At 37.6% G+C, this 72089-nt stretch overlaps 1 long non-coding RNA gene and 2 pseudogenes across 1 annotated transcript; 2 read left to right on the top strand and 1 right to left on the bottom strand.

Annotated features, from left to right (window-relative positions):
* Positions 1 to 16891: 16891 nt before the first annotated feature.
* Positions 16892 to 17043, top strand: LOC122201581 (annotated as a pseudogene).
* A 5226-nt stretch (positions 17044 to 22269) lies between these two features.
* LOC122201101 lies at positions 22270 to 33436 on the top strand. The gene is made up of 3 exons (XR_006194077.1): positions 22270 to 22426; positions 30300 to 30340; positions 33344 to 33436. It is a non-coding gene; the product is annotated as an uncharacterized LOC122201101 (long non-coding RNA).
* A 34294-nt stretch (positions 33437 to 67730) lies between these two features.
* Positions 67731 to 68103, bottom strand: LOC122201283 (annotated as a pseudogene).
* Positions 68104 to 72089: the final 3986 nt, after the last annotated feature.

Raw genomic sequence — 72089 nt, 5'->3', positions numbered from 1 at the left:
ACCTGAGCTGTAATCAAGAGCCAGATGCTTAACTGACTGAGCCAGCCAGGCACCCCTCATCTTTTATGGTACCTTATTTTTGTCTTTCAGAGGAATCACTGATCCAACTGGAGGTTTGGATCTCTATAACAGCTCACAGTTTCACTGTTTATCAAAATCATATAAATTATACCTAGGAGGCCCAAAAAATTGTTAGACCTTGATGGTATTTATGATGAGGAGCAGGAAAGAAGACACTCCAAAAACTTCCAAGTGTTTCATAATACCTCAATTGGGAAATGTGACGTTTGAGGTCAATTTTCTAGTACTAAGTGATAGACTTGAATATTTATGCTCAGGTAATTTTGAAAGCTCCCCTCCCTTCACTCACTGCATTCCCCATCCACTTACAGCTGGTATTCTGCAGTCAGGAATCTCTATTAATATGAAAACTCAGCTGGAAGAAACTTAATCAAACAGTCAGTCAATTTTTAAATTAAAAAAATAATAAAACACCTCTAGCCTTAAAAATTACTGTCATTAATCAGTACTAGAAACAGCAGCAAATAATAAATGAATCCAGAGCACCAATTGCAAAGAAAAAACTTTATGACCCTGTTCAGGAAGGTTTGTCCTGGAAAGGCCTCCACTAACAGAGGAAGAATGTGCCATTTGCCTCAGGACTTGAAAAGGAAAAAAAAAAAAAAAAAAAGAAAGAAAAAAAAAAAGGAAAGAAACAGAGAGCATGAGGGGGAGAAATTACCATCTTAAATACATTCCTCCACATGTCAGAAATGAACTGACTTTCAAAAGCTATTACCTGTTAATTGGAAAATCACAGAGCAGATGGAACCAATTAATCTACAATTACAGAATCACCACAATCCAAACAAAAATAATTAACTCGTTTGCAAGATATGATTTTTTTAAGGAAACGCTTCCTAATATCTCTAAAATTAGGCAAAGACACACAGCATTTTGTTGTCATAAGGGAATTTAAACCATTCCTGGGGGCTAAATTTCCCTTCAGGATAAAAGGTCTTAATGTGCAATGTGCAGTCCTAACTTCCCAAGAAAGAATACAGAGGTGAAGTATGTTAAGATCATTCATTTAAGAATGCTTATTTGATATCTACTACACATGGGGAACTGTGTCAGTTGCTGATTATAGAGTAGTGATCAAAACCAGATAGGGATTCTATCACCATGCAGCTCATAGGCTAGTGTGTGGCAAATACCAAATCACTACCCAAACAGTTGCCAGGATGCAATTATGGTTGATGCTGTGAAGAAGGCCTACATGGTATATAGTCTATGTCACAGACTGAATGTTGATATCACCCCAAAATTCCTATGTTGAAACCTAGTTTCCAGGGCAATGGTATTTGGAGGCTTTTGAGGCGTGTTTAGCTCATGAAGGAGGGGCTCTCATGAATAGGATTCGTATCCTTATAAAAGAGACCCCAGAGGACTCTGGCTCCTTCTGTCATGTGAGGACAATGTAACACAATCAGTAGATGACAGAATTCAGATTCAAACATTTATTTACTGAACAAAAAATAATGACTTCCTAGTACACTCTGATGACTGTTCTAGGTTTTAAGAGTATATCAATAAATAAAATAGAAAAGACAAAAAATAAGTCCTGTCCCACTGGGACTCTGATCTAACAAAGAATACTTGATTTTATTACTATTTCCTATGGTTTCTCCATCAAAAAGAGTTGAAATCTTCCCTTTCTAATTTCCCATCGAACATGACTTCAAGAGTATATTTAAAATACTCCTGAAACAAAATCATTCTGAATGAACAATCATGAATGATACTAAAAAAGTCTACTGGAGGGACACCTGGGTGGCTCATTTGGTTAAGCATCCAATTTCGGCTCAGGTCATGATCTCACAGTTCGTGGGTTCGAGCCCTGCGTTGGGCTCTGTCCTCTCGGTTCAGAGCCTGGAGCCTGCTTTGGATTCTGTGTCTCCCTCTCTCTCCGCCCTCCCTACCCCTCACGCTCTGTGTCTCTCTGTCTCTCAAAAATGAATATACGTTAAAATAAAAATTTTTTAAAGGCTACTGGAGGGGCGCCTGGGTGGCTCAGTCAGTTAAGCGTCCAACTTCAGCTCAGGTCATGATCTCACAGTTTGTGAGTTTGAACCGCACATTGGGTTCTGTGCTGACAGCTCAGAGTTTGGAGTCTGCTTCAGATTCTATGTTTCCCTCTCTCTCTACCCCTCCCCTGCTTGTGCTCTCTCTCTCTCTCAAAAATAAATAAACATTAAACAAGTCTACTGGAATAGTGAAAAGTCATGTGGTCACAGGATTAAAATGGAGCCTGACCTGCCAGCACAGTGAGTGAGAGGCTGTATGATGTGTTGTGCCCAGTGTTTGTCATCACTCCTGGGAAAAGATGCCTGAAATGCTACCACAAAGAAAATTTAATATTAATTTATTTTTTACCTTTGATTTTTTTAAATAAAGAATTCATTGGTGAGGATTCCTATATCTGTCATAAAATGGGATGATCCTGGAGCAATATATAGCTAAACCAAAATGAGGAAAAGGAGCTCAGGAAAGGGATATTGAAGGTACAGCAAAAATACTGAATCTGTGTATTAGGTGAACATCTTCTGAGTACAACCCCCAGGAATCCAATTCCAACTATTTCAGATACAAAAAAATTACATTTCAGGCCAGGCTTGTTTCAGGTACTCTTACAATGTTAGTCACATCTTGTTCTGCATTTGTCCTGGGTCGGCTTTCTTCTCTTTGGCTTCATGCTGCATATAACTCTGTCCATTTGATAAAATATGGCCACTGCTAACTAGGCTTATGCAGTACTTACAGCTCTTACTCTCCAGGAAGAGCATGCTAAAATTTAGATTTTATAAAGGAGAATTTAAACTGAATATAATTATATATTTTGTTATTGATGTAAATATTAAAAATAGAGTTGAAAATCTTAAACATTTTATAGAATATTTCAAGAGATTGGTTTTCCTTTCTTTTTATTATAATTTGTTTTGATTGCTCTTATTTATTTTTTTAGATATTATTTTATTTTACGGGGGGGGGGGGGGAGGGAGGAGCAGAGGGAGGGGGAGAGACAGAATCCAAAGCAGGCTCCATGCCCAGTGCAGAGCCTGATGCAGGGCTCGATCTCATAACAGTGAGTTCATGACCTGAGCCAAAATCAAGAGTTGGACACTTAACTGACTAAGCCACCCAGGTGCCCCAATCATCTTATTTATTTATCTATCTATCATCTATCTATCATCTACTTACTTACTTACTTACTTACTGAATTACTTACCACCAGGGCATTGGAGGCAGTAATACTTACTGGTATTTCCTTTGTGTAAGGAACTGTGATAAGCATTTACCTGAATTGATCACATTGAATTGTCACAACAGCCCTGTAAGAAAAGTCTTATCATTAGAACCATGTAAAATCTAAGTAAGGTGAGTCTTGATTAACATTACAGTGCTTCTCAACGTTGAATCCTAAGATCTTTAATTCTTACAAAATACTGTATTTAAGAAACAATGTGGTATAACAGGAGATACCAAACCCTAATAATAACATGACTTCAAATGCCAATTCCACCACTGACTAGCTGTAAAAATTTAGGCACTGAGCTCAACTTCTATATACATGAGTTTCATCAAATGGAAAAGATGGAATAATAATATGTACAACAGTATATTTTATGAATATTACATAAAATCACCCATTGCTTATATGGTGGGCAGATCATACAGTAAATAGCATGACATCATACAATATGACATCATACAATAAATAGCATGACAGCTAGGTAAAATCTAAAAAGTGTTTATTCAAATGTATTAGAGGGCTTCTGAACCAAGACAGAACTTTTGCATTCTACTGGAATGTTAAATAGTATAACCGCTTAGGAAAACTTGATGATTTCTTGAAAAAGGAACCCAGAGATTCTACTTCTAAGTATTTACCTATAAGAAATGAGTATATGTTCATTCAAAGAGTGGTACATGAATATTTATAACAACTTATCCATGGTATCCATTTGGAAACAACCAAGGTTTCTGTTAACAAGTGAATGGTGAACAAATTATGATATATCCATACAACGAAGTAATGCACATCAATATAAGGGAACTAACTGTTGATACCCACAACATAGATGAATCTCAAAATCACTATCCTTATTGAAAGAAGCTAGGGGGCGCCTGGGTGGCGCAGTCGGTTAAGCGTCCGGCTTCAGCCAGGTCACGATCTCGCGGTCCGTGAGTTCGAGCCCCGCGTCGGGCTCTGGGCTGATGGCTCAGAGCCTGGAGCCTGTTTCCGATTCTGTGTCTCCCTCTCTCTCTGTCCCTCCCCCGTTCATGCTCTGTCTCTCTCTGTCCCAAAAATAAATAAACGTTGAAAAAAAAAATAATAAAATAAAATAAAATAAAATAAAGAAAGAAGCTAGATACAATGGAATATATACTATATGATTCTACTTATGTAAAATTGTGATAAATGCACAATAATTTCTAGTGACAAGAAACAAATCAGTTATTGCCTGAGGCTGGGAGCAGAGGCAGGAATGGACTGCAAGGGGATGTTGAGGATCCTTAGAAGGAGACAAAGCATTTTATGCATCTTGATTATGGTGGTGGCTCCATGGGTACATACATCTGTCAAATTTAGTGAGTTGTACACTTCAAATGGATGAAGTTTGTTGTATGAAATTAGAGCACAATAAAGTTAACTTAAAAATGGGGAGATATTCCATATACATGGATTGGAGGACTCAATATTTTATAGATGTAAACTTTTCCCCAGATGATCTGTAGATTAAATACATTTCAAATAAAATTATCAGTAGGGTTTTGTGTGTGTGTACACGATTCATGTATGTGAAAGTGCATTTTGTAAAAATTAAGAAACTAAGTCTAAAACTTCTACAGAAATGCAAAGAACACAGAATAACTAAGACACTGTTGAAGAATAACAAAGTAGATGACTATCATATTGAGGCCTATTATACGTAACACTCTACTAATTAAAACAATGTGGAACTGGCATAAAGACAGGTGAATTGACCAGTTGAAGCCTAGAGAAAATCCAGAAATAGACTCACACATGCATGGTTACCTAAATTTTTACAAAGTAACTCCACAATTCAATGGGAAAAGGATGGTCTTTTTGATAAACTGAGTAGACATTCATATAGAAAAATAATAAATCTTATCCTATTTCTTTCAGTGTATATGAGAATCATTTCTAGGTGATTTGAAGATCTAAATGTGTAAGACAAACTATAAGACTTTTAGAAAAAAAATATTGAAAGTGTCATTATTACCTTAAGGTAGCCAAAGATTTCTGAAACAAGAACAGAAGTTATTCATTATAAGAGACAACTTGATAAAGAAGTTGCATTAAAATTAGGGGTGCCTGGATGACTCAGTTGGGTAAGCGTCTGACTCTTGGTCTCAAATCAGGTCTTGATCTCAGGGTCGTGAGTTCAAGCCCCACACCAGGCTCCTCGCTGGGTGTAAAGCCTACTTTAAAAACAACAACAACAACAAAAGAACTGACATTAAAATTAAGATTAATTCAAAGATATTAATAGGAGTGTGAAAAGCAAATTCAAATGGGAGAAAATATTTCTAATGCAAATATCTATCAAAAGAATAATATTGCAAATGTATAAAGAACATTATAAATAAATAAGAAAAAAGGAAACTCAGTAGAAAAAATGGACAATATTCTTGAACAGACATTTTTTGTTTATTTAAATTAATTTTATTGTGGTAAGAACACATGAGATTTACACTCTTTACAAATTTTTGAGCGTACAATACAATATTGTTGGTACAGGTGCAATGTTGTACAGCAGATCTCTACAACTTACTCATTTTGCTTAAATGAAATAATGCTCATTGATTAGTAACTCCCCACTTACCCTTTCCCCCAGCCCTGGAAACCACCATTCCATTCTGATTCTATGAGTTTGACTCTCTTAGATACCTCATGAAAGCGGAATAATGCAGTACTTATGCACATCTTTCTGCGACTGGCTTATTTCACTTAACCTAGTATCCTCAAGATTCATTGATTTTGTCAAATATTACAGAATTGTGTTCTTTTTTAAGGTTGAATGATATACCGTTGTATCTGTAGATGGACATTAGGGTTGCTTCCACATTTGGACAACTGTTAACAGTATTGCGATGAACACAGGAGTTCTAATATATATTTTCAATTATTTTTGGTAAATACCCAGAAGTAGGATTGCTGGGCCATGTGGTAGTTCTATTTTTAACTTTTTGAGGAACATTCATACTGTTTTCCATAGCAGCTGCACCATTTTGCATTCTTACCAACAGTGCAAAAAAGTTTGAATAGACATTTCATTTTAAAAAACCCAAATGGCCAATAAACTTCGGAAAATGTGCTTAACTTTATATACCATCATGGAAATGCAAATTAAAACCACTGGAATGACTGAAATGAATAAAAAAGTTTTATAATTACAAATGTTAAGTGAGGATGTGAAGCAAATGGGATGTTCTTACTTTTCTGGTGAGAATATACATTGAGATAGCCACTTTAGAAAACACTTTGTCAGTGGATACTAAAACGAAACTAGTTCATAACTAGGGATCCAGCAACTCCATTCCCTAATGTTCACTCAACAGAACTGCACACTGTGTTCCCAAAAAGTATTATACAAGTATGTTCAAAGCAACATTATTTGTAATCGATTGATAATGGAAACAACCATTAATCACAGAAAGGGCAAGTAAAAGAAATATTATGCAGTAATGACAATAAATGAACTGCAACTGTGTAAAGCAACACGGATGAAATCTCGTAAACACCATCTTGGGCCAAAGAAGTCAGACACAAAAATAGTATATACTATTTTTAGTATACTATTTAGTATACTATATACTATAAATATACTGTTTTTGTGTCTGTACAAATGATTCGATTCACATGAAATTTAAAAACAGGAATATTATTTTTTAGTGTTGAAGTAGGATAACAGTTACTCTTGTGTGGCTGGTAACAGAAAGGGGACCTGAAAGTGACTCTTGAATGCAGTTGATTCCCTGTTTCTTGATTCGGGCTCTGATTACATGAATGTGTTTACTTTGTGAAAATCCATTGTGCCGCATGCTTAGGATAGGTATCCTCTCTGGTACATATATTTCAATAAAACGGGAGAGGGGAAGGAGCAAAAAAAAAAAAAAAAACATAAACCTCAGGAATCTACTTTATTAAAAAAAATCCCATACCATTTCATGAATGATTTAAACTAATTCCAGAAATTATCTGTACAAGTTAGGAGAATTTGGAGTACTTAAAACTATTTTGTATTTGAGCGTTTAACATAAGCAAGAAAAGACACTGGGAAAAAAGGAGGAAGTCAAAGAATGGGTAGAAATAAATACCCACATAAAAAAGAAGCATTTCTGTCTCCAAGTTCTTTAGAAGTTGTTTAGAACTAAATTAGTGCCACATTCTAGAGTGCTACCAACATAACTTTCTATCTTGGAGAAAGATAAATTGGGATCCAAGAAGATAAGTACAAAATTTCATTTCTGTCATCATAAATACATATTCACATGTGTATCCTTAAACACGCTTAAACATTTTTTTCTTTGCTTACTTGTTTCCTTTATTCTTCCCTTCTTCCTCTCTCCTTCCCTCTCCCTCTTTTTTCTTTCCTTCTTTTTTTTCCCTTTTTTGTGATTATAAAAACCCAGCAACACCATAGTTGAGTGCCAACATATCTTGTTCACAGGAACATCATTATCTTTTAGCTATCATCCTCGTTTCCCACTGGTCAAGGCAACTTTATTTTCACTGTGGTTTGTAGTCTGTTATGTGTTGTCAGCTTGTCTGTCATCCTGGGATCTTATCATGCCCATTAGATTAGTGACACCAGTTATATGGCAGCATCTCTTGCTATGAATCCCAGCCTTCAGAGAATGGCCAACACCAAGCTCCTCAAACATGCTGGTGTCCCATGCACCACTGTATTGCTAAAGGCTTAGTAAAAGGAGTGTCTGGTAAGCCCTTGGTACTACTATAGTTCTAGTACTATAGTTCTCACCCCAGAAGCACAATCTCATGGCCCAAATCAGGTATATAGAATCAGAATTTGCATTTTAACAAAATCCCTGAGTACTTTGGATACACTGGCATTTCCTGGGGAACATGTTGAATTGGTAGGTTCTCAAGTTTTATATTAAGAAGTATCATTTCTTTTTTTTTAATTTTTTTTAACGTTTATTTATTTTTGAGACAGAGAGAGACAGAGCATGAATGGGGGAGGGTCAGAGAGAGAGAGAGGGAGACACAGAATCTGAAACAGGCTCCAGGCTCTGAGCTGTCAGCACAGAGCCTGACGCGGGGCTTGAACTCACGAGATCATGACCTGAGCCGAAGTCAGACGCTTAACTGACTGAGCCACCCAGGTGCCCCAGAAGTATCATTTCTAACAGCTTCACCCTCTTGATCTTCTGGCCCTCTTCCATACTCTTCCAAAAGAGTGGGTACCTCCACCTTATTGACTATATAAACCATTATCATATTCAAGTGTAAAAAAACAACAAAAAAAGCAAAAACAAAAAAACTGTTCTAATAAACATTAAAAGCTCTGGTGGTTCTTGACATAAATTAAATCCTAAATTCTAATTGATTTAAATGGTTTCCATAAATGCTCCCCTATTCATGATCCAACCCTCCCTTCCCCCCAGTGCAACATCTCCAACACTTCACCTTGGTTCATTCTGGGACACATCTGTCAGGTCCTGTAAGTCCTTTAGTAGTGGGCAATTTCTACCCGGAGCAAAGTTCACATTTCCCTGCTTAGGTTGTAGTAAGAGCGACTTTGGCTTTGGTTCTAGAGGCAATGAGAAATATTGAAAGAGGAACTTGAGGAAGGCCAACATTTTGAGAAGCACATACTCCAGATATAGGACTGCCAGATAAAATACAGGCCACCCAGTTAAATTTGAAATTTAGATAAAAAACAAATTTGTTTTAGTCTAAGTGTGTTCTAAATATTGCATGGGGCATACTCGGACTAAAAGCATTTGTTGTTTATCTGAAATTCAAATTTAACTACTGTTTTATTTTATTTTAAGTAAGCTTTAACTTTAGAATAGGTCTAGCTTTACAGAAAAATTGCAAAGATAATACAGAGTTTCCATAAGCTCCATTCAGTTTCCCTTATAGTTATCATTGTATTAGTATAGTACATTTGTTACAATCAATGAACCAATATTGAGACATCATTATTAACTGAAGTCACACGTTATTCATATTTCCTTAGTTTGGGCCAAAAATGCTTTTTCTGTTCCAGCATACCATCCAGTATATTTCATTTACTTTTACATTTACTTGTATCTTCTCAGGCACTTCTTAGCTGTGACAGTTTCTCAGACTTCCCTTGTACTGGTAAGGTATTTTGTAAACTTCTCAATTGGAATTTGTCTTATGTTTTCATCATGATTAAACTGGGGTTATATGTTTTTAGGAGGAAAGCCACAGAGATAAAGGGCCATTTTCATCACATCATATCGAATGTATACTCTATCAATATGGCTCAACTTTGAACCTTATTTTTTAAGTTGTGTATTTGGAATCACAGCTTTCTGAAAATGCCAAAAAAATGCATTTTGATCTCATTCCATTAGACCCTGAAGTACCTCATTCATCTCAGTTTGTCCTAGAACCCTAAATTTGTTTGGGAAATGGATCATCAATGGACTATCTCTGAATTATACTATAGAAAGTACACATCTGAGAATATATTATTTATTCAGCTAATATTCATGAATGTTTCATTCAATGGAAACATTCAAAAAATGAATATTCTATGACCTTTCTATTCATAAGTTTAAGTGTTTCAACAATTCCTTTCTTTCTGTCTGTCTGTCTTCCCTCCTTTCTTCTTATAGCTGAGGAATAAAGAAGGAATTGTACCTGGACAATGGCTGGCAGATTTTCCCATGTAACATCAAGCAATAAACACCTATAAAACCATGATTATGGAGAGTATCTATAGTGAGTTTCCCAGACAGAGTAAAATCCACTTTGTGCAGGTTGTATTCATCCAGGTCAACAGCCTAGGTGGGTCTCCTTGGGAAATTGCTGAGTCTGGGGAGATATCTTGAATGCTAATCATGTTGCCATTTGGCCATACAGTGAATGCAACTATATCCTTTATCAGTTTAGCAAATATGTATTTTCACAAATATTATCATTTGAATGTTATCTAAGAGCACAAAACCCCATAATATTTTATGCGTATAATTTGCCAATCATTTAGAAGACATGGTATTTTTTTACTCAAGACACTTTTCTCAGTTTGTCACAACTTTTCAGAATTTCATAGGTTTTCCTTGTTCTTTTGTAGCCTCTGACTGTCTGTTGTTGTCATCATTAAAATACTCTGTGCCCACTGTTTGAACTTGGAATTATTAAAAAAAAAAAAAAACTCAAAATAATTAAAACAATAGTTGTTAAAACCCTACCATATGCTAGGCAAAATGGTAGGCTGTCAGATAACAAAAATAAGAAAGAACAAGCAGTGAATTTTATAAAAGTGTGAAAGAAGAGCATGGTGTACCTCAGGAATGATAAGAAGTTTAATTAGATTGAAATGCAATGTACAGAGAAGGAAAGGTAAAAGATAAAATTGTAAACTTAATATCAGGTTAGATCGTAAAAGGCCTTGTTCATCTCCCAAATGTCATGAACTTTATTTTAAGCACCAGTGTGCTAAGATTGAATCTCAACTTTTTTTTTTTTTTTTTTTTTTGAAGACTTCACTGGTGGCTGTATGCAGAAGAAATAAATAAAAGGTAAATGACCTACTCTGGGATAGATGAAAATCTATTTGAGAAGGCAAGAGTCATGAACATGAAGAAAGGAATAATCAAAAATGGAGGATGGTCAAGTGGAAAATCCTGGTCTAGAAAATATATGATCTGTATCTACCGGTATTCCATGAATCCATTTTCCTCATTTTTCCAGGTTGTCTTGTGAAAACATACATCCAATAATTTCAACCTCTGCATTTCATGGCTCCTGAAAGTCTTCACAGATTTTCTAGTGCTTACAAAAAAATTAACTTTCCTTAAAAGTCTGAAACATCTCTATCCCATATTTATAATCACGGTGAAAGTAAATATTGCTGTATGGGACCTACAACAGCCAGTGTGGTTGAAATGGAAAGTGTATTTTCCCAAATAAAAAACTAATAAACCTCCTTGACCCTATTTTATCTTCCAATATGACCATTTTCCCACTTTCTGTTACAGAACAATTCCTCAGAAGAGTTTCTACTCATTGTATGTAGTTTTCCTCTTCTCACTCTTCATTGAATCCTCTTCAGCCAGGCTATCGACAAACTCAGTCATCATTTGTACATAAACAAACACATGGACAAAACTCGATCATCATTTGTACCTGACATGTCACCAGCAATTAGGATGTGGTGCCCATTCTTTCCTCCATGACACAATTTCTTCCCTTGATTTTTAGAGTACTACAGTTGAATAGTTTCTTATTTTATTGATAATAGTTTTCTCAGTCTTGTTTGCTGTCTCCTCTTCCTCTCTCTGAGCTAATGTGGGACTGCCCAAAGACGGTCTTTAAACCTCTCCTGAATTCCATCTGTACTCCCTTGTGATTTCATCCAAACCCATCCCCTAAATACTACCTGTATACTTATCACTCCAAGGTTTATACTCTGAGCCCAGAAATGACCTCTAAACTCTTGGATCATATAGCTAACTCAAAATTCAATATATTTACTTGTATTTCTAATAGAAATCTCAAACTTAAAAATGAGCTTCTGATCTCTCAACTCAAAACATTCTCTTCTTTCAGTCTTATCAACTACAGAATCATCCCCTCAGTTACATGGCCCTCAAACTCTGGGGGCATACTTAACTCTTGTCTCTTATACTATTATGCCACACCTTCAGTCAATTAGCAAAGTTAGCTGAATTTACTTTTAAAACATATCCAGAATCTGACCAATTTAATCATGCCCGTTGTTATCAGTTTGGACAAACCCATCATCATCTTTTCAAATTATTGTTATTGCCTTGTAACTGATCTCTATGTTTGATTCTTTGCCCTATTTAATCTTGTAAACATAACAGCTGGAATGATCCTATTAAAAGTAAGATGAAGTTATGTTTGCAGAGATAGTCCTTCCATGGCTTCTCCTTGCTCTAAGAGTAAAGATAAAGTGGTTATCACCTGTGAGGCCCTGCACCCTCTGGCCCTAAGCTGACTCTGATCTAATTTCTTGATTTTTCTTGTTCTTTGATTCTGCATCAGTCACACTGTTCCTCTTGCTGTGATTTTTTTTTTTTTTTCTTTTTAAACTAGGCACTCTCTCAGTGTGGGAGTTCTTGGCACAAACAAAATTAGCTGCCAGGACCCAGTTAATTAACTGAAAGAAGGCTTCTATTCTGGTTGGTGTCTGAATAGTTATGGGTCTGGGAATGGGGTGCCTGTAAGCCTATGCCTTGTTCATAAAGTAGACTAATATAAAAGAGGGCACATAGATGGGCACAAAAAATTCCCATGAGCCTTTCCACTGCCTTGCTGTTGCATTCCCAGAATGAGGATAAGATGTCTTAAGCTGACCAATCTGAAATTGATGATATACCAATATCTGTGCTTAATAATGATACAGGGACTGGGAAGTGCTGGTAGGTAGAAGTTATATTGTGTTTTGGAAAATACTGATTCTCTGGGGCGCCTAGGTGGCTCAGTCAGTTAAGCGGCCGACTTCGGCTCAGGTCATGATCTCACGGTCCGTGAGTTCGAACCCCGCATCAGGCTCTGTGCTGACAACTCAGAGCCTGGAGCCTGTTTCAGATTCTGTGTCTCCCTCTCTCTGACCCTTCCCTGTTCATGCTTTGTCTCTCTCTGTCTCAAAAATAAATAAACGTTAAAAAAAAATTAAAAAAAAAAAAAAAGAAAATACTGATTCTCTATCTTGCTCCAATCTTATAGAATAAGAATGTCTACATGATGGGGCTAATGAATCAGTGTTTTAAAGAAGTTAGAAGTTATTATATAATTTGGAAGCTTATTAAGGTGCAATCCTAGCTGCAAAAAAAATTCCCTAGCGATCTTTTAAAAAATGCTAATAGGCTTAGCCAGGAAATGTGCTTTAATAAGCAGCAGGGCTGAGAATCCATGGTCAAACAGAGTTAGAGATCAGTATTTATTGAATGAATAAAATGAGTGACTGATTAAAATGTGAACTATTATATATTCACACTCCTTGACAATTCAGATAAGTTCTTATTCTACTTTTTACTGTCTTTAGCTCCTCACTGTGAAGGAAAGATTAAAAAATAAATCCCTCACTTCTACATCATGGTTAGGACAGTTCTCATGATCTCTTGCCCATAATTTCTGTCCTTGTTTTTTGGCCTTTTCCTCCATATTAAAGCTAGAGCTATCTAGAAAGAATCCAGCCAATCATATTATGTGTGTATATAAAAATTTGTTGGTGTTTTCTTTCATTAGTCCAGAATTTTTTTTTGTTGTAAGTGACGGAAACTGAACTCAAAACAGTTTAAATGCGGAAAAAAATGATTTATCAGCTAACTGAATACAGCAGAGCTGAATCTAGGATTCCATAGGATTCTATTCATTTCCATTTTTTAGTCTAATTTCTCTCTTTGGCTTCTCTGTCACATTTGGCAGGCACAATCTATCTCTGCTTAACACAGTGTTAGCCCCAGCAGTTCAAAGAGCTGGAGGCTGGCAGGAAGAGGTCCACTCAGGTCATGTATCTTAGGCATCAATCCATTCTCACTGCCACCTGAGTGCTCAGCTGGAGCCACTCACAAGGGGATCTTCCTTCCCCTCCATATGGTTTGGGCTTCTCATAGCATGGCAGCTAGTCTCCAAGGGGGAGAAGTGAATGCTGCCTGTCCTCTGACAGCTTCAGATAACACTGCTGCATTCTCTTACTCAAAGACCAGATTCACAAGTAGGGGAAGTAAACTCTCTTCTTCATATGAGGAGTATGTGAAGAATAACATGCACATTTAAGAGGCGGTGGTAGTGGGGTGGGGGAGTCATATAGCTCTTCTTTGAATACCACCTACTGCAGCATAAGTCCAGCTTAATTATTTCCATTTTCTAGTACGTTGTCACAATGTCTGAATGACCCCAGGTGAACTTAATAATTTTCTTGTCTCTCTTCAAGAACAGTGTTTCTGATAGTGTGTTTTACAGATGTGTTGGGAAGCAAATGTGCCATCTATGGAAAATGAAAAAAAAAAGAAATTTTCTTTTGACATATAAGTTTGTGAAGGATTAAACTACCAAACAAATTTTCTCACTGCAGGAATTTTTAGAGTTTGTCATACACTGATATGCATTGCAAACCTCCCAAATGACAGGAGTAAGGAAGTTGGGTAGAGGATGGGGAAGGTTACACAGTAGAGTGTTTCTTAACACATAGGACTTGGAATTCTTTATGTGGAGCAATTTTTTAAACATTTTTTTAATGTTTATTCTTGAGAGAAAGCACGAGCAGGGGAGGGTCAGAGAGAGGGAGACACAGAATCTGAAGCAGGCTCCAGTCTCTGAGCTGTAAGCACAGAGCCAGATGTGGGGCTTGAACCCACAAAACCATGAGATCATGACCTGAACCGAAGTGGGACGCTAACCAACTGAGCCCCCCAGGCGTCCTGGAGCAATTTCTCCGATGGATATTCCATAATATAAGCTTCAGAAAACTCTGCCTCAATATTTTTTACATACCTCTAATGGTTCACTTGTCAGACTTTACTGTAATTCTTTGATTGTCAATTCATACATTACATTGTGAATTCTTAAATCTTGAAAATTTTGTTGTCTTGTTATTTTATCTCCAGCTCTCCCAGGGTCTAGCACATCATAGACATTTATAAAACATTTCAGGAAGAAGAGATTTAGAAAAGAGAAAGCAAATGGAAGGCAGGGAGAATGAAAGCTTTAGAACTTTTCATTATGTAAGCCCAGCTTTGATATATGCAGTTTGGCCATTTATGTCATACCTGATTCAGCTGTTAGAATTCAGTTCTTCTGTGAAGATTCTTACGGGAGATTTATCATGATTTCAGATCGGCTAAAACCATGTTGCTGCTGCACATTTCTATTATAGTAGGAAGACTAATGATACCCTGAATGATGTTCACATCCTAATATCGAGAACCTGCGATAGTTAGGTTACCTGGCAAAGAGAATTAAGTTTGCAGAAGGAATTAAGATTGCTAATCGGCTGACCTTAAAATAGACTACTTTGCATTACATGGATGGGCCCAATTTAATCACAAGAAACCTTAAAATTGGAAGAGGGAGGCAGAAAAGAGAACCAGAGTAATGCAAGGTGACAAGATTTCAGGCAGATGTTGCTAGCTTTGAAGATAGAGGAAGGAGGCAATGAGTCAAGGAATGTAGGTGATTTCTAGAAGAAGCTGGAAAAGACATGGGAATGGACTTTCCCCCTCAACCTTCCAGAAAGAACAGAGCTCTACTATACCTTAATGTAAACCTGAGACCCATTTTGGATTTCTGAACTCCAGAACTGTAAGATAATAATTATCTGTGTTGCTTTAAGTGCCTAAGTTTGTAGTAATTTGTTACAGCTGCCATGGATGATTGCCATATTTTCTAGTTGACTAATAAATAAAAATAAATTATATAGGAGCAAGAATAGTGCAGCCCTGGCTGCACTTAATTTATTTTAATAGATTTAGTTTTAATTACCTTGATGCAACTCTGCAGTGTGTTAGTAAATACACCATAGTCCATTTTGTAAAATTGACTAATCTATATTAATAGATGCTCTCAGTATGGTGTTTGGTCCTGGGCTAATTCCACTATAGCAAAATAAGCATGAGTATTTGTAGAATATGGAAATGGTTATTCTTTAGGTTATATAATTCTGAGAAACTTTGTATTTTGAGGACAATTTGCAGTTTACAGAGGCAAAACAGGCAACATTTTGTAAGGGAGAAAACAACATAAGCATTTCAAAATAAGAAAATTTTAATAAAGTATAAATAATTCACCCAAAGGATGTTCAATTATTTAAACTCCCTTTCCTGTGATGTTCAGTAAGTCAGGAGTATTACATGCATTTTTGACTTACGATATTTTAAACTTACGATGAGTTTATTGGACATAACCCCACCATAAGTTGAGGAAGATCTGTACTCTTCTTTTCTCAGGTAGCATAATAAAGAACACATATACATCATTTATCACAGTTTAGATTCCTTTTGATGACAGTAATAGAAGATGCAAATCAAACTAATTGTAAAAGATAAGGAAATATAGTCTCACCTATCTAAAATAGGAGTAAGAACTTTGAAGAAGCTTAATATAGCGAGTCAAATAAATGATTCCAAAAATGTTATATCCCCTTTCAATTCTGCTTCTGTTGTCTTTTTGCATATATTCAGAGCACTGGCTTCAACAAATGTTTTTATATGACAATGCCTATCAAAAATGTGTCTCAAGGAGCCTTGGTGGCTCTTGCTCGGGTCATGATCTCATGTTTCATGAGTTCAAGCCCTACGTCCAGCTCTGTACTGACAGCACAGAGCTTGCTTAGGATTCTCTCTCTCCTCTCTCTGCTCTTCCCCTGCTTGCTTTCTCTGTCTCTGTCTCTCAGAAATAAATAAACTTAAAAATGCATCTCAATGATTGTTTTGATTATTATACTAGGTTTATTTTTATTTTTAAATTTTTAAATTGTTTTTATATTTACTAGATTGAGATGAAAAATATTATAGGTCTTCTCAATTCCATTCCTTTTCAGAAACAGAAAATAAATGGTTATAATGAAAAGTAAGATTTCCCTGAATATACACCTTCTAAAGTTGAAATATTATAAGCTTTGCGCAGTGGCACTATCGTAGCCAATGAGGTTTATCCGAGGCGCGATTATTGCTAATTGAAAACTTTTCCTAAAGTTGAAATATTATAAAGTTAACAATAGAGTTTTAATATTAAATTCTGCATTCTATTTTGCCTCTCACAATTAATTTTCTCAAATCTTCAATTACTTTTGTGGGAGTAATTTCAATGTTTCCCTGTTTTTAAGCTTTATTTTTAATAATTGCAACTCATTAAATCTTAGGAAGCTGACAGTTTCTATTTTTGTTTCATTTCTTGAATAATTTGATTAAAGATTTTCAATTGATTTTGAACAGAATGCAACCAAAATTTGAAGATCTTGTTTTCAAAACAAGTCCAATACCACTGTGGAAATCTTAAGTTGCTTTTCAAAGTAATTCTTGAAATTTAAACCATTGCTAAAATCCAGCTGATGGTGGGAAGAAAAGAGAAAGCACAAACTCATACTGAAAAGTTTTTTTAATGCAACATCAACTTAATTATACACACACACAAATTGAGTCTTTTTTAATCTCTGTACATAAAGTAAGTATACATTTTGACTATAATTATTTCAACACAATCATTAATTTGTGTCCTATAAGAAATTCCAAGTGTATTTCTGGTCAATAGTTATTTGTTGTTGTTGTTGTTTATTTGTTTGTTTGTTTAATTTCAAAAAGACCAATGATTGTACCATAATACTGTGCTCTAACAAATTAGTATTTCATATTTTTTATCATTGCAAAAACTAAATATTTTAGCTCTGATACTGAGTACTTTAATAGCATTCACACTGGTGTTATGTATTTAAAGAAAATGAATTTGTATAACTTTACTTGAATCCCATGAATTGGATGATAAAACTGAATCCATTACTGGAATTAACTGATTTTCTACGGAAGCATCTGATAACATTGTATCATTTAACTGTGCAGTTCTGCTAATGGAATCAATGGTGTCATCTATTCCTTCACTTTTCTTATCTGCTTAAGAAAAAGTCAGTAGATCTAAATGAAAAGTCATATTTTATGGCATATTATATTAATGTCTTTTCTGAAGCTGGACATACCTGTCATTTATGGCTCACTTTATTTTATTTTTCAAAATTAAAACATTTTTTTCAATGTTTATTTATTTTCGAGAGAGTGCGATCAGGGGAGGGGCAGAGAGGAAGGGAGACACAGAATCTGAAGCAGGCTCCAGGCTCCAAGCTGTCAGCACAGAGCCGGATGCTGAGACCTAACCCATGAATGGTGAGATCATGACCCAAGGCAAATTTGGACGCTTAACTGACTGAGCCACCCAGACGTCCCTATTTTTCAAAATTTTAATTTAAATTCTAATTAACATATAGTGTAATACTGGTTTCAGGAGTAGAGTTTAGTGATTCATCACTTTCATATAACACCCAGAGCTCAATACAACTGCCCTCCTTCATACTCATCACCCATTTAGCCAATTCCCCACCCACCTCCCCTTCATCAACACTCAGTTTATTCTCTAGTTAAGAGTCTCTTATGGTTTGCTTCCCTCTTCCCCGCCCTTCCTCTATGTTCATCTGTTTTGTTTGTTAAATTTTTGTGGTTTGTTTAAACGGGTAACACTTTTGAAATAAATACTGATGCTGTTTCTGAAGATTTATGTTCTCTAGCTTTCCTTTCCTGATAGTAAATGGTAAGAAATACCAAGCCAATATTTTATTCAACTTAAACATTTACCAACTTTTGAGAAATAGAAATTCTGGAAATAATTTTTTAAATTAATTCATTTATTTTGAGAGAGACAGAGACAATGCGAGCAGAGAAGGGGCAGAGAGAGAGGGAGAGAGAGAGAGAATTCCCAGCAGGCTCTGCACTGTCAGCTGCAGAGCCAGACGCAAGGCTTGGACTCACGAACCGTGACATCTTAACCTGAGCTGAAACCGAGGATCAGTCACTTAACTGACTGAGCCACCCAGATGCCCCTGGAAATAATTTTTTAATTGTCTAGCTATTGCTACCAAAAGAGTTTATTGCAATAATAAAATAAAATAAAATACCATCAAACAATAAATTAGGTAAGTATCTATAGATTTACAAGATTCAATAAATATAAAAAACACAGCAGGAATGGTAAGACTATTCTATTGATTAGACTATACAGTTATTGATTAGACTATTGATTAGACTATACAATTACTATTTTTTGCACATTTCTCAGGTACACATCAACCTACAATTTCACATTGACTTGACTAACTGAAGGTCTCATGGATTCCATCAAAAGTCATAGCACTAATCCTGTCATAAATGGCTGTATTCAAGTGGCCAGTAGGGGGCAGCTAATCAAAGACTTCTCCCACTACGGCTCTCAACCTGAAAAGTGTAGCTGTTTGCTAGTTGTCCTATCATAATCATTCTATTTTATCAGAAAATATTATGCATTCTTCTCTTGCAAGGGACATGTTATATTATCTGGAAAAGGAGAGAGGAAAAAGGCTGGTAATCTGATAGCCATGTGTTAAAGTTAGAACAGTGTTCAGTGCACATGAGTGTTATCCATTATTGTACAAGATCATGGCAGGAACAGGAAGTAAAATTTTAATGCAACTATTATTAATAATGCATTACCAAAAAATGAAAAACCTAAGACAAATGTCGAACTGAACAGGACTTGAGACAATAGGCATATATTTCAGACAAACTTGGTAAATATTCACCTATATATTATGTTTGTTGTGATTATTAATTTAAACTATGTAAACAAATTGTAAAGGTTGAAAAAATAAAAAAAACACAAAACACTAAACCTCACATTTATGTTAATGATGCCTACTTTTATTATTTCTACTGTGCTAACATGGTTCAGATTTCAAATTTCCAGATCAGTCTGAAGCAGGTATAAAGGCAAAAGCATATCAGTGAGTCTTATGGAATGGAATCAAATCTGACTCTGCCAACCCTTTGCTCTGTGACCACTGTCACAGAAACTGTTTCTCTGAAATGCAGCAATATGGGGATGATAGTGCTGCCATTAAAGAGGTTTCATAAGAATAGCATAAGTGAGGGGTGCCTGGGTGGCTCAGTCGGTTAAGCGTCCGATTTTGGGTCAGGTCATGATCTCGCGGTCCGTGAGTTTGAGCCCCGCGTCAGGCTCTGTGCTGACAGCTCAGAGCCTGGAGCCCGTTTCAGATTCTGTGCCTCCCTCTCTCTCTGATCCTCCCCCGTTCATGCTGTCTCTCCCTGTCTCAAAAATAAATAAATATTTAGAATAGCATAAGTGAATGATAATGAAATTTTAATATTATTGTATTAGTTTAATAATTTATTTTTCCTCTGTATGCCCCTCTTCCTTCACTTTTATGTCAAGAGTGTGATGCTACCCATCCAACTGCATTAGAAAGATTAAAAATCCCCACGTGAGGCTCCGTGCTGACAGTGTAGAGCCTGCTTAGAATTCTCTCTCCTTCTCTCTGCCCGTGCCCCACTCAGTCACTCCGTCTCTCTATCAAAATAAATAAACTTAAAAAAACTTTAAAAAAAGAAGAAAGACTAAATTAGAGGTAGTGGCTACCTATATGAAATCTCTCTTCTCTAATTTTTCCTGGAATGGGAACCTACTTAAGTGTTGGCAAAAGTATCTATAATCAGTCTATACTGAACATAACAGTTGGTAGATTTGTGGAAGAAATGCCACTGTTTAAAGGTCTAATGGTACATTTTGGATTCTGGGACTCCCAGTGTAGTCTCGGCAATGTCTGGGACTCTTTTTTTTTCTTTTTCCAATTGTGGGCATGAAGAATTAGGAGGCCAGTTTAGGGAAGGAAAATTGTGTATGTCAAAATGTTATAGTTTTTTTTAAAGACACTAGGATTCAAAAAAGCGCAAAGTAACAGTTCCTTTGTGTTTCTCCAGAGATTGACTTTTGTTGAATCTAAATGACCTTGTGACACATAAAACAAGTGAATTACCAGATATAGAAAGATTTAGCAAAAATATTTAAATAAAATAAAATAACTTGATGCAAAACCAAGGGTTATAAATATGTCATTCATAGAAGAAGAACCCTGAAATGTTATTACATATGTGAAAAATTTCTCAACCCTGCTGATCTAGGAATGGCAAACATGAGACAAACAAAAATGAAACACACAAATATGACACACCATTTCACGCCCATCATAGAAGCAAAAATAAAGTTTAACAGTAGCAAGTGTTGGTGAAGATGTGGGGAAATGGAATCAAAGTGATGTTAACACATTGCAAAGCGATTTGACAATGCTTAGTAAAATTGATAATGTGCAAACCCTATAAGATTTGTATTTCTGGGCTTATATCCCATGGAAATTCTCTAACACGTATAATAGCATATCTGTGCAAGAATATTTGCGGCAACATTGTTAATAATAGTAAAACACTAAAACTTACCAAAATCTGATACTGAAAGGATGAAAAAATGAAACAAGAGGGGCGCCTGGGTGGCTCAGTCGGTTAAGCGTCCGACTTCAGCTCAGGTCACGATCTTGCGGTCCGTGAGTTCGAGCCCCGCGTTGGGCTCTGGGCTGACGGCTCAGAGCCTGGAGCCTGTTTCCGATTCTGTGTCTCCCTCTCTCTCTGCCCCTCCCCCGTTCATGCTCTGTCTCTCTCTCTGTCTCAAAAATAAACGTTAAAAAAAATTTAAAAAAAATGAAACAGGATACGTTGCTATTTGAGAGAAATAGCAATTTGAAGAATGATGCATCAAATAAGTATATTTGCCAAGTTAAAACCCTATATAACACTATAAATTAACTCACGTAAGTGGGTGTTGCCTATCTATATATCAGTATATATCTATCAGGAATCTTTATGCAGTCATAAATCTATCCATCTTTCTATCAGTCAGTCCACAGATATATCCATCTGTATTTTTTAACAAACTAGAATTATACCCATCAAATTTGTAAACATAGTTGCCCAGGCATGAGAAGGAAGTTGCCTGGGATGGGATGAAACAATAAAGGAAAACACACTTTAACTTTATCCATAATATATATATTTTTGCAGTTAGAAAAATAGACACAGCAAATTTCACAAAAATAACTAGTGTCTATTTTAGGTGCACATACAATTATTAGTTACACCATTCTTCTTTTTATTTTAATCTTCTTTCTTATTTTCTAAAAACAATGCTTTAAATGAAAGAAATCAATATATACAATACTGGAATTTTAGCCCTTGAAATCTGAATGTATTTTTATTGACTAGAGAAGGCAAACATGGTCATGTGTTTGCAACATCTGCAATGAGCTAATGGGGCAACTCATAAGGGAATGGAATTTGGCATTTGTCCAGAGGACCCAGATCTACACAAATCTTGTCCTGTTAATTCTGTCTGCAGTGAGAGAAGTGGCTCTAAGAAATAAAGTAATTATGGCAGATCAGAGGTAGAGGAGAACTCAAGAAACCATCCAGGATGATCCTGTCATTTGAGTGATGAAGAAACTGAGGTCCAGGCAACAGAAGGAACTTGGCAAAAATGACATTGGCAATCAGTTCTCTGGACTTCCAGGTAAGCACACCACACAGAATTATAGGTGTCGTCTTCTGGGGACCCAAATTACTTGTTCCTACTCCAATGACTTTTGCTTCTGGGCAAAAGCAATGAAGTCAGTATCAATGCTAATTAACCATTTCTGTATTCTGCCCTGAGCCAGATAGCCAGGGTGCAGACATCAGCAAGGATCTACCTCAAGGTCTGAGCTTCTATCAGCTGCCAGTTCAGCTCAAGGGAGCCCTCCCCCAGCTCTGCCCCCAGTCCCTACATCCCCATGCCAGCTGCGTCTCTTATGGCTTTGGCTTCACTCTCATTGATTTTGGGAAAGCTCGAAGGGCAAAGTTTCTTCTTGAGAGATGCAATGTTGCAGGGCTTGGGAGGCCTGGAATGGGCTTATTAATAAAGGCTGGTATTAATTAAGAGAAGGTCAAGGGGGTTTAAACACCTATTGCTCTGGAAGGACAACTTGGCATGAAGTGAGTGACTGTTATTGATTAAGCATTTTGATTGCCTGCTTGGATAGTCAATCAATAGTAAAGAGTCAGATTCTTCAAAATATTAAACAGACGAAGACAAGGATTTTAGATTGGGGCTTGAATTCCTAATGTTTTGGTAAAAAGTTAGGAAGAAAGCTCTTTGCATCCAGGTGAATTACGGGAGAGTAAGTGGAGGCGGAGTGATGGATTATTGAACTACTTGAAAAGCAATAGTTGCTGCCTGTGGCTTTTGTAATTCACTCTGTGAACATGTATCCTGAGGCTTGTGGTAAGAGTACATCAGATGTAATGGGTACTTTTTCAGCATCAGAATGTAAGGGAGATTTTTCTTCCAATTAAGGATAGGAAAGCAGCTCCTTAATGAGGAATCTATTTCAAACGTTAAAGGAAGGTAGTAACAATTTATCGTTCTCATTTTATAACTGAAAATAGCCCAACAATCCTAAAAATAGTGCTTCTAAGCTCTAAAAGAGAGGCTTTGTCAGGACTGAAGGATCGCGCCATTTCTACCTCCGGAGGTGAGAGTTTGCATTTATATGGTGCTTAGTAGGGACCAGGCAATGTTGACTCATTTATTTCTCACAATAAACCTCTGAGGCAGGTACTAATACATCTTCATTTTATAGACGGGGAAAAGATCATATAAAGATTATTTCGCCTAATGTCACTCAGCTGTCAATAGCAGAATTATGGTTTGAATTGAGGAAGTCTGTATTCCTAACCACCCAGCTAGTAATTTTTAAATTTTAACTCACGTGGGAATCACCCTGAGGCCTTGTTAAAACATAAAATACTGGACTTCATTTCCAGATTTAGTAGGTCTGGGGCGGGACCCAAGAATTGAATTTCTAACAAGATCCAAGTTAATGCCAATACTGATAGTTTAAGATTTAGGCTTTGAGGACCACTGCACTAGACTCTGTGTGCCATTTCTTTGCTCCCTAAGCTTCTACAAGTATTCACCCTGTAAGTGGTACACATGACTCTCAGCAGTTCCTTTCAGGTGTGGGGTCAAAATTAAATCACCCAAACAGGGGCACCTGGGTGGCTCAGTGGGTTAAGCTTCTGACTTTGGCCCAGGGCATGATCTCACAGTTCGTGGGTTCGAGCTCTACATCGGGCTCTGTGCTGACAGCTCAGAGCCTGGAGCCTGCTTTGGATTCTGTGTTTCCCTCTCTCTCTGCCCCTCTCCTGCTCATGCTCTGTCTCTTTCCCTCTCTTTCAAAAATAAATAAATGTCAAAAAAAATAAATCACCCAAACATAGCACCATGGATTTTGAAAACATTTTGATCAGTAAAATAGATCAAAAAGAAATACAAAAGCATCAATCAAAGGGTAAGTGCACCAGGCATATTATTATACTTGAGGTCTAGAAATGACATGTGTTGTGACTAAGGCTTATCATTTGTGAATTGAACATAGCCATGAACATAGCTGGGTGTCATTTTCTATTATTTGATGGTAATTGCCCTATACTCAATTATTTGCAGATGGCCCACAATGTATATTTTTATACCCTTGGGCTGCTTCCTTTTTTTTTTTTAAATTTTTTAATGTTTATTTTTGACAGAGAGAGAGAGGCAGAGAATGAACAGGGGAGGGGCAGAGAGAGAGGGAGACACAGAATCTGAAGCAGGCTCCAGGCTCGGAGCTGTCAGCCCAGAGCCTGACGTGGGGCTCAAACTCACAGACCCTGAGATCATGACCTGAGCCGAAGTCAGACGCTCAACCGACTGAGCCACCCAGGCACCTTGTTTGGGCTGCTTCCTTTGACTGAAATGCTCCTTCACTCCTTAATGACAGACATCCTATTTACACTTCAAGACCCCACTAACCCTCTGTTGTGAAGCGTAAAGTTTCTCATGGTTGAGAATGACCTGAAGTGATAACTGTTCTCTAGATCAGTTTGTGGCCAAAAAAAGAAAAAAAAAATAGATGAACAAGTGAGTAACTTGAGATCATCCCTTATTTTTCTTATTCATCCCTCTTGGCTGCCATATCAAGATGTCCTTATCTTAATCATTGTATTTTTCCTGTTTACTCGCTTCTCTTTGGCCTTGGGTATTGAGTGCCTCCAGTTCAGACACCAGAAGAATGTAAAGAATATGTGGCTGAGGACTTTGTTTAACTTTGTCCATTGTGAGCTTCCAGGAAACAGCCGCATCAGCTCATCAAACAACTCTAAATTTCCATGAACTTCTCTAGAAAGTTCAACTAATGATGGGAGGTCTCAATTACCTTTGAAGTTCAAAAACCTTCAAATGTCTGGCAAAATCAAAGCTATTGAAATGCATAGAACCTCCTAATAGAGCCTGCTTTATCCTTGAATCTTCCATGGCCCCATTTTTATGGCCTTACAGAAACACTACCTAGCTTTGGAAGTTGATATCAAAAGAACATGAAGATGACTCCTAAATCTTCTGCTAAAAGAATGAAGGTTGACAATGTTGCTGTTTGACTCTGATTCAGACAATGGTCAGAGAGAAGTGACTGGCTTGAGATTGTAGGGAAGAAAGGCATTTCCCCTTTTCTCTTTTAGGTTCTTTGGCTTAATAAGCAAATTGACATAAGACAGATTAACAGGGATAAAAAATAACAAATTTAATTTTGCTCATGTGGGAGCCCCAGAAGTATGAGGCTTTCCACTAATCAGGCAATTGAGACTTACATGCCATCCTGAGCTAAGGAGAAGGGATAGGGATCTGGGACTTCAAAGGGAGAGAGACAATTTATAGGAGGATGAGAGGAGCAAATGTCTGCCAAACAAATGTTTACCATGTCATACAAATAAATTATTCCAGGTAAAAGCTCTCTTCCTGGTACAAGCCTCTTGTCTAAATTATTTTAGATAGTTAAGGGAGAAGTAATAAGCTCTTCTTAAGTCTGTTGAGTATTGGTTGTCTTCTTCTCAAAATAATACACATGCCAAAGTAGCAATTTTGAGGTGGCCTGCCCTGCACCTCATCCGAATCTACCACTCTCCTTCTTCCTAAGGTGCATATGCTGCTTTGGATTTGATAGACTTTAAGGTCAGAATCAGAAGGAAATTAGCCACTTCCACATCCCCTGGATGGAAGCCAGGCTTCCTTGTCTTCTGCAAGTAATTAGGAAGTTGGTAATAGACTATCCTGGAATTCAGAGGCAGGAGACTTCACAGAAGGAGGTCTTGTCCTGTTAAGTATCAACCATGGCAAACCTCAAATGTTGGTTTTACAGATAAGGACATCTGAGGCTGAGATGTGGTTGAGAAAGCAGAGAAGTGCCAGAGCTAGGATTCCAAGTTAAGTACTTCAGATTCCAGACTTTATACATGCAGTTTCCATTTGAAAAAACAAAACAGAACAGAACAAAACAATAACATTAAAACAACAACAACAACACCTATACAGCACAAACAGTGCAGATTGTCCTGAAACACTGCATTAATCTCAGAGCATTACCTAGACTTTTAAAGATGACCCTTTTACTGAGATGATTTTTTTTTTTGCAAAATTGTGTGATCTCCAGGGACTTCTTTCTTAAACGCTTGCTAATCCATTAAGAAATGTGCATCTCTGAAATCTTTTTGGCCTTACAGACATTTATTGTGTGACTTCTAGAAGTCCTGCACTGTGGAGAATTTAGAAGGAGGTAAAGTAGTGAAAATAACAGGAGCTATGGGGCCATACAGCCCTGTTTCAGTCTTCCACCTGCCTCTTCAAATAGCTTTGTGCAAAATACTTTCTCTCTCTGATCATTAGTTTCCCCTATTGATATTGTGATGTTGAAATAAGATAATATATATGAAGTATTTCACAGATCCTTAAAAAAATGTGCATTCTAGTTTATAAGGGCAACTGCTATTATTATTCCTAATGGAAAAAGAGAAGCCTCTTTCACATTAGGCATTTTGTTTGAAGATGTACCTAGAGTATTGGTAGAGGAGGAAGTGAGCAACTTCTTTAGGCCAGTTCCCTAGAGGGTGCAATTACTGAGAACAGTTAAGCAGAGTTTTTACCCCAATGGCCAGAAAGCTCTGACTCACAGCTGTTCACTATCTCAAACATGGATTCCGCTGACAGGCTTTAGAGAGAGGATTACCTGACAGAGTCTCCACCAGGGACTAGGTTATCAAAAGCTGCAGCTTTTGCAATAGTGCTATTAAAACCTTGAGCCACAGCTCTCTCTGGCCTGTGCTGGGCTCAGACCATTGGCTTTATTTGCTTCTCACAAATCATGAGACCCTGCATGTTTGGGCCACCATTAGCATCCTTATGAGCCGAGAAACTTTAACATTCCAGTCATGGGATAGATAATCACTAGAACTTGGTTCCTAAATACAAGTCCCAGGAGCTGAGTACCTACAGTGTGCTACCCATGACATATCACACTTGCCTTTTGGAATTTTCTATCCCCTTAAGGCTCTAGTGCAAAGTTGATTTATTGTTTATGGCTTTATTGTTTTCTTATTGTTGATTATTGTTTATGGCTCCCCATAATGGCTCCCCATGTCATGGCTCCTTTCACTTGGTGAAAACATAGCCTACCACTAAAGAAGTGAAGAGGCCCCGATACTCCTTTTTTTCCATCACCTCAAGGTACAGTACAGGCATATGAGCTAGGCTTGGCCAATTGGATATTTCTGTCACTTTGAAGTGGAGCCAGTGGTACAATAAAACATGTTCAGTGCTAGCAGCAAAGATGCATCCAGCATCTGTGGTGCCTGTGGCATCTGGACTGGTGGTATCTCCCGCTATTAACCATGTTGTTCCTATTCTGATGTGACTATAACTGTAGTACTAATCCCTTTAGCTTCCTTGACATTCCGCCTATTTTGACTCTCTAACAACTGAAGTGCTTTGCTTCATTCCTGACCATTCTTCATTTTATGAACTATCCATTATGCTTTCAATACATTATCTTTCTACCCACACAAAGCAGATTTGTTCTCATTATTTACAATCAAGATTGATACAAATATAGTAATATTGAAATAAGTAATCCCAAATTTAAAAAAAAAGAGAAAAGAATGTTATGAAGGGAAATTAAAGGATGCTACCAAGGATATTAGCCTGACAAATGAAATATATAGGTGCTTTGTCTTCTTTTAACTATAGATTCTGCATTTTCAACAAAAATATCTCACAGGTTCATGGAATTGATAGAGCAAAAGAAAAAGGTCATCTTGTCCAAACAGCCCATCTTAAGGAAGGGTGTTCTGCCCTGGAGAGGGTGACTATAGCAAATCTATGGCAAAGCCAACTCTAGAAAATACAAAACTCCTTTTCCCTAACTATGTGCTCCTTCTGATGCAAACCTAGTTTCTTAAATTTGAGAGTGAAGAGATACATTTTAATAGAATGAAAGGTTGATGTGGAATGGGGCATTTTTTTCTGACCTTATAAAACCCAGCCCCACTCCAGGGTAATGGGATGAACATTGAGATTATAAATAGAAACAGTCTGGAAAGTTTGGACTTTAGAGTGTAGGCAGTGGTGATTTGTGAGGGAACAGGCGAATGAATGATCTCTTAATAGTGTTATTCCACTTCACATTTATATGATACCTTACAGCCTATTAACAATAGTACTAGGAGGAACAAAACGTTGCTTAACTGCCTCCATTTCCCCTTTCTGACTCTCCAGTAGAGTTTGTGAGCTCCTCTTCTGTTCCAGGGCCATGCCATGCACCTAAGAGAACGTACTGCAGTGTGTTGTACTCTTCCAGTTACTGCAGGGTCAGCTATGAGTTCCTTGAATCCACAGTTCTGCTCCCCTTGTTTAAGACTCCACTGATGAGCTCCAAACTAATATTCTACCGTCACGTGATAGGCATGTGTTAGCTATGTACTCAGCAAATGAATACAGGATGAGTGAATGTTAGGGGACAGATGGTCAGTTAAGTTGACACATAAAACTAATCATCATAGCCATGACCAGCAAACATGCACGTTTCTGATCATAGTGATAACATCTGGCTATCTCTCAATCCTGATTTTTTCTTCTTTTATGTGCCCCCCTCCAAAGTTCAGGTCTGTTCCCATTGTCTTAAGTATCTAAGATCATGTGCCTTCGTATGCCCGTCTTCTGCCCCTTCCCAGCCCAGTCAGCCTTCATTAGCTTTCCTTGGCATAATTAATTCTTCATTTTCTTTTTCAATCTATTGTTAAGGCATCTGCTCTATATCTTTCTTCCTGTAGGGATTTCCTTTGTCTTTTTCAATAGACTTTCTAGGTGTTTTATCAGAAACACCTGCCTCATGCTAATCAAATCTGTTGACTTCCAAAGCTATTGTTTTTATAGGGCTTTTGACAGCCTATATTAAAAATCAAATGCTGAATCTATTTCCCTTTGCATTACTGATGTAATGATCTAATTCTCCTTGACTTTTATCACAGTGTCTAGTATATAAATAAATATCTAACAAATGTGAGCTATAATAAACTCTTACTATCGTTATTATTACTAGTATTTCTAGCATTACTGATGAAGGAGGATGTGGCAAGTATTTAAGAATAGAGGAAAAACACAAACTCAGATTTATTGGTTCTAAAGTCTGGCAGTCATTCAAAGAGAAAGAGCTTGTTTTGAAAGGATTAATTTGTCCCAGGGATGCTACATGGACAAGAGGAAATAAAGAATGCAAGAAGCATCTTCATATGGTACCTGACATTATAGAAGGATTCTTGCACAGAGAAACAGGACACTGAGGCTTTTCTGTCCAGGAAGCAACTTTATTCGTTATGCCAGGAAGGGCTCAGTGGGTTCATACCTGAAAAACTGAGTCCCAAGCGCAGCAGGGTGTGGCTTCTTGCACAGTTTTTTCTCCTTTGTCTCCCATATATAGTAACACACAGTCTGAATGGGTGGTCTATGTTACAGAGTCGCGAGGAATGTTGTGCATATGCATATAGCCAGGTTGCCTTCCCTTGTCTTGAGGTTTTCACCACATTCCTTAAGGAGGGGATCTACCACAATATAACAGATGCTCTGTAAATGTGGAATGAATAAATGACTATGTGCTAATGAAAGAGAAATACTAAAATAATGTCCAATGGGGATATATGTGAGATATGAGAATAGTCTGAATATTTTAGACTAGTAGGACAGAAAAGTCAAGTTTCACTTACAGATTATCATAGACATACATGCACACACACACACACAAATGGCTTTAGCACAATAGCTCTTACTCTCAAAAATATGTGAACAAAAAATGAAGAATGGGAAATTGGAACTACTGAAAGATAGGAGAAAAAAATAGCAGACAGGAAAGAAGGAAAGGAGGATGGTAGAAGGAAAGAACTAGAGGAAATGATGTGATTAAAGGGTTGCCTAGCAAACTCACAAAAACAAAATGTCAGTTCTGGATATTGGAATTTTCTAAATCACACTGATTATCTATTTATAGGAGTGTCTCCTCCTCTCTCCTAGACCACAAGCTCCTTAAAGGTAAGCAGTAGCTTTTTAGGCTGATCTTTGTAGCTTCCTTAATGTATTGCATATGCCATGCCCTTAATAAATTGAGAGAGAGAATGAATATAAGAATAATTGATTAATAAAAGAAGGCATGAAAAGAAGCAACCAACTAGAAAATATAAAGGATCAATTTTTTAAAAAGAAATTATTACCAAGCAGGTATAACTACATGAGTAGGGCCAGAGGCCTTTTAGGTATGATCTGACTGCCTACTGCCAAGGTCTCCAGCTCAAGAAATAACTACTCCACTGCCTATCAAAAAGCTTAAAGTTTTCTAATAGAATTCATTGCTTTGGCCTCAAGGGCTTTTCTGCCTTTAAGGTTTGTCTGCTAAATTACAGATATCTCTGGGATATATAAAATGTGAAGCTATTATCAGCTTGAACCTCAGGGGGGATTAGTTGATGGCTGGCTGTTGGGAAGGTATGTGCCTAGGAAGAAAAAGAAGAGAAGAGGAAGGGACCTAGATTACCTGAAAGTTTCATATGTCAGTTGTTTTACATATATTATCTCCTTTCATCCTTAAAAAACAAAACAATATCCAAACAAAATAGTGCATAGTACCTATTATTATTATATCCATTTTTACAGAGAGGAGTCAAGTTTATAGAAGGCGAATTGCCAGTCTGATTAACTCTGCCAGAAGGGAGCAGAGTTGGAATTTGAATGGAGATTTGTCAGGCTTCTTCCTTTCACTAGGCAGAGCTCTCTCCCAAAGGTCAGGAGGAAACTCCAGGTCCTGAAACATAATAATTTTATTTAGTACTGGAAATATTTTGACATTTCCCAGATTCCTTTTTAGAATGACGACTAACCCACCTGTATTAGTTTCCTAGGGCTGCTGTGTAACAAAATACCACAAACTGAGTGGCTTCAAAGAACATACATTTATTGGTTTATGATTCTGAAAGCTGGAAGTCTAAAATCAAGGTGTTGATAGGGCCACGCTCCCTCTGGAGCCCCTAGGGAAGGATTCTTCCTTGTACCTCCCAGCTTTTAATACCCTCAGGGATTTCTTGATTCGTGGCAGTGATAGGGTTTTGGAGCCTTGGGAGTCCAGAGCCAATGGCCAAGAAAGAATTCTCGAGATGTCTTTGGTGCAAAAAAGTGATTTTATTAAAACATGGGGATAGGACTTGTGGGCAGAAAGAGCTGCACTGGGGCTGTGAGGAGTGACTGATTATATACTATATACTATATTAAGGGAGGTTTCCAAAAGGATTTTCATATGCTAAAGAGAACTCATAAGATGCTGGAGGCCTAGTTATTGTCAAGCTAAGGTTGTTTTTCCCTTTAGCAAAGCATTACCACTAAGACAATAGGGAGTTCCTTGAGGAATGTTTTACTCTACCTGTATCAAGTGTTTGTCAATGGGCTACAGGTTATAAGGAAATTTAACTTTATCTGCCATTTCCTTCTTGACTTTGTTCCCCACATCACTAGGGAGGGGAGGGTGATGTTGGGACCCCAGGAAACTGAGTCTACAGGTTTCTGTGAAGAAGAGGCTATTGATAAAATTGCATTTTTCTTGTAATTTACTAAGATATTGGTAAAGTGATGGAGACTCAGGTGCTGCATGCCTGTGATCTCCATCAGCCAACCTTTGGTTTTTCCCTTTCCTTTGTTCTTCAGCAGCCAGGAGTACTTACATAACATCACACATAAGGGGCAGGGGAGGTGGGGGGTTTCAGGCTATCAGCTTCCTTATGCTTTCTCATCAGCAGCATTACCCCAATATCTGCCCCCATCTTATTACGGTCATAATCTCTGTCATTCTTTGTCTTCATGTGGTGTTCTCTTTCCTGTGTTCTCTTTTGCTTCTTACAAGGAAAACAGACATACTAGATTAGAACTCATCCTATCAAATATGACTTCATTTTAACCGGAATATGTCTGCAAATAACCTATTTCCAAATAAGGTCACATTCATAGCTATGGAAGCTAGGACTTCAATGTATCTTTTGGGGGGTACATAATTCAACCTATCACATTTATTTCACTTGATTTGTCCTGCAATTAAGCTATCTATCTATCTATCTATACATATATATATATATATATATATATATATATATATATTCACCAAGTGAGTCTGTTTCAGTGGAAGGTAGAGAAGGAAGAAACAAAGTAGACAAAAAGTTTATGCCTCATTTCTTTAAAGAAGGTGATTTTATTGTCATGCTGTGGGCAAGGGTCTCCTGCATTTGCATTCACTCTAGGAAAAGAACTCCAGAGGGATTAGTGCTTCCCAAAAGCTTGGCTGTTTTTACTGTATGAATATAATCTTGACTAAAGCCTTTCTGGCCATATTTCTAAGCAAAACAACTGAATATGTTGCCATTTTGGAGATGAAAATGCTATAAATGAGATTACTTTTGCATTGAATCTGGGTTGCAGTTGGAGGTGATTTATCCTTTCAAATGACCGATGGATTTGCAAGGCCCTCTAGAGTGATTGACTTTCTATTGCACATTGGCTGTTTTCTTATTTATGGTAAGCAAAAGACTTTAATGATCAGAGCTGGAGCAAGAACAATTTCAATTTTGCATTCAAAAGATAGTCTTCAGGAGGCATAAAACTCCTTGAATTTGTTTAGCTTCTTTTTTGTTTGTTTGTTTTCACATTTGTGGTGCATAGATTTTAGAGTCTCTGACTATTCCGATCCTGGCTATTATTCTGGGGCAAATTACTTATACTCAGTAGCTTTGGGGTGCACTGTACAATAAACAATGTAGAAGTTGTTTGCTATGTGGTGCTTTAGATAATAATTAGTCACAGCAAATAATGGAGTGGATTCTTACCTCTAGGAACTTACCTGTAGGCTCAGCACATTATTTCTGTCCTCTACATATTTCCCTACACAGGTCTGATTTCTAAGGCTGATATTTGAGAAGATGGTGGAAGGTCTGTCTCCCGATCAAATTCACTCTTAGTATTGCTATACAGACTTTCTTCCTTTACTCTCTCTTTTGACAGAGCCTTTCTGTGAGAGAATGGCACCTACTTCCAGAGAAATGTCAGCAAAATAGGCAATTAATATGAGTTGTCAGCACATCTCAGAGGCAGAAGATTAGGGTGAGTTCTTCAAGCATTATTAAAATTCCATCTTTAACACTTCTCATGATGGAGGGCAAATTTGTTCCTCAAAATGGAGAGTAATAGGATGAATTTCGAAAACATTCTTGCACCAGCCCACACCCATATACACACAGAGTTATCATTTCCTAGTATTTGCATTTATTTAATATGTAGTTTATTATTACCTTTTAATTACAATGTCTCATACAAGACATAAATGGCAGCAATCAGACTTTAGGTCTTCACAAAGCTCAAAATGCAATACATGGAATATGACAGATGTGTAAATGGTTTTGAAGAGGAGAAAGCACCAAAGTGGCCTTAATTTTTACTCAGCTTGACTAAACATCAGATAGCTTCTTCAGGTATCCATGCCCCGACCTCCCGCTCACACTGGCCTTTATAGTATCCAGAGGGCCTACTCACAAAGATCTTTCCCACATTTTCTTATTTACTTTAGTAAATCTATAATTGTAAATTCTTTTTCTACTCCTTTGAGAAGTAACTTGTTTTTAAAGTCTCTCACCAGTTTTAGAACCCATGACCATCCAAGGACTTGGGAGCCATCTCTTTGAAATAAACTCATCAAAGAAGATAATATCTCTGTCGATCTCTGTAGGAGGATGGAAGCCTAACTTCTCTGCTCCATTTTGTAAAATCCCTCTTGTCATAAAGGTAAACACTCACTTTTATTTTGGGTAAGGCCAATTAACAAACCCAGATGGTCTATGATCTGTCCCATGTACTCATTCTAAAAAGCTCTCCATCACTTGTTTCAGTGAAGTTGAGTTCCAGCTACATTTTGGTTTCTTTCTCCTATTGCAGTGCCTTCAGCTACATCTGCCAGCATGTTTAACTTTGTCCAGGAGAATTTTTACTTTAATAGGTACATGCCCTGGAAAGTACAATGTCAGAAAAATGTGCATCTTATTGGGAGAAGTCATGAAAAATTTCAAAACACTAGAGAAACTCAAGCCAAATCTTTGACTTTTAATGAGTGATGTTTTCAGAAGGAAGATAAGGGGAAAATAAGAGCAAGCCAAACAAGCAAACCTACAAAAATATCATCAGTTGCTCAAACATAAATTCAACAAATGATTTCCACCAAATGAAAAAAAAAGTATGAGAACTAAGTTTTGTGTTTCTAACCGTTCACAATGGATGGTACATGATAGAGGCTGTGGCCACTACAATCCCATTGCTACAAGGTTTGCTGCTCTCCTCATGACTGTTTTCTACCCCTCCAACTAACCATCATTTTTTATTCCTCTGCTTTTTAGTCTTTCTCTTAACCCTTCCCCATCTCCATACCTCTCTGCATCTGTTTTCTTTTTCTTTCTTCAGCTCCTCTTCCACCCTTTCTACCAAAAAGGATGGAAAATACTGAGCAGAGAAGAAGTGGGAAACTGAAGGATGCTGAGTAAAAATATTAAGAGATAATGTTCAGTAAACAGAGAAAAGATGGCACTTCCAAATGAGAATAATTCAAAAAGGCTTATAAAGAAGGACTATTTCAATGATGTTGATATAGGACTAGTACCCCAAGACTACAGTGCCACCCAGTTCTAAGAGTTTAAGAGGAAGGAGAAGTTTCTGGAATCTATGGATGAAAGAGCTGTGTGTGGACAGCCATCTGACAGGAGCTATGACTTTTGGTCTGTGGACAGTGCCAGCAGTAGCTATCATAGTGGAATAAATATTCCAACCTCTTTCATGTTCTTTTACTTTCTTGCTAGTGGTTCCCATTGGTCTGGTCTGATCCTTCTGAAAGCCAGGGGGCGAGAGAGCCCATTGGTGCCATCCCTACACATCAGTCTTAAGACAGAGAGTGAGAATGGGAAAGAAAAAACTTGATCTAGAAGGAAGATGTTTGGCATTGATTAAAAGTAGGAAAACAGAGGCAGTTGAGAAGGAAGACCAAGGGATTGAAAACCCATAGAAGACAGGGAACACCAAGGAGCCAAGAAAAGGTAAGGAGGGATAAAAGACAGAGAGAAGGAAAACTGAAGCATGGAACTGAGAGAAATGGGTAGAGGTTCTGAATGGAATCTAACTCCGCAGCCCTCTTAGAATCTGTCAAATCATTAAATAAAAATTCTCATAAACATTATTAATAGGAATAAAGAAGAAATAAGTCTTTAGAAAGTGGGTATCTTTTGGTGAATTTGGCATATTGTCATTGACAAATTGATCTTTTGGCAAATGGAACAAGCTTTCAGTAAATTGATTTTCCTCACATTGGATTGCTTCCAAATTGTATAATTAGAGAAATTTTGGGAATAACAAGTTTGGTTTGGCTGAATATTTAGTATCTGACAGGAAATGTTGGTGTGTTATAAAGAGAGTTTGGAGCCCATGTCAGTCAAGAGGCTATCAGCTTCCGAGTACCTAATCCATGCACAGCCTTATTACCTTGATTACAGTATTACCAACTTACAGTTGATTAGATCAACAGTAAGTACAGAACTGAAACAAAATAATTTTATTAATAATAATAGCTAATATTTATTGAGTGTGTTCTATGTTCCAGGCACTATGCTACATGTTTTACATAGATTTATCCTTCATTTAATTCACATAATAACCTGACTTATTATTTTCAGTTGGCTTACCCCATCCAGACTCATCCTCCTGCTCTGTCACCCAAATGACTGACTTCCACAGATTTCATTCTTTGTCCTAAATTCTGGTTGGGTTTGACCAGTGAAAGAAGAATTCAGAGAGGTAGGCTCTGGAGACCCTGGCCTTACCCACCTTCTTGTAGTGACTGGGTTCTGTCAGTTCTTATGATGTGGCCATCCATCCAAACCTCCAAACTCTCAACCTTGCTAGCTCTGGTTACAACATCCCCTTAAGGTCAGAATAGGAAATGGAGTGGTAAAATAAAGTCTTGTCATCTTTTCTAGCCCCTGGGTGCTTCACCATTCTCTGTTGATTTCCTTAACCTCACCCATCCCTTGTGTAAGTAGTCATTTTATAAACCTTCACTTTGAGTGTACAGTTTACTTCCTCCCAATATCTCAAAAGGTACGCAGCAGCCCAATTAGGAGTGTATTATACAAACTTTATTTTACATATAAGGGAATCAATCATTTGAAGTTTAATATTTTTTTTTCTAAGACTTTGCTGCTAGTACATGATAGAGCTCAAATTTAATAATGGGTAAATGTATTAGCCGTCAGAATCTTCTATAGTAATCATTATCCTACATTTTTTCTCGACAATCAGGTTTTGAAGTATGGGATTCATCACCATTCCACCTGACTCTCAACTATCCACCAGGCACATGCAGCTAGTAAGTAGCTAGTGTCATTTGTTGAAATGACAATACTTTAGATATAATTTAGACATAATAGTATATCTGTTTCTTTTCCCCTTTTAAAAGATGAAGCTACTAAAATTTTTAAATCACATATGTGTCTTGCATTATATTTTTATTGGACAGCATTGAAAAGGCAACCTACAGCCTTTGTGGTGGGTTGGCATGGTGACTGACTATCCTCTCAAGTATGAATAGTCCAAATTAGACAGAAATTTGGTCAACTAGATCCTGCCGCAGAGAGTTTTGTGTGCATGACATGCAGAACATAACAGAATTATGTACTAGAAATGAAAGTCAAACGACACACAAAGAGAAGACAAGAAGCAAATGTGAGAGTAATTGTGAATTACTAGATGCATGAACAAGCACCATCCATGCAGTAGAGGGAGCAAAGAGGACTTAGTTGGTAGGGTATGATTAGCAGGAACAGATAAGGAGATGAGTTATTCATCATGAATGATGAGAACAGTATTGGACTGAAATGATTGCCCAAGTAAGAGAAAAGAAAATGTTTTGTTAATAAAATTAACTGCAAAAATACATAAATAAATAAATAAATAAATAAATAAGCTGCATTTTTTCCTGAACCATATCCTGATTCTCTATAAAGCCCGATATTTCAGGAAACCAACACTGTTTTCTACCATTTTTTCTTCCTATATATTCTCAGTCGTTAGCCCCAGTGATTAAGGGGCCCTCATTATCTGTTCTTCTATTCTAAGAGAGCCTAAATGACTTAGAATCATATGATGCAGGGAATTGAATGCAATAACCTATTTTGGGGGTACAAGTTTGCAGATCCATCCTCATTCTGAGACCAATTGCCAGTTGAGGGCTCTCCAAGACCACTGTCCAATTTGGTAATTTTCTAGAAAGACTCACAGAACTCACTGAAAGCAGACAGTACTTACTTCTCCCAGCAAAGATGTGCAACAAAATGCATGGGGTATTGCCAGCCATGGAAGTTCAACCAGGCTGTGGTGTTTAAAGTTTGAGCTGACAAGCACAGTCCAACCCACCCTCACTCCTGACATAAATTGCATTGTTAGCATAGACTGTCTGGTGTGGCCCAAGTCCTCCAGGTAACAAAGACACTCCTTGGCAGGATATATCAAGGGCTCAGAGATGATCTCTTGGAAGTCAGGACAAAGGGCCAAACATTTCTGTGGAAGAAGTTAATCTTTTACTACACAGAGCACCTTGAATACAATGACATCTCTCTGCACTCACCGGGAGAAGTGGTGGGGGAATCATTGAATAATGGCTTTTTCTTAGTGCCAATATTGATATGGAAAGATAAGAATAAAATAATGCTTTCAATCTGCTGTGTTTTCTTCTATGTATTTTCATTTCCCTTTTATCTTATCCCTATTTTAATTGCCCCTCCTCATCTCTATTTCTGTTTTGTTGATACTGTATCCCTTCAGTAACCTTGAACTCTTTGCGGTGACCCAATGATTTATGCAGAGCAAAGACCAAGCTTTGTCTTCCTTGTGGACTCGTAGAAAATGCTTTTATCTTGTGCTTTTGACCAATATTATAAGAAGAGGGAATATAGCCTTTCAACTGCAGCTCAAAGACATAAATTTTTCCATTTATATTGGTTGATTCCTTTTCTAATAATGGCAATTTCTCTTCCCTGGAGATTCATGATATCTAAAGAGATGGACAAATCCTTCCCTCCATTTTCATAATATTTTACCAAGGAAATCATCCAGTGATATAAAACAGTCAATCAGTAGAAGATGATCTTTTAATCAGAGTGCTTTTGACTTTTAGACTCCAGATATTTTGTTTTGAGTTGGAAGTATCCCCTCTACCCTAAAATTTCAGAGACAATAGAGAACGGGACCACCAAAATAGTCTCCTGTACTCTACATAGCAAATAAAAGGAAGGAAAAACAATCAGTCATGAAAAACTATCACTCAGCCTACAAGATATTCTGATATAAAAGGCAATGCAGAAATTACTAGGGATGTTAGATAATGGAAAAGGGAAATGAGTGGAACAAAGGAGTCTGGAAAAATGGGAGCCCTGAAAATAAGCAGGCTGAGATAAGAATTGTACTGCTTATGTTATGGTAGGACCACCTTTTTGAGATTTTCTCATCTTTTTATCCTTCCTTCCTCTTAAAGTTATAAACCTCATGCAATGTGGCTATTAATAGTGCTTATTAACCCATTTCTTCCTTGTTACTCTCCAGCCACTGGATTCAATTGTATTTCTTGGACTCTCTTCTTTGTGTAGGGCAAATGACAGTCCTATCCAGTGAGTATTGAGCAAAAGTAATATGTATCGCTTTCAGTGGGAGAATTTAATTGCTTGTGCAAAGACCCCCAGAGCTTTCTTTTTCCCTTTTATGACAAGTTTTGGTTTCCAAACAGTGGTTCCTCCATCAGCATGGAATGAAATGACAATGAGCAGAGTGAGTCCCCAGCCAACCAGAAATTGACAGGTAGTGTAAATATATCATTGCTGTTTCAAGCCAATGATATTTGGTGTTTCTACAGCAGCATAATCTAGCCTACTTTCATTGATACTCACAGCTATGAGAAATGATAAGCAAAGTGAACCTAGCAATTATTATAAATAAAAGTCGCTCATTTTTTCTAAGTTGTAACCCATTTTTATTTTTGTTTTTTAAGTATTTACTTACTTTGAGAAAGAGAGGGGGAGAGAGAAAGAATGACTGAGGGAGGGGCAAAGAGCCCATTGTGGGGCTCCATCTGACAAAATGTGAGATCATGACCTGAGTGGAATTCAAGAGTTGGATGCTTAACTGACTGAGCCACCCATTTAACCCCATGTAATATGAAGCTGGACCCTGTCTGCTTACAGACTTGGAACTCTGGCAATGGTTGTTCAAATTGTGCTGACTGCAGTTGGTAATGAAGAAACCTGCATCCCATCTTATTTAAGTGGACTCCAAAAGTTACCGTGGCTCTAAAATGATACTATTCTGTATATTGCTGGGGACTACTAAAAGGGGTGGAGATATGATCTGTGTATCTAATGGAAGCATTTCAAGCATCCAGGAGAGAGGGTTATTTAGGGTGAATGGAAGCACTATTGGATGTTTATGTTTATTGCAGAATGAGTGTGGATGGGTTCTTAGCATTGCACACCTTCTATCAGCTTCTGAATGCTGTCTTAGGACTTTGTTTTACATTTTTTTCCCACCAGTACCCTTGCAGTATGATTTCTCAACATATTTTAAACTGGTCTGATATTTAACTTGTTTATACCTTTCACCTCTAATAAGTAATGACTAAGGTGGCTAGGAGCCATTCTTGTACATATTCAGTGGTTGGTCTTTGATGGGAGGATCCTTCCATTTTTAGAGAAATAGCCCTTAAAGCTGAAGTATAAACCTGATGGGTTAAGCTAAGAGAAGAGAGGTAATGTAACCAGTCAGGGTACACATCTCTTAACTCCAGAAGTGTTTAGAGCACCAGCACGGCTTTGTGCAGGAAGGAGTATGTGTGTGTGTGTGTGTGTGTGCCTTTAATGTGAATTGATCAATAAGGTAGAATTTATGAAGCTTCTGTGCTGTTTGACCTCAGATAATGGGAGTTCCCTTTTAACCTGTGTAGTCATCTGGTGAAATATTTAAATAGCTATATATATATATAATTTTTTGCTGTCAAACTTAGAAGGCATCTGTTACCACAGTTTTATATTTGTAGATGCCAAGGGGAAAATCTGCATATGCATTACTGCTGAAACAGGTCTCTTTTAAGGCTCCCAGGGTTTCAATATTGTGACCCAAATCAGGCATTTGATGAGTAATAATGACAAACTGTAGATTTAGCAGGTAAGCCGTGGAACATACTACATGATTAATGACAGAATTCCCAGGATTGGTGAAAAATGTCTTTATTAAGGGACTGTCAAACAGCCCAGGGACCATATGTATATTATCACGTCTGTTTACAACACTATCTAAAAACCCATCTTGTTGAGTTAAAGCAATTGTTAGAAGTAAATGAGCAAGAAAACAATAGATTAATTATTATGGTGAGTTTTCCCATGTCAGACAGAGGTTGTAATCTCAGTGGTATCATTTTCTAACACTAAGGCATGAAGCTAGTTCATTCATTTACCAAATATTTACTAAGTGCCTATTATGTATGACTTTCTTTTTTTTTTCTTAGGCCCTGGGAGTACTCTGTGAACCAAACAGACAAATAAGCAAGAAGCATGGTTCCTGCTCTCACTAAACTTATAGACTAATACAGGGGAGACAACACCTGTCAAAGAATCAGCAAATAAATGGACCGTCACAACTGTAATAAACATTACCAAGAATATTATATTATGGGAGGAACTGACCTATCTAGATTCTTCTCCATAAAATAGGGATGATACTGATACCTATCTCCCAACATTACTATGAAGAGTAAGAGATACTATATATTTTTTTGATTTTTAAAAATGTTTTATTTATTTTTGAGAGAGAGAAAGACAGAGCACAAGTGGGGAGGGACAGAGAGAGATGGAGACACAGAATCCAAAGCAGGCTCCAGGTTCTGAGCTGTTGGCACAGAGCCCAACACGAGGCTCGAACCCACGAACTGTGAGATGATGCCCTGAGCCAAAGTTGGACGGTTAACCAACTGAGCCACCCAGGCACCCCAAGAGATAATATATTTTAAACAGTGGACATAAAATAAGCATGCCATACATTTTTTTCTCCCTTTGTGTTTTCGTTAGTCTTCAAAACGCATTAATTTTCAGGTGATTTTTCCTGCTAACTGCTGTTTCTGCAGTATCCTGAACAGGCTATTGGAAAGAAATGCCAACAGTCATGTTTGCTCTCCCTACTGGCCTACTTCCTCTTCCCTGGTCACAATCCCGGCAGCTGCATTCTCTCCTCTCGCTCTGTCCCCGAAGCTGTTTTATTTTCAGAAGGCGACCATTGGGCAAATTCATTTTCCCATCCTTCTCATATAGCAGAATTCAGATCGTGCCTGGACACATATGTAAAATCAGAGAAACCTCCAACGAAATTTGTCACAAACACATTTTACAAATAAGATATCCAAGATGATACAGAAACTGTATAATAAACTTCAGCATAAAAGAGGGAAATTGCAACTGTGTGGAAAATAGAGAAATAAATTGTGCAAGATGAACTGAGATTCGGTGGTAGACACAGAATTCTCATTTAGACTTCACCTAGTTTCTCTTTGAGGTGAATGAATAATGAAGCACGAACAAATGAAGAAGTTTAATAGCTCATTTCTTAACAATTCACAGATGTTTCTTGGGAAGGCTACCAGAATAAAAAACTTGCCTTTTAAAATCTCCTTCACTGTGTTAATTTGGACATAGCGTAGGACTTCTATCATGTTGGTCTAACAGTCCCAATATAGAAAGGCAGGTAAGAAGCTGATGCCACCCCCTGAGTAGTGTTTGGAAATATGATGCCACTGAGTATGCTTTGGTCTGTAAGAACTGAGGGTTAAATCATGCTCTTTGTTATTGACCTTTCATGTTTAGGAACTGTGCAGTGCTTTATATTTTCAATGGAGACATCATGTGAGAGAGCATGCATTTAGCAGATATTTGGAGACGAAGAGGAAGCAATGCTGAGTGCTTGAGCATCAAAACCTCCTGCCCCTTACATGGTGATTAGGATATAGCACTCGAACCTGCAACCAGCTGTCATATACAGATATGGTGACATCATACATGTTCATGACATCATAGCATATATGGTGATTACCATGCATATAGGAATCAAACCTACAATCTGAACAGTATCCATTTCCCTATCTTGCTCAGGCTAACTGAACTAAGCAGATTCAAAAGCTTAAGGCCCAAGGAAAAATATTTTAAATTTCTGGTCAAGTGAGGAGGCACTTGGGAAATTAGTGAGCCTTAAGCAGATGTCTTTGCTTGTGCTAGTGGAGAAACATAGTAACTAACCCAAAAGAGCTGTAGATAAAGATTTTTATTTTCTACAGCAGTGTCCCCAAAGTGTGGTATGCCTTAGGGAAAGTATGTGAAACATAAGGCAGGAAAGAATGACATTTTATGACTATGTGGTTTAAAATGCTCAGGCTCCTAAGAGAATCTTACTGTTGGCAAATAGGGAACACTTGGGGAGAAACTGTATGAGAAGTTCAAATTTACTTGCTCCCAGTTACTTATCACTCCATCCTTTACACGAGGAAAGAATTCTCTAGGATCAAAGAAAAATGAGATTCGGGGGGAAAAATGAGAGTGGAATTAAAGGTAAATCCTGAAGAAAAGGACCCCGTATCCACTCCCTGGGCCAAGTCCTGGGAAGTGGTGAACCATTAGATACGATTATAGGATTGGAAGGCAGGGAGGGTGTGCCCTGCAGGGGATAGCAAAGGTGCTTGGAGGAGAAGAAGGGGCCAGGTCTGTCTTGGGCACAGGCAGTAAAGGGATTCCCTGACAAGAATTCAACAGCAACAATAAAACCACCACAAGTCTGCTTTTTTATTATCCCCATACGCAGGCTACTCTAAACAATGTCAGTAATAAAATGCTTCTCCCAGATAAAAAATATTTTCTTAGTCTAAGTTCTAAATAATTGCTGCAGTTAATGTTGAGTTTTAATAATATATATATATATATATACATATATATATATATGAGCTTACGATTTCTTCATACTTTTTTAAAGCTATCCTTTTATAAATATTGTATTCTTCATAAAGTTTATTCAGAGAGCTCCCATTTTCCACTTGACCTCTGTAGTGAGTTAATGATACCCCCTCACAAAAGATATGCCAGGATCCTAATTTCCAGAACTTGTGTGAGTTTTGAAAAATGGTCTCGGTAGATGTAATTAGGGTTCTTGAGATGGGACCATTCTGGATTATTGAGGAAAGGGGACCCTAAATCCAATGATGGGTAGACTTTTAGGAGACACACAGGAGAGAGACACATAGAGGAGAGGAGAAGCCATTGGAAAACAGGCAGAGATGACAGTGATGCAGCGGTAAATGCTGGAACGTGATGTCACCAGAAGCTCGAAGACAAGGGACACGATCTTCCCTAGGGTCTAGGGAGGCAGTGTGGCCCAGCTAACACCTTGATTTTGGATGTCTGCCCTTTAGAACTCTAAAGGAATACATTTCTATTGTTTTAAACCAGCAAGTGATTTGTTACAGTGGTCCCAGGAAATTAAAAGAGCCTCCACCCACACGCTCAATTGTAAGCAAATTCATTTAGAGTAACTATGTTGAAAGTTCAGAATGCTTCCAGCTTCCTTCTCCTTGCAGGCTCCCTACAAAACCTTTGAAATAAACAAGGATGACACAGTGATTGTAAAGGCAAGGAATTACAATTGAATTATTTCACTTTTGCCATAATGAGTGACTCATGAAATTTTTATTTGTGCTTAAACATTTTTAAAGTGAAATAGAGCGTAAACTGTGAAGTGTAATATTTTTGTTGGTTGCATATATATTTTAGTTCAGGCATGAAATATTTTACTGAATTTAACTATCTGTAACAGAATTTTTTGACTTTTTATTATAACTATTATTAAATTATAATGTTATCACAGCAGTAGAGCACGGTTTATTTTAAAATTTCTCCACAGAAACATTAATGCAATTAAAGAATATAAATTCAGGGGTACCTGGGTGGCTCAGTCGGTTGTGGGACTTCAGCTCAGGTCATGATCTCACGGTTCGTGGGTTTGAGCCCTGTATGAGGCTTTCTGCTGTCAGAAGAGTGCCTGCTTCAGGTCCTCTGTTCCCCTCTCTTTGCTCCTCCCCGACTACCCCTTTTCCACTATCCCTCCTCTGCTCTCTCTCTCTCTCTTTGGAAAACAAACATTAAAAAAAGTATAAATTCATATTTATTTTACCTCCCCCTTTATTCATATTGTTATATTTATTTTTTATGGTATGTTATATGTTAAAAGTTTAATAAAAGACAATTTTCACTGAATGCATTTTTTCTGATCATAATTGCTATTCATGTCATGTTATGATTATTACTGACAATAATTTTGGGGAATCTTAGGGAAGTTTCTTTGCATCTCAGTTTATTTTATTTTCACCTCTTATATGAGGAGGGAAATAACTCAGATAAATGCAGAGATTAGAAACTGCAAATACAAAACATCTGGATCCTAGTAGGGCATTACAAAATGAAGCTATTCTATATATTTGATGCGTAAAGGGTGAGTTTTAGAAACAAGCTCTGGACACAAATATGCAAGAATGCCCACCGCTGGCCTGTAGTCTTGTTAGAGCCCAGCGGAAAGGCAAGACCTACAAGAGAAATGGCAAGTACTCTACTGGAATAGATGAGGGTGTAGAGTCAAAGAGGATCTCTTGTCCCAGCATGTTTTGGAATCAATTTCTATGTGTTCTGTAGAGGTTATAAGACAGCTTTTTAATTTCCCAGACCTTTAGATGGCTCTATGGTAGCTTTAGGTATAAACCTAAATCTAAACACAACGCCAAACAATGTTGGTCTTAGTGGATACTGGTCCAGACAGATATTTGGAACCATTCCTCTTTACTGTTCACCACTGACACTTTTGTGAGCCTTCTCAAATCACATAAGAAGGGGAGTGGGATAGGGCATCCAATGGACTGAGATGTATTTTTTTCTTCCTTTGCAGAGTGAAAGTTGAAAATAGAATTTTAGCTGAGTTAAGAACACTAAAGTTACTTGCTCACTTTCACTGTGGACTGATTTCATGTCTGTGATACACATTTTGCAGATAAGTAAACTGAGATTAGGTTTTGTGACTTGCGTAAGGTCTCACAGGTAATTGGAGAACTAAGATTCTAACATAGGTCCGTCTTATTCCAAGTCTCCCACTTTTTCTACCGTGTTAGGCTATTGCTTCAGGAACTACTGAGACTTCTGATCCACGGAAAAAGAATAAGCTGGACTATTCCAGGGGTGAGGCAAAGAGTTTTCCCCTAAGCTTTAGCATTCTGTACCCCTAAAGTAAGTTCGGCTTGCCTTGGAGGAGGAGCAGGGTGGCTCAGCAGCCACTGGATTCATACAGAGCTGGCTTGGAATCACATCTTCCCCTCTCATCAATTGTGGGACTGTGGGGGAAGTTTCTCTACCTACAGTATCTTTTATTCTCATCTCTTATATGAGGAGCAAAATAACTGAGAGAAATGGGGAGATTAGAAATTGCAAATAAAAAACATCTGGATGCTGGTAGGGCATTACAAACTGGAACTATTTTATATTATCTTCATGAAGACATAAATTTCCAGAATAGTTGTAAATGTCACTCTCATTGCACACACAGCCTCCCATCACTAGTATTCAAAAAGGTGTCTTGTAGCTGAAAACTACTGTTTTTTATTTATCCATTGATTTATTGCTTATTTTTGCTTACGATGTTGAGTATCCAGACCTGCTTGGTGGAAACAGAGGAGGGTTCAAACTCGATAGGGTATTAATTCCCTTAAATTCTCTTCCTGCTATAACTTGCTGATCCTCTCAGCATGAAATTGATTAAGAAATTCACATCACTTAATTCTTTTTCATAATCACCTAGTGCAAAACTTGCAAGGAAGAACTTTTTTTTTTTTTTTTTTTTAATGGGTAATGAGCCAAGTGAGGCATGCAGGGGAGATAGACTAGGCTATTCAAATGCAAGTTTCTCCTTTGCTATGAAATGCCCAGATAAGCAGTATTCCCTGCTGAGCTTCACAGATTGGAATTTTAGAAGTCCAGCGAGTTCCTACAGACAGAGAAAAGGGGATGAGGTGGAACAGGGAAGACAGGTTGTGAAAAAAGTAAAAATGAACGAAATATGAAAATTAATAACGAGAAACTTCACTAACATGGAGACGAGAGGTTCAGCAGGGGGAGCACGAGAGCCCCTCTCATGCACTGCCAGCCACTCCTTGTTAACTACAAATTCAATTGGAAGAGACAGACCTCGCAGGTGTATATTACTTCACTACAAGGGCTTGAGGAAGAAAGGCTTTCCTCCGCCCTGGCAACAGCGCAGCCAATGAAAGACATAGCTCAGCCAATGAGAAACCACTATACTCCAACTCTCAGTTTACTCCAATGGATTTTTTGTTTACATCAATCAGCCTTCCGCGGTCCCTGCCCCTACCTTATAAAAGAGCAGGCCTCGCTTTGGCCTCAGGAGAGTTGCTTATGGGTTTTGCCCATTTGTTCTGCAATGCTATTCTCCGTTTTTCCCGAGTAAACCCCTCTTTTGCTGGTAAAATAACTAGCAGTTTTATTTTTAAAGTCAACAGAGCTAAAACAAGTCATCTTGGCTATTTCTGAAAGGAACCAGTGGAGAGGGGGTAAAGTGTGTATGTGAGAGAAGGCTATCTTTTAAAAAGATGCTCTTTAAAACATTTCTGCAGGAAAATAAGGGAAAGAAGGAAGATACAAGCAAATATCTCTTGGAACTTCAAACCTCCAAAGATAGTTTCCAAGAAGTGGAAGAAATCTGTGGTTTTGGTGATGGATATACAGGACTGAATCTCTCCCGATTGCTGTAAGTGTGACTTTGGCTAGTTACTTCTTTGAATCGGTGTCTGCTCAGCTGTTTTAGGTTTGTTATTTCTCCATTTACTGATTGTTTAGGGGTAAACTTGCCTGCGCTATTTTATGACTTTAATGACCGTATTAAATTTTTGGCATTTCGTGTTCTTATTTATGCCTGTCTGTTCTGGTTGACTACGCTCTTTAAGGGCCACGGTGGCATTTTAAATGTCTGTTCCATCAGTGTCATTACTCCTCCATTTCCAGTAGAAGCTGATGGTTGTTGCATGATGGCTTTCAAGGTGGGAAGTTAATGATGTTTTCTTTTTGTTTTTGACTGTTTGCTTGGAGTTTGTACAGAAGACAGAATACATCTTTTAGACCTTGACGGGAGCGGGCTCAGGCCTTGCATCTGCTCCTCAAAGAGTCTGTTCTGACTCGCCTCCAGTCACACGTTTTCCCACTTAAGTAATAATTCCCCATGGCCCCAGAAATGGACTCGCATTTAGATGATGCTCTCCTCTACATACATTGGATATCAGAACACTAGAATACCCTGTCTCTGTTGATCCTAACACACCTTCCAAGGCTGGATCTGCCCTTGAGGGTGGAATTTACTGGTGATATGTTGACTTCTAGGCCTCAAGGGAGGTTGTTTAAGAGGGAGCATGTGTATAGGGCTAGGGAGTATAAGCTGAGGTGTCTCCCCAAATGCATCGGAGGTCCTCATGGCATAGAGCAAGGTATGGAAAAAGAAGATAGCTGAGCCCAGGCCAGGCCTCCCATGCAGCTAGGTTCTGGCACAGAACTCTGAGGAGTATGGGAATTCTAAATGCAAACCTGACCTTCAAGGTCATTATAAAGGTCATGGATAGAATATTTTTTTAAACTGCTTGAGTTACATCTCTTAAATATTTAGACATATGGCAAACAAATCTCAATTTGTACTCTTGCCAATGTTAGGGGAATGCCTGGAGAAACCCATTCCTGCCATCCTTCTTTTAGAAACAAAAGTAGGAAGCTGCCTTATATAGCATGGGTGATAATTTCCAAGTCACTCTGATAACCTTTTTTTTTGGAGGGATCATCTCCAAAGAGTTTCTTCCCCTGTGTTTGAATCCCATGTGTTTAATTTGGGCCATTCTCTTTAGCCTGGCGTTTATGTTTGCCAAGAAATACTTGGCAACACTTCAAAGGAGAGCCAGTGAAACACCATGGTCTATTCCTGTCAAAACTTTGTAGCCAGAACTGACATAAGGAAGTGTCAAAGAGTGGAGGAAGCCATACAAAATCCAGAAATCTCTGCATCTCCACATAACCCTCCTATGAATGTTCATAAGAATGAGGAATTAGGACTCGTGATTTGGAGGCTCCTAAAGAAATGTTCACTAAGAAGGACAGAATCTTAGAGTATTATTGATGAAGTGGGAGGCTGATGTTAAGGTGGAGGGCTTGAGTAGGGAAGGATAATTTGTCTTCATGTTCTTTATACCTGGCATGGCACTTTAGAAAGAAAGAAAATACCTCTCTGGGGAATTTAAGCTTGTACTAGGCCAGGACTGAATGCCAAGGACTTGAATTGGGCATAGAACTTGGTCTCAACCTTGCTCAGTGAAAGGGCCTCCCTATGGAAGTCCAGGAGAACAAGAAAGTCTGCATTCTGTGGTTAGCTCTTCCCAATGCTCTTGTTGTTTGGAGCCAGAAGACTTGTGATTTTAGTGGCCTAGGCAAATCTTTGCACCTCTTTTAGCCTTAGCTTTCTACCTCATAGAATTGCTGGGAGAATTGCTCTCAGGTAGTGTCTGCAAGTGACCTTTACAACCTGCGAATGCTTATTAGTTGGTGGTACATGAATAACAGAATTGGTTATTAGTAAAAAGTTCATTATTAAGAATGATCTTTTTGAGAGTTTCATCTTCTAGGTTGGTGGTTGTCTATGCACTAGTCTTTCTCTGAGATTTAAATTGTCATAGCAAGAGGTTTTGTTCACCTGCTGTGCTTCCCTTGTCAAATTCATTCTGAGAAAATTCAGCATCCTGAAGTTCTTTAACAAAACACATTTCCTAATTCTGTACTTGGGTTTCTGTAAGATTTTAAAACAAATGTGAAGAACACATATCCCAACTCCTCCCTAATTATTTAGATCTAACATACTGCTGGGGGGAGGAGAGTTTTTATTTTTGCAGACTAAACATAAGGGCAGATTCTGGTTAACATTTGTGGAGGCAGCTTGTGCTATGGTTGGAAAAGACCTGATGGCAAAGTCAGAAAGAGGGCCAGTAATTCAATTGAATTTTGGGCTTTTCGTAATTGTCCATCTTCTGAGAAAGTGCTAACATTTCTGATTGTGAGCTTTCATACTCTAAAACGGGGATAATAATTCTACCATATAAGTCATCTAGGTAGTTTTGAGAAATATAGAAGTATAAAAAAATAGTCATTACTCTGCTTGAAAGTCAGGGTCTAAGGACAACAGAATTAAATCAAAGGGAGAGAGTAGCCTAGTTGTAAGCACATTGTTATGTAGGAAATATTTACTGGTTTGCTTAAGGTGTTGTAAATTAAGGAATTTCTGTGGAATGTAATTGGCAGATTCATGCAAAGATGTTTCCATAGGTATATGGAATTAGGGTAGATCAGAGAATATGCAGGAGTAAAAATTGATTCCTCAGATTTAAGTGGTTCCCTTGCATACCACACACTGTTATCAGTATACTTTTCCATAAGCATAACGGATATCATGTTACCCTATTACTAAAAAAGTTGAAAATTTTTGCACTGATAACTTAATCAAGATTTAAGGTCCTGCATAGAGGTCAATTTTATTTTATTTTATTTTTATTTTATTATTATTATTATTATTATTATTATTATTATTATTACTGGCTTGGGGGAAATAAAGAGTAATTGGTAATGGACCCAGAAAATATCCTAAAATTGATGATGTTGATATACGAACAACTCTATAAATATGGTTGAAAAATAAACAAGCAAAAACAAAATCCACACCAAATGCATATATTAGATGGGTAAATTTTATGGTACTGAATTATATCTCAGTAAAATTCTTCTTTTAAAAAAGTCTCACTTTTCATATATATATATTTATATATATATAACTATATATATAATATATAAATATATATATAATACATATAAATATATATATATATATATAAATTATTTACCAATCCTCATCTCAACACACATAGTCTACACATATTAGCACAGAACACTACTTACTTTTCCATGAAGATCCATTTCCCCTTATTCATGCCTTTGTTTGTGGTGTTTACTCTCTGCCAGTTGTACCACCTTTGGCTCTTGAAGTCCTGTACATGTCTCAAAGCCAACCTTGAATGCCGCCTCTTCCTAAGAACCTCTTTCACTGCCACATACCAGAACATTAATATCTTCTTCAGGTCATTATAGCACGTTCTCCCCAAATGTTCTTATTTACAAAAAATATATATATCTGATTTCAATTTTTGTTGCATTTTAAAATGAAACTGAAGCCAGCCTTAGAGAATTTCTCAGTATGTGTCTGTGATCTAACTCCCTTGATATTGTAAGATTGAGAAGTCATGGTATTATATTGGCTTCTTTCCCCCAATATCTATCTATCCTGTGCCATTCTTGTAACATTCATACAATAACATTTATTAAGTTAAATTTGAATGTACTACAGAGAAATTTCCTGGGGAAAAGTGGATGTCCCCACCACTACATTGGCCTGGGGAATATGGGTCAGATGTTCAACGTGTGACATACTCTTCTCATAAAACTTCGTTTACAGTCATTAATACCAAAAAGGGTGACAATCTCACTAAATACTGAAGAATGTATTTTTAAAAACACATGTTAACATTTGAATTCACCAAGCCTTACTGCTAATTCTCACATTCCTTGCACTTTTTTGCTGTCTCCAATTAAATAAAAAAAATCCCGTTATCCTTTAAAATTTTTTGACATTTTTTCTGGGGCAGATTTTGAATACCATTCTATATTCACTTAAAAGTGAATTCATTTTAGAAAGAGAAATATAAGACAGGGTCTATCTTACACTTATTCTTTGCATAGGTTATTATTCTAAAGCATTCATATAAACGGGCTTCAGAGTATTATTGATTTTATATCATACTGCATTTCCTAAAATGGAGGACTATTATTTTCAATTTATTGTCTCATCACCTTATTAAAGATTATTACTTCCTCACAAAGCAAAAGTTCATTACATTTTATATTTCTATGCAGTGTTCTCTTCCTACATTGACACATTGCTATCACTGCAAAGTTGGAATCCTCAACTGTTTGGCTCCTGATGTACTTAGTAGAGTTCCTGGTTGCAGGGGCTTGGCTACCAACAAAATCTCAGAAAAGGGAGGAAAAGTTGCTCTGAGGCGGGTAGACTTTCTCTAGGAAGTGTATATTGTTACTTGATACCTGTTTGCTTATTTGTGTGTGTGTGTGTGTGTGTGTGTGTGTGTGTGTATAAATTGACCTAATAGTCACAGTATTCCTAGTTCATGTAAGATAGATATTATTATTGTTTTTATTGTTATTAATGTAAAGAAAAGAAAATAGGATCATAGAAGTAAAATGACTTTCTCAGAGTAGCAGCTTGTAAATGACAGAACTGGGGTTAAAATCCTAGTCCTAGCTATTTCTGTTTCCAAAGCTCATCCATTTCTAACTTGCCCAAACCTTGCGTTCACTGCTAATATACCTTTCTCAATCTCCAGAACTGAGTTAGTTCTTCATTCTTTCCAAGTATTTATGACTTGAACCCCTACATGAAAATCTAGATTCTTTTTTCTAGCTACCATTATATAATTAATATGACATTTTGGTCATTGTCCCAGTGTCATTTTGTCAATGTTCTACTTGAGTTATTTTGTACTTATTCATCAAATCTGTATTTAAGTTAAATTAATTCACATGCTTAGGAATGTTAGTGAAAAGTAAAAAATTCCTTTTATGGAAAATTCGGGGAAAACTGAAGTATATTTATTTATTTATATATAGTAACTGTAAACTAATGGGTCATTTGCTGAAATAAGGTCACATTTCTGGGAAATAACTTCATGGAGAATGATTGTATACTTTATATATAATATCAGTTATAGTACTGGCAGATGTTAGAGTGCAGATATTTTTTTTAAATAAAAACAAATAAATGTAGATTTTGAAATACGGCCATAAATTCTGACATACAAAAATCTGTTAATTCCTGTTTCTCATTATGTATGTAAAAGGCATGGAAAATAGGCAATGAATCAATGAAGTAATATTACCTTTAAGTAATATTACCTTGTTTAGCAAGTACATCTTGCCTAGACATGATCTCCTGTGCTGTGTTAGGAAGTTCAGATGAACTGGAGTTTCAGTTATCATTACAGTCTCTTTGTTCATCTTCAGGATTCTATATATTATCTCCTCTAATTCATTCTCCATGTGATTTTAGAGCAGTCTTTGAAATCCCAGGTCTGATGACATTTTTCCCTTGTTAAAACCCTTCATTGGATTTGCACTGTATGTATAACACAGAGTCTTTAATTTGGCTCACAAGCACTTTTGTGATCTGACTCCTTCCAGTCTCTCAATGTGGCTTCTTTTCCCTCCTCCTCATGCTCTGCTATCCATCTTATCTGATACAATTATAACTTGTAGTCACCAGGGTCTCTCTTCCTTCTGGGCTATTTTCCCTTAGTCTGGGTGTAAAAGTTAGTTCTATAACAGTATCCATTTCACTCGTCTTATTGCAGTGCTGCCCTGCTAGGTTGTATGTTCCACTATTTTTGCAATCAGGTGGAGTCATAATGGCCTAGTTTCTGCCCGTGGAAGGTGAGAAGTGATGTATGTTGCTTCCAGGCCTGAGTGTGAATATTGTGGATATGCCTCATTCATATTCTTCACATTTTCCACTGGTTGGAATCCAGATATTATGTACCAGCTTTGACGATGATATCCAACAACTATATCTTAGAAAGTTGAGAAGCAAAAATGTGAAACGAACTCAGGTGTATATTGACATTGGGAAGAAGAGCTGTGTGGCTGACCTAGGCATTCACATTTGGACCGCTTAGAAGAGAAAAATAAACTTTGTTTTTATGTTACTGCATTGTTGGGAAACAGTCTTCATTTTCCTTGCTCTGTGCTTTGCTTGGGACATTCTTACTTATCTTTTATATCTAAGTTTAGATATCTTGCCTGGCTGACCTCCCACCTCAAGCCCAGAGATTTCACCTATGTTCTTCCAATGGTATCTAGTTCTGAAAAATATTACCTAATATGTATATTGAACCTATGTTATATGTCAGTCATTATTTAAAGCATATATGTGACTGACATTCTATTTAACACAATAATCTGATTAAATATGTATTAATACAGTATCTGTCTTATAGATAAGAAAACAGAGTTACAAAGAGGTTAAGTGTGGCCACAGTTTCCAAGAGATAGCCACAATGTGTATGTGTGTGTTTGTTTATCCCATGAACCCTCTTACAATGTAACTTTAACAATTCTCCTATTTAGAGAGAGGGTCTTTGTTTCCCATTCCTAAATCTGGGGAGACTTATGATTACAGAAGAAGAGACACTCCCTGATGTCTTAAACTGGAGGCTGTATCAACAGCTCTCAACTTACTCTCTTGGGACACTAACTGTTGGACCCTTCAGCAGCCAGAAAAAAATATTTGAGGCCGCCATGCTGCCACAAAGTCTAGGTATCACAGACTTTGTGGCACACACCAGTTTGTCCACAAGGTCTCAGCTAGCATGTACTGCTAGACATGTGAATGAAGACATCTCCTGATGACTCCAGCCTTGAGCCTCTAGTCCCCTTAAACTTCTAAGGCTTCTTAGATGAAATTCCATGAATATGGAGAATATGGAATAGGGGTAAGTTATCATTATGTGCTTTCTAATCCATGATCACAGAACCTATGAGTGTAATCACATGTTTTTAGTTGCTAATTTTGGTATAACTAGAGCATTGCCCAAAGTAATAAATATAGGAAGTAGAAGATCTAAGAGGCAAACATAAGAAGTTTGATTTTAGAGCTCTTAGACATTACATCCCTAGTGCTTAGTTTCTATGTAGAAGCTGCCTGTTTATTTGTAGACGATTTATAAACAACATGAGAGCGGGGACTTTTTTCTTCTTCATCCAAAAGAGCCAGTATTTTTTTTTACCTGTTTTCTTCATTTCTCTACCCCATAGTCCAGCACTGTAGCAGATAAGTAGTAAGAACTCAATAAATGTTTGCTTGATGAATGAATAAATGATAGGTTCTATAACTGCAAGTACTAAGAGCACTGACTTCATCTTGTAGAATTCCCTAAGTACCTAGTATAAGTTACTGTTTGTTAAGCATCTACCAGTTATTTAATACTATGCTAAATGCTTTAAAATGTTCTTTAAAAATTTTTTTAATGTGTCTTTATTTTGAGAGAGACAGAGTGAGCAGGGGAAGGTCAGAGAGAGAGAGAGAGGAAGAGAGACACAGAATCCAAAACAGGCTCCAGGCTCTGAGCTGTCAGCACAGAGCCCGATGTGGGGCTTGAACTTACAAACTGTGAGTTCATGACCTGAACTGAAGTTGGACGCTTAATTGACTGAGCCACCCAGGTGCCCCTAAAGTGTTCTTATTTAATCCTCACATCCCCATAATAGAGGTGTTTCTGAGGTACCCATTTTACAGATGAGGAGTGGAGACTTATAATTAATAATTTCTTCCAGGCCACATAGTTATTAAAGGAAAGAATTTGAATCTGATATTTGACCCCAGTATATGCTGTATACTCTCCATTTCTGTACCCTTCTTCCTTTTCTCTACCCTTCCATTCTGCTCTATAAGCTGGAAGGCTATACTTTATGTATTGTGTCAACCAACCTCTCTTTCCATCTGGCTTCTGATTATATTTATCCAATGGAAGGTACCACCAGGAGATGGGAGAGCAAGGAGAGAGAGGTTTGTGGATTCATTTACCCATTTCTCTGTGCTATGGGTTGTCACTGACTGCGTTTCTCCTATTCAAGGCTACAATGTTTGGAGGAAAATTTTCTTTTTAGCTGATTTCTCTCCAGGTTCTGTTAACAAATCCCCTTCTTTCTCTCAGGCCTAGAAATGGTAGTAGATTCCTGCTGTTACCAGCAATTGATTTCTCTTAATTTCTGTAACAGCTTTGTAAATATTAAGCTTTCTTGACCCATCCCTTTTCAGTGTGCCGTCTGCAGATCTTCTCTAACATATGTGGGGAAGGGCAGAGAAAAATGGAGACCCGCATACCGTATGACTAAATATGTAGAAGATTTAAATCATTCAACCAAACTGCTTAAAGAATGTTCCATCCTCAAGGCACCTGGGTGGCTCAGTTGGTTAAGTATCCAACTCTTGATTTCAGCTCAGGTCATGATCTCACTGTTCATGAGCCCACATAGGGCTTCATGCTGACAGTGCGGAGGCTGCTTGGGATTCTCTCTCTGCCCCTGCCCCACTTGCATACTCTCTCTCTCAAAATAAATAAACTTAAAACCAACAAACAAAAAATGTTCCATTCTTCTATATTGACAAATGTTTCATTACAAACCATGAAGACCAGGTTTGAATATAGGATTATTGGAACCCTTAGAGTTCCATGCTGAAACATGGAGACACCTTCTGTTCCATGTGGACATCATCTTACACCTTGAGGGGCTTTGTGCACATATGTGTAGACATCTCAGCTCGTGTATTCAAGCTCCATCTGTAGACACACAGCCACATATTGAGCTTATAGGTTTGCATACTGGTAGTATGCTTTGACAAGTTGAATATTTGGAAAGGTCTTTGCAGAAATTATAAGTGGATACAAACCATCTGGATAGGAAATTTCAGAGGCACCAGATCCTTGAAGCATGATCTAGAAGAAGAGACACGGTTTCTGGAGCATACAACTTTGTAGTCTACAAACTCTTGTTCCCATGGGAAGGAATATGTGCTAGAAGAGGACTAAACAGAGTTCTGTAAAACATGGGGCCCCTGTTTGGTAGTCTGTGGAAGAATAGGTCATCCCTTCCCTTTCAGGACTCTGGCTATGTATTACATCTCATTCGGCTCATTGATAGCTCAAGAATGCAATGAATATTTACTGGAAAAGTCCTGGATGATGTGACATCCAGATCTTCTTGGAAGAAAGTTTAAGATTTAAAAGTTGGTATAGACACAAAATTTTTCCTTTTATCCTCTTTAAGTTTAGGAGATTAGCTAATAGCTATCACCATAAATGTCTTGGATAATGCACCACTTGCTGCAAAAGTAATTTTGTACCAGACAGATAATTCTAATCTATTCCAAATGAGTAAGTCTCCTTTAGATAGAAAAATTCTGCCAGAAACTTTGCCAGGACTCCAGGTGACAGAACACCTACTCATTTGGCTGGTATACTCTCTCTTGTTTAAGAAAAACCCTGACAAAAATGTAACAAGGTTTTTAAAAAAATGTATATGGCCAGCCCTAAGATATAGAGTCCTAATGTTTGAAAAAACTGTTTTGTAGTAACTGTTAGTAATTTTAAATATTGGCTGATAAAGGATTTCCTACGTAGAGAGTTTGGTCTCTATATTTAGTTAGATTTTCTAGTAAGATACCTTACTGACAAAGAGAGACTATCAGCAGTTACTCTTAGGTTAGCAATTAGTACCTTTGACAAGATGGGAGACAGATCATCTGTTGTCCCCACTTTCAGTTGGAGAGTGCCCACTGTAACTCATGACAGCTGAGTAGGCAAATATTAAAGAGGCTAAGTTGATCAACATGGCAGATTTCTACTCAAGGCTTACTTTATGGTTGAGGTGGTCCCACTTTAAAAAGACCATGGAGGGAGTGGATAAAGGATGATAACTAGCTGTTATCTTTAAACACCGTCCACTCTTCAGGTTACAGTGTACTGGGCAAATGAGTCTGTTAAATGGCACTGCTTTAGTGTACATGTTTTTACTTTTAAAAATGAACTATTTAAGTCCCTTGTCCTACAAAGAGACTGGTTCAATTCCAAAATCTTTGAATTATAATTCTGGAAGGGAGACATGCTGGGGAAAGATTTCCTAAAAAAAAAAAAAAAAAAAAAATCTGAGCACACATCTAAGGAAAGAGCATTCCAGACAGAAGAAACAGTAAGTACATAAAAGAGTTCTGGGAAGGGGCACCTGTGTAGCTCAGTTGGTTGAGTATCTGACTTCGGCTCATGTCATGATCTCGTGGTTCATGAGTTCAAATCCCACATTGGGCTCACTGCTGTCAGCTTGTCAGCACGGACTGACACACTCCAGAATGTGTACCTCAGAAGGTGCCCTTAATTGGAACTAAGGCTTTATAGAAGTAATCAAGTTAAAAAGAGGTCATTAGGGTAGGCCTTAATCCAAGATGACTGGTGCCCTTATAAAAGAGGGAAATTTAGACATAGAAACAGACATATAAACAGGGGAGATAATGTGAAGACCCAAGAAGACAGCTATGTGACTAGAGTGATTCATCTATAAGCCAAGAAATGCCTAGGATTACCAACAAACACACAACCATGCTAGAAGAGCAAGGAAGGGTTCTTGCCTAGATCCATTACAGAGAGCATGGCACTGCTAACACCTTGATGTTGAACTTTTAGCCTCCAGAATAATGAGACAACAAATTTACATAGTTTTAAACTACCTGGTTCTTGGTACTTTGTTACAGCATCCTGGGCATTCAATACAGATGCTATTGCAGAAGACCAGGTAAACTATGAGGTAGGTCAGACTAGGATGTAAATGGCAATGAAACAGAGAAATGGTTCCCAAATCTCAGGTATCTCCTTAAAAGGTAAAATTGAGAGGGGCGCCTGGGTGGCTCAGTCGGTTAAGCGTCCGACTTCGGCTCAGGTCACGATCTCGCAGTTTGTGAGTTCAAGCCCCGCATGGGGCTCTGTGCTGACAGCTAAGAGCCTGGAGCCTGCTTCCGATTCTGTGTCTCCCTCTCTCTCTGACCCTCCCCCATTTATGCTCTGTCTCTCTGTCTCAAAAATAAATAAACGTTAAAAAAATTTTAAAAAAGGTAAAATTGAGAGAGATAGATGACTGGATATGATATGGAAGATAATGGAAGAAGAAGGTATTGGTGATTACACCTAGGATTCAACCAGGTAAATGGCGCTGCCATTCACTGATTTTGGAAACACAAGAAAGGTACCAGATTAGTGGAGGAAGAGCATCTACCCATATTGAGTGCATGGTGTCATTATGAAACCAAAGAGGTAGTGGTAAAGTCTGAAGTTCAAATGAAGAGTCTGGGCAAGAACCATAAATTAAATGTCTTCATAGATGCAGAATAATGGAAGAAGGAAATATAAAGAGGAAAATAGATGAGAGCTTAGGACTGAACCTTGAGGAATATAAACCATTAATAGTTTTATGCAAAAGTGAGTATATGTCATACAAACTCCACGAAACCTTAAGGAAAAAGCTTGACTGTATAATACGCACAAATTTCACACTTCAACCTTAGTTCAACCATCTAGTCACATCATATATAGTATAGGTGTGTGTGTGTGTGTGTGTGTGTGTATGAATGTGAATTCACTACTATGGAAGTTGAAGGCTGAGGGATTTTCCCTATTGCAGGAAAGTGTGCAGAAATAAAATCAAATGAGCAAAGCAAAGGCTATTTATTAAGAATTTGCTATAGCCAGAGAGTCAGTCACTGTCACTTGTGTTTTGGCACAGACTCAAAGGCAGGCAGAAGAGTGGGAAAACTTGATAATGGGAAAGGGAAAAGCTTCAAGTGTGTCCTGAAGGGAAGCTGTTGGCATGGGGAAGCTGAAAACAGTGGGGTATCCTACATCACTGGTTAGGAGAGTATATTTAATTTTCTTTGGCTGTTGCTAAGTTGGAAGTAGGGACAAAAATAGGGAATCTGTCAGCCGTCAATCCAGTCCTGGCTATTTGGGGCCAATTGTTACAGAAGCTTCTTGAATTATTCCTGGAGATACCAACCTAGCCTCCTGAAAGTCTGACTTACAGTCGGCTGGCTTCCTGGGCTCTTCATGTAGATAAGGGATTGGTTTCCTGGGAAGATGGTTGCAAGATGTGGGTCAGAATTCTACTTTTATATATGATGTAGATGTTGTGTGTTTGTTTATTCTGTTTCTCAGGTGATAGGGAACCAGGGCACCTCTCGAGGGTACTGTCTGGAGTAAAAGCCTGAACAGGAAGCCAGCTAGTTGGATTCCTGGAACACACACATAAAGCCAATGTTGTGGGTCATGAGAGTCAACAAAAATCATCATTATAACCCAGAGGAAGAACTGGTGGAATCTCTGGTGCAGCCTAGAGGAATTATACAGGATTTCCATTAAAAGTCAAGAGGAGTTTGTTGACATAGGTATACTGCACCTGAACTGAGGCCTGGCCACATTACAGAGTCCATTTCTTACTGCTTTTACAACATGCCAGGTATGTTCCTCTTTGTAGTTTCTGCCTGGAAACATTTTCCCCTAGATATTCACCAGGCTGACTCAGAATTCTGCTCAAATGCTATATAATCAGAAAGGTCTTCCCTATCCACAGATGTAAAGTCATTTTCTCCATATCCGTTTCTATCCCAGTTATTTCCTGCTCAGGTCTTTCCATAGCACCTCCTACCACTGTAATATGAATGTATTTTTATGATCTTTCACAGTATGGAAGCAAGCTCCATCAGGGGAAAGGCTTTGTTTACACTGGTATCTCCAGAGCCTAAAATAATGCCAGGTTCTTGGGAAGTTGGAAGCAAATAGTTGATGAATGAATGAGAAGTGTGGAAGGAAGGTCCAGGAGTTTTCTCAGCTCTGTAAATGAGTTTGTATTCAGAGAAATACTGTTTTGTTACTGTTACTTTGCCATGTTTGCTTGCCAATCTGATAAGGCCTGAGCAAATTTGTGCAAGGGTGGTAAAGACAGTATTGACTAAGAAAAAGAATAGCCAATAAGTTACTAATATTCTATCCGTGGTAATTCCTTCTGATCCTGGAAGTGTTGTTGTGCCAAATGCTATCATTAGGAAAAGCTGGCCGAGGGATATGTGAAAACTCTCTCAACTATTTCTGCAACTTTTCTGTAAATTTAAAATTACTTCAAAATAAAAAGTTTCAAAATGTTCATGGTGGGTATTTATAGATAGGAGTTTCCATAGGGATTTGATTGATTTGAATGTATTTCTCTGTGTTCTTCAGATTTTCTTCAATGACCATTTAATTCTTTTGAAAGAGAAAGATGTTCTAAGTCAAAATAGAAAAAAAAAATTCCACCCAGACATATGCATCTTGTGCACTCAGTCTCTGATTTTCGAAATAATAGCACAGTCAACTGATTAATCAAGTTTGATTTGAAGCTTATGTAACAGGAAATACAAATTTAAAATCTTGATTAATTTTAAAATGTGATTATTCTTGAAAAGATTACCGTGATATTCCTTGAATAATAATCATAACTTTTCCCAAATGATAAAAGAAGGTATTTTTATCGAATTACTACATTGAGATAAACTAAAACCCACGTACCAAACTAGGCCATAAACTGAATAGCTCAAAAAATTAAGAACTCATAATAGTTTAACAGTTAAAAAAGACACAATAGAAAAACACTTGATGATGCTGGGATTTGGAAACAGGTGTATAATCAGCGGTAACTCTGAAGTAGCACTGATCAGGGCATTATTAGAACACTGTATACTATTAGGGAAATTGCATTTTGAAAGCAAGTAGTTGAAATCCAACTGGTAATTGTACCAAAAATAAGGTGAATATGGGAGGCTTATGGGAATGAGGATTCAGTAGGACTTAGAATCTTTCCAGAATGTGCTAATTATGTGGCATGGGGGGCCTACAGGAAACATAAGGCATAAACCCTGACTTCTAAAAATTTAACAGATGCATTAATAAGGCAATATGCACATGAGACAGAGGAGAAATTGCAATGCAGAAATTTAGGTATGCTAACATATTCTGTGCAATTAACACCATGGGCAGTCAACAAAGTGAGAAATCAGAGTTGAACAGAGTTATCAGGAGAGGTTTCATACACAGGTGTCAATTTGTTTTAGCTGGAAAAAGAGGAAAAGGAAGATGGAAGTCCAGAGTGGGTCTTAGACTCATGGTCTATGCCATTTCAGAACAAGATATTTGTGGGGAATTTGAACGTTATGCTAAAAATCTTCTGCCCCAGTTTCCGAGCATCAGTGTCTACATGATTATGTACCATATTTAAGATATTCTTCTTTTATTGATAATAATAGTAATAGTAATAACATTATGGACTATTATTTTGTATTAAATACTGTGCAAATAATGTTATGTACATTTTCTCCATCCTGACACTAGCCCTTCAAAAATAGGCATTTTTGGGGCACCTGGGTGTGGCTCAGTTGGTTGAGCATCTGATTTTGGCTCAGGTCATGATCTCATGGTTCGTGAGTTTGAGCCCTGCATCGGGCTCTGTGCTAACAGCTGAGGGCCTGGAGCCTGCTTCAGATTCTGTGTCTCCCTCTTTTTCTGCTCTTCCCCTGCTCACATTCTGCTCACATTCTCTCAAAAATAAATAAAGATTAAAAAAATTTTTTTTAATAGGTTTTTTTATTTCTATTTTATTTTTATTTATATTTTAAAGTTTATTTATTTTGAGAGAGAGTGCATGGGTATGCAAGAGAGAGAGGAATAGAGAGAATCCCAAGGAGGCTCCGTGCCATCAGCGCAGAGCCTGATGTGGAGCTCAAACTCATGAACCATGAGATCATGACCTGAGCCCAAACCAGGATCTTTTGCTTAAGTGACAGAGCCACCCAGGTGCCCTTATTATTTCCATTTTAGAGTTAATTTTATGTCAATTTCAAAGATATTAACTTGTTCAAGTCAATAAACTAATGAGTGGTTAGGGTCCACATTTGTCCATTACCAACATCTGAACTCTAATATTTTATATAGCTACTCCACTCTTGGAACTATCATGAGGGTGGAGACAGGGACTCCATCCTATATTAGATCAAGGAGAAGTTAGGAAGAGAGTCACATGATACAGGTATTTTACTTGTCTGTACCCCAAATAGGACTCTTTAAGCCAACCTGCCTTAATCACAGGCAAGCTCACCTGTAAAGATAAGATTCCTATGCTAGATACTGTTTGATGTTGTAATGTAAGACCACGTCCTTGCTCTCTCCCCTTCTTGAGTCCTAAAGATGTGGTACTCGTAGGAGCTCTCTATGGTTTGGAAAACTTGTCTTTATTATATAGATTTGATTTTGGCTTGTCATGATGGTTGACTTCTGAAATTCTATGTAGGAAGCACAGAGTGATATATCATTCAGATTAGTGGGTGTATTGGAGGGGACAGGGATTAGAAGCTTTGTCTTAAATCTGCATTTGCACAGAATGAAAGTAATTTTAGACTTTTTAAATGCATACTTTACATAAGATTTAATAAATCTTAATTGCCCACATCAAAGATTATTGCTATTATCCTTTTATATTGGGTTACAATGAAGAAAGCTGAAGATTTCACAATTACAAATTGTCCCTGACACTGTGTCCATCTTTTGACTTCTAAAACCCCTCTTCCCACAGATGACTACCTATATATCCTACCTATAATTCCTCAGAACATAACATAGTCCTGATCCAGGGCTCTTTACCAACAATTAAACTATTAATCAACATAAAATACCTTAAGCCTCAACAAGTGACAAAACACTACGTAGGAGGCACTTATACAGTGAAAAGCATTATTAAGATTGTATTTGGTTAGGGAAAATTATTAATGTGTTCATGAATTCTAGACTTGTATCTAAATATATATATATATATATATATATACACACATATATGTGTGTGTGTGTATATATATATATATATATATATATATATATATATATATATGAATGTTATTTGTGAAAAGTGCTTTCTGTAATGAAAAAGAACATGTTAAACCAGAATGCTTGATAGAGAATGTAAAATCGGTGGAGAAGCAAATACATTTTCATTTATAGGTCGCCCTTTGGTGATCTAAGTGCCAATGTAGTACCAATTCTTAGGCTCATGATATGCTCAGCTTTGGATAGAATACCTTCTTTGTGGCACCTGGGTGGCTCACTTGGTCAGGTGTCTGACTCTTGATTTTGACTGAGGTCATGATCTCACAGTACATGGAATGGAGCCCCATGTTGGGCTCCATGGTGACAGTGCAGAGCCTGCTTGGGATTCTCTCTCTTTCTGCCCTTACTCATCTCTCTCTCTCTCTCTCTCTCTCTCCCTCTCTCCCTCTCTCCCTCTCTCCCTCTCTCCCTCTCTCCCTCTCTCCCTCTCTCCCTCTCTCCCTCTCTCCCTCTCTCCCTCTCTCCCTCTCTCCCTCTCTCTCTCAAAATAAATAAATAATAATTAAAAAAAGAATACCTTCTTTACAAATCAAAACCATGATGAGATACAACCTTACACCCATCAGAATGGCTACCATTAACAACTCCAGCAACAACAGATGTTGGCAAGGATGCGGAGAAAGAGGATCTTTTTTGCATTGTTGGTGGGAATGCAAGCTGGTGCAGCCACTCTGAAAACAGTATGGAGGTTTCTCAAAAAACTAAAAATAGAACTCCCCTCGACCCAGCAATTGCACTAGTAGGCATTTATCCACGGGATACAGGGGTGCTGTTTCGAAGGGACACATGCACCCCCATGTTTATAGTAGCACTATCAACAATAGCCAAAGTATGGAAAGAGCCCAAATGTCCATCGATGGATGAATGGATAAAGAAGATGTGGGATATATATACAATGGAGTATTTATTACCCGGCAGTCAAAAAGAATGAAATCTTGCCATTTGCAACTATGTGGATAGAACTGGAGGGTATTATGTTAAGTGACATTAGTCAGAGAAAGACAAAAATCATATGACTTCACTCATATGAGGACTTTTAAGAGACAAAACAAATGAACATAAGGGAAGGGAGACAAAAATAATACAAAAACAGGGAGGGGGACAAAACAGAAGAGACTCATAAATCTGGAGAACAAACTGAGGGTTATGGGAGGGGTTGTGGGAGGGGGGATGGGCTAAATGGGTAAGGGGCACTAAGGAATCTACTCCTGAAATCATTGTTGCACTATATGCTAACTAATTTAGATGTAAATTAAAAAAAAAAAATAAGAATAAAAATAAAAAATGTTTTAAAAATGAAAAAAAAAGGAATACCTTCGTTGGCCACATTAAAACTATGTTTTATAACTATTTTTTTTCTGTTAAATGTCAAAACTACTTTGAAATTATATCAAGTATTTATTGATAAAATAAACATTGATTTTATATAAATATATGAATTGAAATGTTCAAGCTCTGTTGGTATGTTTGTATTCACTTTAAGGACAAGATAAAATAAATTGAAATGTGTGTGGGTGGATGTAAGATTTATGGAGAGATGTATGAGAGAGGGAGACTGAAAAGAGAGGAAGGGAGGGAAATATGATAGACAAATATATTTAAGCCTAAAAAAGCACTTTCCATAAATTTTTACATTTGGTGTCCATGAATAACCTCTAAAAGTAGTGATTTCCCATTTCAAAAAGTGAGGAAACTATAGTTCAGATAAATTAGTCACATTACCCAGTTGGTAGAACAGATACTTATCACCAAAATCAGACCCACTTCTTCTCTCCTACTATTGACTCTATCCCATGCTAATAGTAGATACCGTGTCAGGACAAGAGGAGACAGACTTGATAAGACAGGTGAGACAGAGAGTCAATGCACAGGGTTGCACAAGAAAAGGTAAAAGATAGAAGGACCATGGTTTCACAATTCTGAGAGGGGACACTGGAAAGTGAAAGTTACTTACTTCCAGGAAAAGTGGATCTAAGTAGTACCAAAATTTTCTAGGAGCATCCAGGATGAATGCTTATCTGTGATAATAATAATGAACCTTAAAATGTGTATTATATCACATGTAAATACAACATATTCGAGTATACTATATTACATTGTTTCATATTATTGTGTTGTGCTACAATCCAATTTTGCAGCTCCATTGCTTATGAAATGTTTGCCTGCTTCCTTTCATTTTTTCCTCCACTCCCACCCCTAGAATTGCTCCTCTTAAGAACCAGTTTCCCTTTAGTGAGGATTTATGATCATTGCTCTAAAGTGGTCCAGAGGGGAGCCTTGGAAGCTCATTTTCCCTGACACATCGAATATGTACATGCCACAAAATCAGCTACCTAGTGAGTTAAAACCCCATAATTGCAATAGTGAAAGGAAAATTACTCAAGCAGATTTGGTTAGCCACAGTAACAAGACTTATAACCTTTATGAAGGCCTTTGGGCCCTAATTATTCAGCAGCTGCTGCCAGGGCAAAAACACCCACGTCTACAGTAGTTAATTTGCATGTCCCTTCCCTCAAGCAGTCTCTTGTTGCACCTGACCTATTTTCGAAGCCTTTCTCCCCTATCAATAACAAAACTCCCTCTCTCATTCTCCATGGAAGACAAAATGTTGTGATTAATAAATTTAATAAATCCAAGGGATTCTAAAAAAAAAAAAAAACAACTTTAAAAATCATGGAGAAGGATAAGCTGTGGCTACTTTCTGGATGAGTAGTAAAAACAGTATGTCATTAAGCAATTTCTTAATGGGCCAGGGTTTTAGGGGACTCCAAAGAAGTCACTGTCATATGAGGAGCTGCCATGATAAATGATTCATCAAAGATGATTATCCAAACATTTTGGTTACAATCATGACCATCTGTCAGTTACTTCTTCCTGTGGGAATGTCAGAGCAAGATCAGTTATCTGGCTTCTGTTGTCGCCTTAACTAAACATCAAAGGATGAAGTTTTCAATTGAGCCCTTCTATAACCATTTCTTTTAATTTTTTTGGTGGTTGGGGAGGGTGGTGTGGAGGCACCGGGGTGGAGACTAGATCATTATTCAAATCACTGCACAGATGTTTTCTTGAATGTTGGTAAACTCCCACTCAGTGTTAAACACGTTGTTAACACGCATTGTCCCTAAAACAATGATCAGTCTATTTTGAACCATAGGAAAGTATCCATAGTCAGGAGACAATTGGAGTTACAAGTAGAGCATGTCTCTTGCTTCTCAGATGTTTCCTCAAAAAACAGATGTTCTGTTTCCACTCAATAACACCACTTTCCTTTTTAATTGACCAGGGAAAAGAGGGGGAAATGAATTTGTTTGCTGTTTGTTTTTGTTTCCTTTTGGGGAACTGTAGCAATAGGTCTGACTGTGGATGCTTTCACTGATATATATGTGTGTGCACATACACAGTATGTATATAATATATACATAATAATGTACATATATGTGTACATAAATATGTGTATACTGTACAGATGTGCACAATACATGCATTATATACATAATAATTACATATATTAGGGAGATTATGTTAGTATTTTTTTACATCTATCAGCAGGACTAGGTACATAATTTTTGAGGCCCAATACCCAATTAAAATGTGGGACTCTGGTTAAAGAATTAAGAATTCTAACATGGTGACAGTAGAGCTTTAAGCACCATGCCCTGTGACTGAAGTGGACACATGTCCAGTGCCAGTCCTGTCTCTTGGGTTCTCAGTAGATGCTAGTTCAGGTTAACCTCAATATTTAGCTTGGTTAGATAAGTGATAGGAGGTTAAATAAAAGTGAGATATGTTAGCAATCCAGCTCATTACTAATGTTAAACCAGGGCATTTGGAGATAGGGAAAAAAAATAAAGGTCCTTTTCTAATTTGTAGGGAGAATCTTTTTATTTGGTGATTGTAAGCTGAATGCAAGAAGAGGGAAAATAAGGCTGGTGCCATCTTGTCAGTGATTTAATTATTTTCCTATCTACACTTGTTTTTGAAGCTTATCAGAGCAAAGTACTGTGGGCAGCCCAGCTGTCACTGTTATCATTGTGGCTCCGAGTGCTGTCGTCCTGATTCCCATTGTAATGCAATTAATCTTTTGCTTTGCACTAATGGATGAACAAGCATATTTACTGCAGCATAAAATCCTAATTATTTTCTGAACAGATGCATAAAGGGAATGTAAATTAATGGCAAGTGACAATTGTGATAGATGTGTTCTATATCTTTAAATGTCAGGGTTCCTGTGGTGTAGACTGAGCCTAGCTTGGATATGAAAGCTGCCCCACTTGCATTCACCTGCACTTATGTGAGGAGGCACAGTCCTCATGCTCCACATCTCTTCTTAGAGGGTGACTTATACTTTTAGACCACACAGATTAGAAATTATAGTATGTTGGCAGGGCTATCCTCAACAGGGCAGCGTTCTTTGCAAGTTCTCTTGAGCTGTTGTTACTACTAGCCTTCTAAAAAATTACTGCATTTGTTACTTGTTATAACCTAATACCTGGAACAGCAGCCATATATATGTGTGTGTGTGTGTGTGTGTGTGTGTGTGTGTGTACATAGTTTTATACTTTTATTCGACAATCAGCAATTCTCATCCACATTAACAGTCTGTAGATTTTTGAAAATGGTGACAGGTATATAGGTAACCAATATATAGAGCTTGTTTGGTGAATCCTCATCCTTGTTAACGTTTTCTGGACAACCGCACACAGACATACGGAACATTCCTTTTTCCTTTGGTCTAGACAGCTTTGTTGAGCCTGGTGTCAATGAGCACATCTGGGGTTCCCATCTCCTTCATAGCAAATTTCCGGGTCTCTTTGAGAGCCCGAGGGCCATGCTTCTTGAAACCCACTCCATGGATGCGCTTGGGAATGTTGATGGTGTATTCTCTGGTCACTACCTTATTGATGGCAGAACAACACTTCTTGCCACCTTTCTTTGCGGGAGCCATTCTGCGGGGCCCAGGTTGTAAAGCAGCCATAGTTTTTAATTCAGCTTTTTTCCCCCCTCTGTATCAAACATTGCTCTATTTTCACAAAAATTTCCTTATTTAAAATCTCCACAATTGTAACACTGTGGAGGCATTTGATAAGCATAATTTAAGCAAAAGATACCAAATAAAAACCAGCACATCATGTGTGATTCCATTTACATACAGTTCAATTAGAGTAAAAACTGGTTTATTCTGTGAGTGAAAGGATTTCCTTTGGACCGGGGAGGGTGTGGATGAGGTGCTTCTAGAGTGCTGGTGGTTGTCTATTTCTCTATCTGGATGCTGGTTACAGTGATGTTTTCAGTTTGTAAATATTTGTAGAGTGGTACAATTGAATATATGTACTTTTCCTTATGAATATTGTACTTGAATTACATCTTTAAAGAAAAGCCTTTACTCTTTTCATGTTTTATCAACGGTATTGATTTTAAACGTTTTTTATAATTAATGAATATATTTTGAGAGACATAGAGACAGCACAAGTGGGGGAGGGGCAGAGAGAGGGAGAGAGAGAATCCCAAGCAGGCTCCATGCTGTCAGCGCACAGCCTGATGTGGGACTCAAACTCACAAATCATGAGAACATAACCTGAGATGAAATCAAGAGTCACATGCTTTCCCGACTGAGCCACCTCGGTGCTGCTCAATGGTATTGATGTTCTGAAATGCAGAACAGTTAAATAGACCAAGGTAGAAAAGAAAAGAAAAGAAAAAGGGGAAGAGTAATGCTGTGAATCAGCGCCCCCTTTGATGTCAAGGAGTTTCCCCTGCACGTTAAGGTTAAGGTTCACCTCCCTGTTGTTCTGTGTCTCCACACTCAGTGACCAGCAGTACCTAGAGTGTAGCTCGGCGTTGTGTATACCATGGAAAAAACTTTCCCATGCAATTGTAGGGGAGTTGAGTCTGCAACTTTCCCCTCCCCCAAACTGCACCTTTTACATTCTATGTACAATATTTCCAGCACAGGAAAAACAAATGGACTTGTGAGGGGGAAAACCACTACTGTTTGCAAGATCACTTTGCTGGTTCATTGTTACTAGGGTGAAATGCTTTCCATCCATCATTGTTCTGTCTTCTATAGACGGTAGTTTGTGTGCTAAACAGTCATGAAGTTACTACTTTCATGATACACCAGTAGACCTGTAAAATATTTTGTTGGGAGCAACCCAATTAAATTGTTATTCCCTTACGTGCATTTTCACTACATCAAATTTCTATAACATGCCTCAAATTCTGTTTCATACTGGTGTGTTCAGATTTCTGCCACATTTAGCCAGCTCATCTCTTTCTTGCTTCTTTGCCCTTCTAAATTCCTCTATTGCCATGTGATGATCATTCTTGGTCAAGGTTTAGTCTAGGGGTGATGATAGAGATGATCCACAGAGTATTTGAGGTCTGTTCTTGTTAACACGTTTAGTAGCTCCCTCTGTATCAGGCCGAGACCCCGAGGAACTGCGAACACACCTGCCTTGATTAAGCTGCACTAAGATTCCAGAAAATCCTCTGAGCCTCCTTTCTTCTACATGCCTAGACCCTCCTCCTGCACTTTCTACCCATAGTCCTGGGCACCTTGGTGTCCCATTTTCCCCTCCTACCTATTTATTTTATTTGAATTATGCATTCAGATTGCATATTGTTACCTTCATATGAACATTGCTGCCTCCACAACACTTCATTGCAAACTAGGAAAAAAAAAAAGATACCCTTCTCTTCCTTCAATAGACATACACACCAGCAGATGAAATAACACAAATGAGAATGTTTGGCACATTAGAGGCAGATTTTTAATTTCTCTTTTTTTAAGTGTATTATTTTTAGAGACAGCGTAATTGGGAGAGGGGCAGAGAGCAAGAGAGGGAGAGGGAGAGAATCCCAAGATGCAGGGCTCGAACTCATAAACGGTGAGATCATGACCTGAGCTGAAATCAAGATTGGGATGCTTCACTGACTGAGCCACCGAGACACCCCGGGGGACAGATTTTTAGTTGTTTTCCTCAATTTCTGGTGATCTCCTTCAATATCAGATAATCTTGAATGATAAAGGTGGAATAGTTGGCCCTGTCCGTGAAAAACCATAGAACTTGTAATACAAGCTGGATTGTTCTCATGCCTTGGTAAATTAATGGAGAAATGACTGCTTCTTCTGTATGGCTATGCCATTCCATTCAGAGAAATGAGCCAGGCAGAGTCTATTGGGTTGCAAAAATGCCCAATAATGCCCTGGTAAAATGTGCAAAATAAAGTACTACATTGGGATGGAAGTCATTTCACAAATAAAATGGATGTATTACTTTTCAGGGAGTTCTTGACTTTTCAACCTTCCTACTGAGCACTCATCAGAGTGAAAATAAATTATTGTATCTGCTACCTTTTAACAACATTTCCAATGAATTTAGGACTGCTGAAGAAAAATGAGAAATTCTGTTAGTCAGAAAAGCCCTGAACTGCAACTCTTTATATTTGCTTTATTATATCAATAAAAACACAACTAGTATATATGTCATATACATTATGTTCTTTGATGCATTGTATGTTGACAGTGTGAATTAAAGTGTAAAACATTTTAGGGGCACCTGGGTGGCTTAGTTGGTTAAGAGACTGACTTTGGCTCAGGTCATGATCTTGCGGTTTGTGAGTTCAAGCCCCACATCGGGCTCTGTGCTGACAGCTCAGGGCCTGGAGCCTGCTTCAGATTCTATGTCTCCCTCTCTCTCTGCCCCTCCCCTGCTCTCTCTCTCTGTCTCTCTTTCCTTCAAAAATAAATAAACATTAAGAAAATTTTTAAAAATTAGTGTAAAACATTTTAGTTAAAAATGTAAATTCATATGTAACAAGATAATAGAATACTAATATAGTACCAAATTAGAAATATAGCAGTGGTTGAAATGATGTTTGTATAGAGTTTTTAAAAACAAGGGAAATACTAAAATATGTTAAATGAAAAATGCAGGGCAAAATGTATGTAGAATTAGAGTGTACGTAAAACATGTACAGTGGGATAGACTGAAAGGCAAAGTACCAAATGTCAGTGTGATTATAGAGGGATACTTTTTTCCAACGTGTCTTTTGCTTTTTTGTGCTTTCTAAACTTCTACAATAAGCATATATTACAATGATAATAAAAGAAAGGGGGGGAACAAGCAAAAAATCATTGCTTTTAATGTGTAGGAATAAAAATGTTTATTGCCAATTTTTGCTCTGTCACCACAGAGAGAAAGATCAGACTGTGTTTTGATACTAAATTAGGTAAAGTATTTTAAGTTTCTCAGATAATTCCTGGGTACACAGTTAAGAGCTAATCCCCCAATTTGCACTATCCTCTTTTTTTTTTTTTTTAATTTTTTTTTTAACGTTTATTTATTTTTGAGACAGAGAGAGACAGAGCATGAACAGGGGAGGGTCAGAGAGAGAGGGAGACACAGAATCTGCAACAGGCTCCAGGCTCTGAGCAGTCAGCACAGAGCCCGACGCGGGGCTCGAACTCACATACCGAGTGATCGTGACCTGAGCCGAAGTCAGATGCTTAACCAACTGAGCCACCCAGGCGCCCCAGCACTATCCTCTTTTAAGATAGAAGTCAAAGTAATGAGTTAACCCTTTGTAAGTGACAGCTTGACGGAATACTGTCTTGATAACCAATTAGAGAGCTACGACTCAATAACAAATACATAACTTATCTCACACAGAATCACATAAATAAATATTCTGTGTATTTTAGAAGGATAAATTACTGCTCCTGGGACTTAAGTGCTTGTCAGTCCTATTTAACTGAAGTCTAACCTGGACCCCAGGTTAGATAGCAGGAGCTGAGAATGAACCTCATCCAATCCTAGACACCAGAAAAAAAAAAAAATGAACTGAATTTCTTAAGAACTTAGGCAAAATACTTTGATGGGGTGGTTTTACTTTGGTGGTTATGCTATGATGGAGTCTTCCTGAGAATCT

This window comes from Panthera leo, chromosome D1, assembly GCF_018350215.1.
Source record: "Panthera leo isolate Ple1 chromosome D1, P.leo_Ple1_pat1.1, whole genome shotgun sequence".
NCBI classification, from domain to species: Eukaryota; Metazoa; Chordata; class Mammalia; order Carnivora; family Felidae; genus Panthera; species Panthera leo.
Note: the sequence above shows the minus strand (reverse complement) of the source record. Positions and strands in the feature narration are given on the sequence as shown.